The sequence below is a fragment of the Rhinolophus sinicus genome, linkage group LG01 (genome assembly GCF_036562045.2).
Source record: "Rhinolophus sinicus isolate RSC01 linkage group LG01, ASM3656204v1, whole genome shotgun sequence".
In the NCBI taxonomy this organism is placed as follows: Eukaryota; Metazoa; Chordata; class Mammalia; order Chiroptera; family Rhinolophidae; genus Rhinolophus; species Rhinolophus sinicus.
In genome coordinates, this window is record NC_133751.1 from 82,290,099 (window position 1) to 82,362,187 (window position 72,089).

Genomic DNA, 72,089 nt, shown 5'->3' on the forward strand with positions numbered 1-72,089 from the left:
TGTCTGCATACTTTTATTATTTATGTTTCCATGAGAAGCTAATCAGAAGTTCTAGTAGAGTGCACAGGGCTTAACTGTTTGGACTAAATACAGCATGATTGGATAAGGACTCATCCATTTCACTAGAGTCCTCTAAATACAATGATTTGTAATAATTTTCATGTTTGGTTAGATGACACAGAAGTACTTGGGACATGCCAATAGGAAACTGGCAGTTAAGAATTAAAGAGAGAGAGAGAGAGAGAGAGAGAGAGAGAGAGAGAGAGAGAGAGAGAAATAAATTTGAAAAGGGAGATGGGAGGAGGTAGAAAAGGATAAAGGGCTCAAATATTTGATGACAGAAGATTTGACTTTGGGTGATGAACACACGATGCAATATGCTGATGATGTATTATAGAATTGTACACTTGAGACGTATAATTTTATTAACCAGTGTCACCACAATAAAGTGAATAAAAAAAAAGGTGAAACAATAAAAAAAAAGTAAACTTGAATATGTTTATTCAGATTAGAGGAAATCACAAAGTGATAAAAATGATGGTAGAAGAGGAAATGATAGAAAGCACTCATGGTAGAGAAAGACAAGATAAATTTTACTTTCTGTTGGCATACTAGACTAACAATAAATACAGATATAGAAGTGTATAGACAACAAAATGTTAAATATATGCCAGGGGAAAATTATAAAAACAGACCAAATCCCAACACAAACTAGGAATAAATGTCTTGAAATAAAAAAAAAAAAGCAACAATCTGCCATCAATCCATGAAAACAGTGTCAAACAATAATAACATATTGGTCCTATATTTCTCTTTATCAAAATTAAGCTGTGTGACTCATCGATATTATTATTTTATTTTATTTTTAATAGTTATTTGGGACAAAATAACTCTTAAATGCATTTTATTTGGGGTAAATGCATTTATATTATATCATACATATCTGTCACTATTTAGGCAGAAATTATATATTGAATACCTTAGTGATTGTGACTTTTTATCAAGAGTCCATATATTTAAACAAAAATCACATTAGAGATTAGGTATGTGGAGATAGTAATTCACTTAGTTTGGATCTAAATTTTTTCATAGACTTTTATTTTTATAACAGTTTTAGGTTCTCAGCAAAATTAAGCAGAATTTACAGAGTGGCTATATATCTCCTAACCCCACATATTTCAGAACTTCCCCCACTAGAAGCATCCCACACCAGAGTGGTTCATTTGTCACAATTGGGGAACCTACACTGACACAACATTGTCATCCAAAATCTATAGTTCACGTTAGGGTTCACTCTTTGTGTTGTACATTCTATGAATTTTGACATGTGTATAATAACATGTATCCAGCTTTACAGAATCACCCAAAAAATTCTTCGGGCTCTACCTATTCATCCTTATCTCCCCCTCAGCCCTGGAAACAACTGACCTTTTTACTGTCTCCATAGTTTTGCCGGAATGTCATACAATTGGAATCATACAATGTGTAGCCTTTTCAGTTAGGCTTCTTTCCTGTAATAATGTGGATTTAAAGTGACTCCATATCTTTTTATGGTTTGGTATTTTATTTTTTAACACTGAATTACATTCCATTGTCTGTATGTACCACAATTTGTTTATTCATTCACCTATTGAAAGACATCTTGGTCACTTTCAAGTTTTGGCAATTATGAATAAAGCTACTTACTATAAACGTCCCTGTGCAGGTTTTTGTGTGGGCATAAGTTTCTAACTCACTTGAATAAATACCATGGAGCCTGATTGCTGAATCGTATTGCAAAATATGTTTCCTTTTGTAAGAAACTGCCTGTCTTCCAAAGAGGTTGTACCATTTTGCATTCCCACCAACAGTGAGTAAAGAGTTCCTATTGTTCTATATCCTTGCTAGAACTTGGTGGTGTAAAAGTTTCAGTATATAGCCATTGTATTAGTATTAGTGTGTAGTAGTATTTCAGTGTTGTTTTAACTTGCCATTCTCTACTGACATCTGATGCTGAGTATCTTTTCATTTGTTTTCTTGTCATCTATGTATCTTCTTTGGTCAGGTGTCTGTTCTGTTCAGATCTTTTGCCCATTTTTTAATCTGGGTTTTCATTTACCTATTACTGATTTTAATAGTTCTTTCTATATTTTGTGTAATAGCCTTTAATCAGATATGTCTTTTGCAAATATTTTCTCCCAGTCTGTGGTTTGGCTTCTCATTCTCTTGACATCTTTCACAAGGTAGAAGTTTTTAATTTTAATGAAGTCCAACTTAATTGTTTCTCTCATGTACTGTACCTTTGGTGTTATATCTAAAAGGTCATCACCAAACCCAAGATCATCTCTATATTTTTAAACATATTTGAAAGGCAAATTGATAATATGTATCAACAGTGAATTTTTAAATTGTCTTCCAGTAGCCCAATCAAAGGTTGTCTCGTAATAGTGATATATTTTAAAAAGTAGCTGGTTAAATAATAATTTTTAGATTAGATAAAAAAAAACTAAAAAAAACCACTAATTTTTGCTTAAATGCCACTTTGCTATTCAGGTGCTGGGAGAAGGGTATCTGTGGATATTAGTGGTTGCCAGTTACATTTTAACTCTATCTATTTGAATATACACCCTGCCTCCCACCAACAAATACACACTTTCTTCTTTGTTTAGAATGGAACTTATTCTTTCGGTCAATCTGAATATTGATTTTCTTTTTGAAGAAGTAAGTATCTATTGTCCCCTTCTCTGAGCTCCTGGGGGCATACTCAAGATAGTGAGGGTCCACACTATCTGTCAGTCACTTTTATTTTAAAGGTGCTTTCATATTACTTCATATATGTGGTTATTTTCTCATCTTCCAGATACAGATTTTTTCAGGGTAGTGCAAGAAAGATCCCTTTTACTAATTTTCACATTTTATTGCAGTCACGACTGATTTAAGATATAATATTTGAGCATGGTGTAGTCAGCAGGTGTCAGGTAATCTGCAGGAAAAGAAAGAATGGAGAGAAGCCTGATGTCTCACCAAGACCCCTTACTCTAAATTGGGCATGGAGATAAAGGATGAGCAAAAGTGAGGAGGAAACAGAGTATATAGAATAAGAAGAATTGTTTCCCAGGGCAGTGATCATCGAAACTGAGTACTTATTGTATGGAAATCATGAAGCAATGAATGTTCTCTGCTAAGATTTGATTTTAAGCAGAATAATGTGAATCTAGAGAGGTAGCCATGATGGGAAGTATTCAAATTAACCTCAGGCGATGTGCTTGGGAAAATGATCCTCAAATCAATAGTAAGGTAAAAACTTAATTAAAAACCTCATTAATCAAGAAATGAAAAGATCTGATTAATATTAATATATTTAATTAATCATCAGATTCCCTAATATCAAATAATTTTATTCAATTGTCAGAAAAAAAGATGTTTCAATTACATGTTAGTCTCTCATAAAATATTTTATAAAAAATTTGTAGGAAGTCTCTAAAATTATCTAAATTACCGAAATATATTAAAAGTATTTTCAATAACTTTGTAATTGAGCAAGGAGAAAATTATTTCTGTTCAAATATTAATAGATTTGGTGTTAGATTTAACTCTGAATTTCTATCATAAGACTTTCATATCTGAAGAGTGTTTAAAACTTTTGCATAAGGAGAAGGTATTTATAGAACTACAGCTATTTTGTTGCTCATCTGGATTTAGGTATCTGTAATAAATAATTTAGTCTGGAAAACTTTTAGTCTAGAACATAATATTGCAATTCCAAGTGAGTTTATTTTGTGTGATAATTATGTATTACCAGGTTTTCCTATACAATCTTATTTACAAAGAACCTTCCTGTCATAGTTTTAGGTTGGTCCTCTGATAACTGTCAGAAGTATTCTGGATATTCACTACTTATAGATAGCGCCTAATTAAATCTGTTTTCTGCATACCATGCTAGTTGGACAGTTTTGTTTGCAAAACTACTGTTTTTGAACTTCAAGCCTGAGTGACTTCTTCCTAATGCAAGTTAAATTCTAGTAAAGCTAGGGTTTTGATAATTAACAATGAGAAGCCTTCTACCCAACTCAAACCCCATCATATTTCTTCACTATGTTTTCTAACTCACATTCTACATGTAGTTAACATGTAGCAGTTATTTATTGTTTGCACTTTTCTCTTGATAAAGCATAGTATTAAAATAATATTTAAAAATTTTTAATTATATCTGAATCATTTTAAAACAGATAACAGAGGTATGCTAGCTTTAGCATGTTTCAATTTTATTTATAGATATGTGTATTTATATAAAGCAATAATACCATGTTTCCCCAAAAATAAGAACTAGCTGGACAATCAGCTCTAATGCATCTTTTGGAACAAAAGTTAATATAAGACCCAGTCTTATTTTACTATAAGACCTGGTATAGTATAGTATAATATAATATAATATAATATAATATAATATAATATAATAATATAATATAATACCAGGTATAATATAAAATAATATAATATAATATCTGGTATAATATAATACCAGGTCTTATATTAATTTTTTCTCCAAAAGACTCATTAGAGCTGATTATCCAGCTAGGTCTTATTTTTGGGGAAACACGGTATCATAGACCAACACTTAATATTATTACAGCTTTTTGTATGATATAGGAACTTATCAATTTATTATATAAATGCATGCTATTTTTATTAGCATTCAGTCATTCATTTATAAAACAATTATCTTGATTGTTTTATAGACACTTTTATAAACTAAGGAACAGTCTGTTTTGCAAAAAGAGCAGAAACTATTCAAAAAGTTTTCTTAAGTAGTAACATGAGATACATGAACTGCTCCTTTGGAATCAAACGACAGGGATGGAAAGAGTAATGACTACCCTGACTTACGGGGGGAAAAAAAGCAGCAGAGTGAAAATAATGTTTATATACTTATTTACAAATTATGAGTCATTTTTAAATAGGTGAATAAATTGTGGTAAATATAGTTGTTGGGGGCACTTAGAACATAATAAGGGTAATTACCCATTCAAAAAAGAAACCTACTATATCAGTCAAGATCTAGTCAGAAAAACAAAGTACTCGATGCATGTGGAAAAAAAAAAAAAAAAAAAAAAAAAAGAATTAAATCCTGTAATTGTTTTCTTCATGTGAAAGAAGACATGAAAAATATCAAGAGTATATGGTGAGGTCACCCAGAAATTAGCAACAGCAGTGTGATGGTTAATTTTATGTCAAATTGATGGGGCCACAGAGCATCCAGATTTAGTCAAACATTATTCTGGGTGTTTCTGTGAGGATGTTTTTGGATGAGATTAACATTTAAATTGGTAAACTGAGTAAAGTAGATTGCCCTGCTTAATGTAGGTGGGCCTCACCCAACCAGTTGAAGGCACAAATAGAACAGAAAGTATGACTCTCACCTAAGTAACAGAGAATTCTGCCTGCCTGATGGCCTTCAACTAGGACATCAACTTTCCCTTTGAGCCTTTGGGACTCAAACTGAAACATCAGCTTTTCCCAGGTTTTGAGCCTGCAGGCCTTCAGACTAGAACTATGCCATCAGCTCCCCTGGTTCTCAGGCCTTGAAACTCAGACTGGAAGTACACCATTGATTATACTGGTTCTCCAGCTTGCCAACTTACCCTGAAGATCTTGTGACTTGTCAGCCTCCATAAGTATTTTATATATTCTTGTATATCTATATCCAATCCATACCCATACACACACACACACACACACCTTTGCATATATAATATATACACACACATATAATATGTGTATATATGTATCATATATGTCCTTACATGTACATATCATATGATTTGTATTTATGCATACTATTGGTTTTGTTTCTCTGGAGAACCCTGATTTATACAATCAGTAAGGAAACTGTTTTCATCCCTGTGACCAGAAGGGCGAAGGGAGCATATAGTATTAACAGAGATCAGGATCTGGGGCCACACCACTAAAGTTAGAAACCTGACTGGCAGCAGCTGGGACTATGATGGAGGGTGCTGGACATCAGAAACTAGAGCCATAGAGAAGACTCAGTCTCTGCCAAACATACTATCCAATGCATCAAGTGAGAAGAATACCCTAGCTTCTTCCTTCCTCTTGTCCTCTAATCATCCACCAGAACCTCCCATGGGCTGCATAGATAGAAGGTAAATGGCAAATAGTCAGGAGAATTATTTCCTAGCAACATACAACACAGAAAGTATGGGGTGGAGAATGAATCTGGAAGCAAATGCAGACGAACTGCTCACCTAATAAGATGGAAGACAAAGTATTACTTTTCGAAGATTTACATTTCCATTGAAATTCATGAACTTGAAAAAAGAAGAAATATTGAAAACTTTTGGAGTTCTTTTCAAAATACTGTGTAGTTCAAGAGTTATGTGTATAAATCTCTTGGATAATATAGACTTTGTAATTTTATATTATTTTATAATATAGGCCATCTACTGTCATATTATATTATGAAGAGCCAAGGAAAAGCATTATAGTGTAAAAGCATCTGCCAAGATATATGAGTTTGGTAAATTGGAAAACAAATAGCTGTTGTGTAGTGATTAAGTGAGCAAGAGCATTAGATGAAGCATGAGATTTTATGCAGGAGTCAGATTGTGCAAGGCCACATTAAAGATTATGACATTTATCCTAAATGTCATTGCAAGCTGTTAAAATGTTTTAAGCAAATATGTGATCATATTTTTCTGTAATGAGATCAATTGTGATCACTAAATGGGCAATTAATTGGAAAATTGCCTAACGATAATCAGAAACCAGTCAGGAAGTCATTCCGGGAAAGAGCAATGGTATCTTGGACTTGAAAAATGTAAATAAAAAGGAAAGAATAGGCAAGATTAAAGAAATGTTTTGGACAATATGGTAGGCTGAATAATGGCCCTGCAAGGTGTCCACATCCTAACTCCTGAAACCTGTGAACATGGTAGTTTACATAATAAAAGAGACTTTGTAGATGTGATTAAATTAAGGATCTTGAGATGGGGGAAATATCTAGATTATCTGGGTGGCCCAGTATAATCTCAAGAGTCATTATAAGAAAAAGAGGGAGGCAGGTGAGTCAGAGAAGGAGATGTGATGATGAAAACAGATGAGAGAGAGAGAGAGAGAGAGAGAGAGAGAGAGAGAGAGAGAGAGAGAGAGAGAGAGAGAGAGATAATTTGAAATGTTGCACTGCTGCCCTTAAAGATATAGGAAGGGGCCACACACGAAGGAATGTACAGACAGCCTCTCAAAGCTGGAAAAGATAAGGAAATTAATTCTCCTATGAAGTCTTCAGAGGAAACACAGCCCTGCCAACACATTGATTTTAGACTATGGCTTCCAGAACTGTAACAGAATAAATTAGTTTTGTTTTAAGCCATTAAATTTGTGGTATTTGTAATTGTAGCAATAGGGAAGAACTACATAATATAAACACTCAGAAGAAGTTGGTGGTGGTTTGAATGTGGGAGATGAAGGACGGGAGAGGTGTCAAGAAAATGTTTTACTGGCTAGTAAATGGAACATCTATTTGAGGTGTGGGAGACTAGAGAAGCATTTTTAATATGTAGACATGTTAATTTTGAGCTATCCCTGCGATGACCAAGTGGTGACATCAAGTGTGCTATTGTCTTTGCAGGTATGGAGCACAGATGCAAATAAAATTCTGGCAATCTAAATGTTAGCATTCCCCTGTAGATGGAATTGAAAATTATGGCAATAAAAGATTCTTTGTGAAGGAAGTGATGCGTGAGAAGAGGAGGCCCATGATTGAGCTCTGAGACACTTCAACCTTTACGAATTAGATAGAGAAGACAGGAGTAGCACATAATATTAATTAATCAGAAAGGGAGAAGGAAAAACAGTATATTTTGCATTAATGGAAACCAACATAAGAGAGTTTAAGGGAAAAAAAGAAATAACGTTGTGGAAAGAATATTAAGATGTAGAGAAAACAAAATAAATATATAACTCTTCAAGAAGGTTGAGTATGACTGGACATATGTTATTTTATATTCCCAATTTATCTTACATAGAAGAGATAAAACAAATGGAAGTCACAGTGTGATCCAAAGAAAAATAAGATGGCCAGGATTGCCCTGATGCACTTTCCCTTTCTGTTTTGTAAACGAGACGGCAAATATCGGGACACCACTTGTAGTTTTGTACTTCTACGTGCTTTGAGGGCCTGAGGTAAAATACATTTTCTTAGAAGAGTAATTATTAATCATATCCTAAATCTGCTAAATAGTAGATCAAACTCCATTGTGTATATAACGAGCTATGATTCTGAAAGATAAGAAGTGGAATAAGATGAGTGTGATGGTTAATTTTATGTGTGAACTTGGCTGGGACTCCTTGTCCAGATATTTGGTTAAACATTATTCTGGATACTTCTGTAAGGTGTTGTTTTGGATGAGATTAACATTTAAATCGGTGTACTTTGAGTTAAGCAAATTACCCTTCATAATGTACATAGACCTCAACCAAACAGTTGAAAGCCTTCACAGAACAAAAAATGACCTCCCTCACAAGAGAAGGAATTGTGTCAGCAGATAGGGTTCAGACTTGAAATGCAGTATTGGCACGCATTTGTCTCCAGCTTGATGGCCAGTCCTGCACATTGGGACTTGGCAGTCTTCACAATTGCATAGGGTACCTTAAAAAAGAAAAAAGTATTTATCTCTCTCTCTCTCTCTCTCTCTCTCTCTCTCTCTCACACACACACACACACACACACACACACACACACACCCTATTGATTTTGTTTTTCCAGAGAACTCTGACTAATACAGTGAATAAGAGTAGGGGTGGAAAACAGGCACATCTGATAAGGATGGAAGTGGAAACTTTTGTTTTCATAATTTTAAATAACTGTCCTCTTCAAGATTCAAGTTTCTCCCCATCATAGCACTGTCCTTCTGCTTGTTTTGAATTTCTAATGTTAAAAACTAATCAACAGGTGTGAGGTGATACCTCATTGTTGTTTTAATTGGCATGTCTCTGATGATTAGTGATGTTGAGCCTCTTTTCATATGTCTATTGGCCAACTATATGTACTCTTTGGAGAAATGTCTATTCAGGTCCTCTGCCCATTTTTTAATTGGATTGTTTGTTTTTGTTGTTGTTGAGTTGTATAGGTTCTTTATGTTTTCAATATTAACCCCTTATCAGACACAAACATCTTCTCCTATTCAGTAGAATATCTTTTTGTTTTCTTTAGAGTTTTCTGTGCTGCGTAAAAACTTTTCAGTTTTTCAGTTTGATGTAGTACCACTTGTTTATTTTTTTCTTTTGTTCTCTTGCCCAAAGAGATAGATCAGAAAAAATACACAATGGGATATCACTTAGTCATAAAAAATGAAATCTTACCATTTGTGATAACATGGATGGACTTAGAGGGTATTACACTAAGTGAAATAAATCAGACAAGAAAGACATATACCGTATGATCTCACTTATATATGGAATCTAAAGAACAAAATAAATGAACAAACAAAACAGAAACAAATTCATAATTTAAAGAAAACCTGGTGGTTGCCAGAGGGAAAGGGTGGTGGGGAGCTGGGTGAAAAAAGTGAAGGAATTAAGAAATAAAATTGGTAGTTATAAAATAATCATGGAGATGTAAAGTACAGCATAGAGAATACAGTCAATAATGTTGCAACAACTATGTATAGTGCCAGGTGGGTACTAGACTAATCAGGGTAATCACTGTGTAAATTATATAAATGTCTAACCACTATGATGTATACCTGACACTAACATAAAGTAATATAGCATGCCAACTGTAACTGAACAAAAAAATGATAAAAGTAATATAAAACAAATTAATTTTAGAAAAACTAATCCATTTTTGAAAGTCCATGAAGACAGTTGTTTTCTATCCTAATAGACAGGAAGGAGGAATGACAGGTTGGAATCACCAGAGGTTTTCAAATATAAAGCAGGAATATTACAAGAAGAACACATATACTAGATGGGAGATTGAATGACTTAGGATCTTGCAAATCTGTGATTCTTAGTAGAAACAATAGAAAATCACAGAAATGTGCATATAGTGGAACAGTTTAGTCAAATATTTCAAAGTTACTTTATATCTTACATCATATCTAGTTTCCTCTCTCATTTTTGACACTGCTTTTCATTCTGTTTTTCAGTCATTTTATCTCTGCACTGGTTGTAGCTGTATGTGTCTTCAAACCTTATGGTTTCTTATATCTATATTCCCAGAGCACATCTTAGATCTAGAAACACACACACACACACACACACACACACACACACACAATGACACACACACACACACATACCAGATCAGATCTCTGGAGTGGGAAGAACACAGTCCTTTCTTGAGGAAAAATTGTTCTTCCTTAGTGAGTAACTTTTCAATTTAAAGTTTCTGTAATGTAAAATAATTTTGTAATGTAAAATAACATTTTAATTCTCCTCTTTTAAAGAGAACAAAATGAACAAGGTATAGTTCAAATTCAAAATCCACCTTGGTTTTCTTCTTTCTTCTTTTTATTTTTTTTATTTTTTTAAATTAAATTTATTGACAATGGTTAGTAAAACTACATAGGTTTCAAATGTAAAGTTCTATAACATCTATATATTGCATTGTGTGTGCACCACTGAGAGTCAGTTCTTCCATCACCATATATTTAACCCCTTTACCCTCTTGTACCACTCCCCTCCTTCCTTACCCTCTGGTAACCACTAAACTATTGTCTGTGTCTGAGTTTTTGTGTCATTGTTTATTTGTTTTTTTTGTCTTGTTCCTTTGTTGCATTCTGTTTTATATCCCACTTATCAGTGAAGTGATATGGTTCTCAATCTTTTCTATCTGACTTACTTCGCTTAGCATAATAATTTCAAGATCCATCCATGTTGTCACAAACGGCAGTGTTTCATCTTTTCCTATGGCAGAGTAGTATTGCATTACAGATATATACCACATCTTCTTTATCCAATCATCTATCGAAGGACACTTTGGTTGTTTCCATATCTTGGCCACCATAAGCAAAGCTACAATGAACATTGGAGTACATATATGTTTACGAATAAATATTTTCAGGGTTTTTTTGGTATATACCCAGGACAGGGATTGCTGGCTCATATATGGTAATTCTATTCTTAATTTTGTGAGGAATCTCCACACTGCCTTCCATAGAGGCTGTACTAATCTACATTCCCACCAACAGTGTATGAGGGTTAGTTTTTCTGTACAGCATTTCCAACACTTATTATTTATCTTGCTGATGATAACCATTCTAACAGGTATGAGGTAATATCTCATTGTGTTTTTGATTTGCATTTCCCTAATAGCTAGTGAAGTTGAGCATTTTTTCATATATCTGTTGGCCGTTTGTATGTCTTGGGAGAAGTTTCTGTTCATGTCCTCTGCGGATTTTTTAATTGGATTGTTTGTCTTTTTGATGTTGAGTTGTATGTGTTCATTATATATTTTGGATATTAGCCTCTTATCAGAGGTGTTGTTTGCAAATATATTCTCCCCTTCAGTTTGTTGTCTGTTTGTTTTGTTGATGATTTATTTTGCTGTGCAGAAGTCTTTTAGTTTGATATAGTCCCATTAATTTATTTTAGGCTTTACTTCCCTTGCCTTTGAGGTCAAATCCTCTTTGAATCCAAGGTCCATAAGTTTAGTACCTATGTTTTCTTCTATGCAGTTTGTTTCAGGTCTTTTGTTTAGGTCTTTGATTCATTTTTAGTTAATTTTGGTTATGGAGATAAATAACAGTTTAGTTTCATTCTTTTACATGTGGTTTTCAATTCTGCCAGCACCATTTATTGGAGAGGCTATCTTTGCTCCATTGTATGTTGTTGACTCCTTTGTCGAAAATTATCTGTCCATATTTATGTGGGTTTATTTCTGGGTTTTCAATTCTATTCCATTGGTCTGTGTGTCTGTTTTTGTGCCAATACCATCCTGTTTTGATTCAAGTTAACTTGTATTCCTCAGTGTCATAATATGATAACATGTGTAAGTGCATTTACTTGATTATTTAAGTTAAACCCTGTTCTTCATAGCTCATATTCCCTGAAGTTCTACCAGACATACTCAAGTCTTCTGGCTTTGAAAATCAATATATACTATTCTTTTCTGTATGCGCTGAAACTCTTTTACACATTTGGCTTGTGTGTCAAGGAATCTTCATATCTTACGTTCATTATTAAAATGACTGGTTAATCTGTTTTATTATTCAGTGGAAGAAGATTTAATCCTGGTGTTTCAATTTCCCAATAAAAAATAATAAAGAAGTCACTAACAAGAAAACCACTATGGTAAAAATAAAACATGCTTTGGAATAATTGCCAGTGTAGTCATGACTGAGCCTTGAGGTCCCAGCAGGTTTGTTGAGTTTCCACCTCCACATCTGTTTATTTTTAAATAAATGTTTTTTCTCTAACAGAGTTAGCATAGTAAGTAGAATTATACTTGATTTTATAATTAGTTTGGTTATCTTTTTTATGGTTATTATTTTGAAAGTCTATTAAGTTTGACTTTATTCAAGATTGGTAATTTAAGTCATTTTTCTGTAATTTATATCTTAATCAAAGTTTATTTGGTATATTAGTCCAAATATATTGTGAAAATTAATGTACTCTTTAATGTATTCCTTATCATTGTCATTTGTGACAACCATTCATAAATCCAAGTGCTGCTCAGTATCCCTAAGGAAAAGACACATATTCAGTGACCTAGATTTTTTTTCTAATAATAATTGTAGGCTACCTGACTGTGACCTTATTTTTCTTTTTTTGTATATCTATTTGATTTTGTTTTTCTCTTCTACCCACTTCTGTCAGTCATATCTCTCAGGAGCTATTCAGCTTTTGAATTTAAGAGAAGTTGACATTTGAACAGCTCTCTCTGTACGCCAATATAATGAATTCTTGCAATTGGAAGTGTACTCAAATTGATGACTTGCACAGTGGATGCACTATATTTGTCCCATTTCAATGCCTATAAGTATATATTATTATACATTTTCTCCAATATTCATATATTGATTTTGATAAGTTTATTTCCACATAAAGTGGAGAATAATTTATGAAAAAAAACAAAGCTGTTCAATATAAGTTTTCCATATATAGATACACAAACTCTAGCAAATATCTACTATACAAGAAACAAAAAAAATAGAGATCTGTGGATGACTTTTTTATCAAATATTACAATTTAGATAGTTAATAAAGAGGTGATAATACTTTGGTATAAAATAATGTGTTTGATGTTAAAATTAATAAATAGAAGCTTATTCTTTTATAAATATGTCATACCAATGATGGTAGAAATAAAATTTGAATTATATATGCATTTGTAATTACTAACTTAATATATAAAATTAAAATTCATATGAAATATCATTAAAGATACAAAATCCCCATGTTAAAAATGTTATCCAAATGTGAAGATTGAAGTATATTTTGCTATCTTTTCAGTTTATGATATATGCAATTTTAGATATTATGGGCACTTTCAATGCTTCTTGGTCAAAGTAGCTATATTGTAAATGTGGCCATCTTAGATTTATTTAGACAGAGTGACATACTGATAAAGAAAAATGGTTCTCCATCTGAATTTCAAATGCTTGATCTCCCATTTGAACTATCCTAATGTGTTTTTTGACGTGTAACTCTGAGTTTCAGTTTATGCCATTTTTAATGTGAATGATAATACCTACTCTCCCTACTGTATAGGTGTTTATGAGAACCAAATAAGATAATATATGAATATGAAATAATTATAAATTATACAAGTAAAAGAGAGTGTTACTAAATCTTAAAAGTTCTCATTATGAGAGAAAAAAATTGTACCTGTATGGTGATATTATCTAGACTTATTGTAGTGACCATTTTGCAATATATACAAATATCAAATCATGTTGTATAGCTGAAACTAATATAATGTTATGTATCATTTATACCTAAATAATAAATAAAATAATTACATTTTATTTTACCTGTTACATATCTGTAAAAAACAAATGAGGCACCAAAAGTTTGTTGAGGAGCATTATGCTATAAAAAAAAAAAAAAAAAAAAGAATAGCGTTATGAAAAAATGCTTTCAATCTCTTTTATATATTATAATATCCAGAAAAATAAAATATGAAAAAGAGAGTATTATTTAAAGACATCAGGCTGAAAATTAATAAAATAACAGATTTCTCTGTTAACATTACCCTTTTATTTTTACTTATGATTACTATTGATTTAATTACTTTATTTAGATAATATCCTTTCCTATTTTGCTTATAGTCTAAGCTATGAAAAATTCTGAAAAACTTTCTCTAACCCCATTTCTCTCTCTGTATTATAAGTGAATTATAGTCATAATAATACTTCCATCTTAAAATTCAAAATAAATATTCGAGTACTATAAAGTTTGCAACAGGAAAAAATTATTTGAGTAAGTTTTTACAAAACTTATTTATCTAGATTTTTTTATAGGTATGTATTGACATCTCATGGAATTATAGAATGCCCAAGATGAAATGAAATATAAAGCTGTAGAGATTGACTTCTGATATATAATAACCTATATTTTCTGCTCAGTGTCTACTTAACTTCTTTATTTGTAGTATCAGAAGTTCACCATGAAGAAAGTGTACACTATACTTATCAAATATTTAATAAAAGTCAATTTAAAACTAAATGCATTTCTTTAAATTTAACTTTTGCTGAGATTAAAATGAAAAACAATTTGGAAAGAAAATTAGAAGATTTAAATCTAACTTTAATTGTTATTGTTAATCACTAATAATTCAAAATTAGAGGTGACATTTTGAATCATGTTTATATGCTGTTATGGCTACATTGTTTCCACTAAAATGCATATTTTGAAGCCCTAACCTCCAGTACTTGAGAACATAACTCTGTTTGGAGATAGGGTTTTTTAAGAGGTAATTAAGCTAAAATGAGGTCAGTATGTTTAAACCCAAATTCAATCTGACTGGTGTCCTTATAGGAAGAGGAAATTAGGATTCATGGAGAGACACAGCAGGGGCATGTACACAGAGGATGACTATGTGAAGTGTCAGCAAGCAGGGGGCTATCTGTTAGCCAAGGAGAGACGCTTCAGAAGAAACCAGCCCTGTTGACACCTTGATCTTGTACTTCTAGCCTCCAGAAGTAAATTCCTGTTTTTTAAGCCACCAAGTTTGTGATATTTATTACAACAGTCCTAGAAAATGAATATATATGTGATTTCTTTAATCTGTTTTGGAAAGAAGTATAGAAGAAAAAAAAGGAGTCGGCCTTCTCCTATGCAGAAGCAACCACTGATATCTCTTATTGGTATAGTTATATAATAAGAGAGCTGTCTTTAAAAGAGAACACGAGAATAGAGGTTTAATAAAAAGTTGTTTGGCTCTTTTTTGAGATAAAAATAATGAGAGGATGACCATTCTTTGCAGAAGAAGTAATGAGGCTGAAGTTACAGCAATATGCAGTTTAGGGATGCTACTAGTGAATTGTGTCTGGGGAGAAGTGTTAAGTAAGATGACTAGGAAAACTAAGTGAATGTGATCTGTTGCTGTTTGGTTTTGTTGGAAAGTTAAAAAAAAAAAGTTTCTGTGAGAGCAAGGACATAAACCAGATTATTCTTAATCATCTATGAAACAGATTCCCATTTTCCCTTTTTTTTTTTTTTTTTTTTTTTTAATATTATGACTGCTAATTTCAGCTGGGCACAGGGTCACCCCTCTAGAGAGTGGATTTCTCAGCCTCCCTTGTGGCTATTTTCTAGTCCATGACATCTAATCATAAATGGCATGTCCAAATTCCCAGTCATTTTGTTAAAAAGCCACTAAATGACAACTTGCAATTGGGACATAGAAGCTTGTGAGATATTACTTTACACACTAGAGATAAATGGATAAATTAAAAACGGCAAACTTTTTCAATCATATCAGATAGCTGAACTTGCAAAGAAATTTAAATGAACTAAATTCCAAAATGTAAATTGTCATTTCTAAGAGAGAAGTGATCCACCTCTGCCTTCATTCTTGATAGAATAGTGGGATGGAGAGGAATATACTAGAGATGGGATTAAGGAGAACCTAGCCATAATTTAATCATATTTAACTAGTGTGGGGACAGAGTCCCAGAGAATAGTTTCCAGGCTCTGGCCTCGTCTTGGGAGTTGATGGCTCGGGTAGTGAATGACCATCATCAGCTGTAACCGGTTAGCCAATTGGCTACTGATGTAACTGTGGGGCTGCGTTGATTGGTTGGTTGGTGGGCAGGCAGAGAAGTGAATGGTGGACTGCAGATCGTGAGGCTACTACTGCGTGTGTCTCCTCCGGCCACCAGAGAGAATATAGTGTTATGACTCCCCTATCTATGGCTCCGTGGGTGTTCCTTTTTGGCCTAGCCATATCCTGCGTTCTTATGTGGAGAGCGGGTCCAGAGGCCCCACAGGCTGTCCCGCACGACAAATGGAGCAGCAAGCAGGGTCTCCTGCACAACAACTAGCCTCAACTGGCCTGGCATAAAATGTTAAAATCTGTAGGAACCTCAGCCACAGAATGCATCACTTGCCACTGGCCAAAATTTTTCTATGGACCCTTAACCAGTGCCCAGAGATATGTAGTGGGCCAAAGACTGGAATCAGGGCTGAGAAGCTGAGAGAAGGCAGCTCAGAATTTGAACACATCCTCAGTAAGTAAAAGAAATGGCCTGGCACAAGCTGCAGTCAGGCAAAGAGATCCATGCACAGGCAACACTGTAAGAAATGTGGATCTCTCACCCTGTAAAGCAGGTTATGGAGGGGGCGGGGCCCCTCTACGCTTCTGAGGAATAGAAAGCTGATGGTGGGATGGTAGAAAAAAGAGAACTATAGTAATCCCCAAATCTGGTATCCACATTGCAAAGCGGAGGGCTCTCTCATAGTTAGGAAAGTTGATATCTGTTGACATCTTGTCTCCACAGTGTCTTGGATGAAGATCATGTACAGTGCTCTTTGACTTACAATGAGGTTATGTCAAGAAAATCCAATTATAAGTTGAAAATAGCATAAATCGAACATGCGTTTAATACACCTAACCTACCAATCATCATAGCTTACCCTAGCCAAACTTAAATGTGCTCAAAACACTTATGTTAGTCTACAGTTGGGCAAAATCATCTAATACAATGAATACACTGTAGAGTATCTGTTGTTTACCTTCATAATGACATGGGTGACCAGAAGCTGTGGCTCACTGCCCAGAATCGCAAGAGATTATGTACCACATACTGCTAGCCTTGGAAAAGACCAAAATTCAAAGTATAATTTCCACTGAATGTGTATCACTTTGCACCATTATAAAGTTGTAAAATCACAAATCAAACTATTGTAAGTGACGGACCATCTGTAGTGAACTGTGCTCAGTTCAAGTACAGATTTGATTAACACAGTTACACTAGTTACCTGAAAGAAACAGGGGCTTGACTTTCCCTGGGAGGGAACACTATTTATGCAAACTCTAATTTTTTAAGGAAAAATATCTAGCATATAATAAAAATCAAGAAGCAAAGCAAGGAAATTTGACACACTGTTAAGAAAGAAAAAGTTAACAAAGGCGTAGTGAGAGATGACTAAATAAATGAATGATCAGTGACAGAAATAGACAAATTAAAAAACAAAAATACCACTCTTCTCTAGATTCATAAAGAAACTCGCTCATTATGGATCACATGGATCTTTATGTTATTACTTCTAGAAGAAGTTATCCATTATTCATAACAACACTTACCTATCTGTAATGTGTCTATTCACTTTGGATACTTATAAGATCCTTGCTCTATCACCAATTTTCAATACTTTTACTATGTTGTGACTAATGTAAAACCTTTTTATAGGACGTACCAGTTATTCCAACATGACCAAAAGCCAATTCACTATATATATATATATATTGCATTTTAAAGTAATTTTTAGAGCTTATAAATACAGTGGGTGTCAAAAAAAAGCATACACATTTTAATAAAGGAAAACTGTATTAAAATTGTAATACTCAATACCGTGTTTACCCAAAAATAAGATCTAGCCAGACAATCAGAAATAATGCGCCTTTTGGAGCAAAAATTAATATGAAGACGTCGTCAAAATGGCAATGTGAGGTGAGCCTCTGTAAATCTTCCCTGGAATTTACAACTAATTGAACAACTGTAACTCCACAAAGGACTCCTTGCACAGCAGACAGGCAAGACAAAAAGGCCCACTACTGAATTCACCTAAAGGTGGGTGAATCACGCAAGGGGGGAGGAGGAAAGGGAGAAGTACGGAGATGGAGCTGCGCGGGCGCAGGATGCAGATCTAGCTCAGTGCTCCGAGCTTGCTGCATCCATGAACTACCATAGCTGTGGGAGAGGGAAGAACTCAGACTGCTAGGGCTCCATTTATGGCCCAAAGGGCTGAGGCAACAGTATATAACATGGCTGAACCCAACGCTCACAGCAGAGACCTCAGAACAAAGACTGAGGGAAGAAGGCTGAAAACAGTGGTTTAAGCTCTCACTGCTGAGCAGAGAATGGAAACCTTAGGCACTGAGACTAGCTGCCCCCCTGCCCCCAGAGCTCTCCCCGCCACCACCTGCCCCATGCTAGAAGCAAAACAGTAGCAGTGTCAGATCAAAAGAACAGAATATTTGCTGTTCTGAGAACTGTGGGCCACAGACACAGATTTGCAGCTCAACTAGTTCCGGTAAAGGGGAAGGAGCTGTGGAAGCAGGGCAAGCTGTGGTGCTGGTCGTTGCCATTGCTCTGGGCCACCTCTCACAACTCACCGCGCCCTGGGCCCCACCTATCTGGGCAGATCCCTCCAGCAGTAAACAGAACTGCTGAAACATACGGGCTCTGAATCTGGTGCAAGAAAAGCTTTGGAACTTCAAAACCTCTCCGCATACCCACACAAACACAGCGCCCTGTGACCCAGGTGAATATTAACAGAGGAGATGCCCATCTCCCAGGGAATCCAACCATTGTGTGAAAAGCTGGAATAGTGCAGAGAAAAAATAGCACTAACTTGTGAGAGAGAAAAAAAGGGCTGCTGTCGAGAGAAAATAAAACATTCTATCCACAAGTACTGGAAAACAAAAGAAAGACCTCTTCCTATCAACTGGTTGCAGAAGCCACTGCTATAGCTGTCTAGGAAGAGAAATAATAAATCAGTAATTGCCATGAATAATCAAGGCAACAAGACAGCTCAGAAAGGAAGTGGAAAGTCTCCAGAAAAGGAACTTAAAGATATGGAAATATATGGCTTAAATGACAGAGAATTCAAGATTGCATTTCTGAAAAAACTCAATGAGATGCAAGAAAACACAGAAAGGCAGTTTAATGAACTGAGAAACACAATCAAAGAACAACATGAACATTTTACGAAAGAGATTGACATTTTAAAAAAGAAACAAATAGAATTTCTGGAGATTAAGAACTCAATGGAAGAAATTAAGAATGAAATAGGCAGCTTAGATAGTAGAGTTGACCAGATGGAGGAAAGAATCAGTGACATCTAAGATAGAAACCTAGAAATGACAGGGATGGAAGAAGAAAGAGACTTGAGACTTAAAAGAAATGAAAGAACTCTACAAGAACTTTCTGACTCCATCAGAAAGAGCAATATAAGAATAATGGGCATACCAGAAGGGGAAGAAAGAGAGAAGAGAACAGAGAGTATATTCAAACAAATAGTAGATGAGAACTTCTCAAACTTGTGAAAAGAACTGGATCCTCAAATCCAAGAAGCAAATAGAACACCTAATTACCTCAACCCCAACAGGCCTTCTCCAAGGCACATTGTATTGAAGCTGTCAAATATCAATGACAAAGAAAGAATCCCAAGGCAGCCAGGGAAAAGAAGACGGTAACCTGCAAAGGAAAGCCCATTAGATTGCCATCATATTTCTCAGCAGAAACTCTACAAACCAGGAGGAAGTGGTACCAAATATTCAAACGATTGAAAGAGGGAAATTATGAGCCAAGAATAATGTATCCAGCAAAGATATCCTTTAGATATGAAGGAGGAATAAAGACCTTTCCTGACATACAGAAGCTGAGGGAATTTTCTAATACACGACCTGCACTACAAGAAATACTAAAGGAGGCTATTCGACCACTATCAACAGGGACAATCTATGGCAACCAAAACATAAAAAGGGGGAGAGTAAAGGCCTGAACTGGAATATGGGAATGGAAAAAGTAAGCGTGCTGAAGAAAATGGAATACTCTAAATATCAAACTTTCTCTCACATAAAATTAAGGGTAACCACTCAAAAAAGAAAAAAATCCAGAACTGAAGTATGTACTGTAATAAGTGAATAAACAGAGGGAAACATCATAGAATACCACCACACAGAAATAATAGACAACAACAAAAAGGCAAAGAAACAATGGAGACACATCCTTACCACATAACTAAAGACAGAATGACAGAAATCTTCACATATCAATAATCACCCAAAAAGTAAATGAACTGAACTCACCAATAAAAAGGCACAGAGTAGCAGATTGGATCAAAAAACTAAACCCAACCATATGCTGTCTCCAAGAGATACATCTCATCTATAAGGACAAGCATATAGACTCAAAGGGAAAGGGTGGAAATTGACACTCCAACCAAATGGTGTCCAGAGAAAATCAGGTGTAGCCATACTGATATCAGATGAAACAGACTTCAGGGTGAAAAATGTAACAAGAAACAAAGAGGACATTTCATAATCAATGTGATACATCACATAAACAAAATAAAGGGCAAAAATCATGATTATGTCAATTGATGCAGAAAAAGCATTTGACAAGATACAACATCCATTTATGATTAAAACATTTAATAAAATAGGTATAGAAGGAAAATACCTTAACATAATAAAGGTATATATGACAAACCCTCAGTTAATCTCATAATTAATGGTGAAACACTGAAGCCCTTTGCTCTACGTTAAGGAACATGACAGGGCTGTCCCCTGCTTTTCACCATAGTGTTGGAAGTCCTTGCCAGGGCAATCAGGAAGAGAAAGTAATAAAAGGCATCCAAATTGGCAATGAAGACGTTAAATTGTCATGCTTTGCAGATGACATGATGCTAGATATAGAAAATCCTAAAGACTCCACCAAAAAGCTATTAGAAACAATCAACAAATGCAGTAAAGTTGCCAGCTACAAAATCAACGTACAAAAGTCCATTGCCTTCCTATATAAAAACAATGAAATTTCAGAAAAAGAAATAAAAGAAGCAATTCCTTTCGGAATTGCAGCAAAAAGAATAAAATACTTAGGAATAAACTTAACCAAGGATGTGAAAGACCTATATACTGAAAACTATAAGACATTTTTAAAAGAAATTGAATAAGACACAAAGAAATGGAAAGACATTCAGTGCTCATGGATTGGAAGAATCAACATAGTTAAAATAGCCATATTACCCAAAGCAATATGCAGATTTAATGCAATCCCCATCAAAATCCCAATGGCATTTTTAAAGAAATAGAACGAAAACTCATCAGATTTGTTTGGAACCACAAAAGACCCCAAATAGCCAAAACAATCTTAAGAAAAATGAACAATATTGGAGGTATCCCACTCCTTAACTTTAGCTTGTACTACAGGACTACAGTAATCAAAACAGCATGGTAATGGCAGAAAAACAGACACATAGACCAATGGAATAAAATTGAAAATCCAGAAATAAAACCACATAAATATGGACAGATAATTTTTGACAAAGAAACAGAAAACATACAATGGAGAAAAGACAGCCTCTTCAATAAATGGTGCTGGCAGAATTGGAAAGCCACGTGAAAAAGAATAAAACTGGACTGCTATCTGTCACCATGTACCAAAATTAATTCAAAATGGATCAAAGACTTAAGCATAAGACCTGACAATATACTGCATGTAAGAAAACATAGGTACTAAACTTATGGACCTTGGGTTCAGAGAGCGTTTTATGAATTTGACTCCAAAGGCAAGGGAAGTAAAAGCTGAAATAAATGAATTGTGCTATATGAAACTTAAAAGCTTCTGCACAGCAAAAGAAACCACCGACGAAACAAAGAGGCAACCATCTGAATGGGAGAAGATTTTTGCAAACAGTGCCTCCGATAAGGGGCTAATATCCAAAATACACAAGGAACTCATGAAACTCATCAACAAAAAAATAAACAACCCTATTGAAAAATGGGCAGACGACCTGAAGAGACATTATCCAAAGAGGACATACAAATGGCAATTAGACATATGAAAAAATGCTCAACATCACTAATCATCAGAGAAATGCAAATAAAAACCACAATGAGATATCACCTCACCCCAGTCAGAATGGCTGTCATCAACAAGACAAATAGTAACAAATGTTGGAGAGGCTGTGGAGAAAAAGGAACCCTCATACACTGTTGGTGGGAATGCAGATTGGTGCAGCCGCTATGGAAGGCAGTGTGCACGTTCCTCAAAAAATCACGAATAGAATTACCATATGACCCAGCAATCCCTCTCCTGGGTATCTACCTAAAAAATCTGAAAATATTTATCCATAAGACACGTGTGCTCCAATGTTCATTGCAGCTGTATTTACAGTGGCCAAGAATGGAAACAACCAAAATGTCCTTCGATAGATGGATGGATAAAGAAGTTGTGGTATATATACACAATGGAATACTACTCGACGGCAAGAAAAAATGATATAGGAACATTTGTGACAACATGGATGGATCTTGAGAGTATAATGCTAAGCGAAATAAGTCAGAGAGATAAAACAGAGAACCATATGATTTCACTGATATGTGGTATTTGAACCAAAAACTACAGAAGAACAAGACAAACAAATGAGAAACAAAAACTCATAGACACAGACAATAGTTTAGTGGTTACCAGAGGGTAAGGGGGGTGGGAGATGAGGGTAAGGCGGATCAAATACATGGTGATGGAAGGAGAACTGACTCTGGGTGGTGAACACACAATGGGATTTAGAGATGATGTAATACAGAATTGTACACCTGAAATCTATAATTTTACTAACAATTGTCACCCCAATAAATTAAAGAACAATTAGTATGAGACTGGTCTTATATTATATTATATAAGACTGGGTCTTATATTAAAACTGTGTCTTACATTAATTTTTGTTCCAGAAGGCACATTAGAGCTTATTGTCTGGCTAGGTCTTATTTTCAGGGAAACAAGGTATTGAATATTACAATTTTAATATAGTTTTCCTTTCTTAAAATGTGTATACAGTTTTTGGCACCCTCTGTATATATGAGCTTTAAAACTTACTTTTAAATGTGTCAACATATATATATCTGATAGTCATTGTATGTGTATATATATATATGTAAAATATCAGTTGATCTTTGTACCAGTTCTTCAACTTTTTTGTGTATTTGAATTTTTCTTATAATACATGTTGGACAACAAAAGAATGTAACAAATCTTTTCAAGGAACTATGACTTATTGCAATAATGAGCTTGAGATAAATAAGAACAATGACAAATAGTGCAACATAGTCTAGTGGAAATTGTATTTAATATTGTACTTGATGGAATACCAATATACAAATAGGTAAAAAGATGTAATCTATTGACTTCTATCTTCATGGTGTGTTAAATATATATTAACATCTTAGAACTCATAGAAAGTGTGCATAAGTATTCTAGTTAAGATCATTATTATGTTATAGTGAAGTGAAAACTTTAAAATATATTTCTTTTTTTGTTTTGTTAGTTTCAGGTATACAAAGCACATAATAGTCACACATTTACACCACTCACAATGTGATAAGCCCCCTCCCCTAAGCTACTACCCCTCTGATATCTTATATATCTATTACAACACCATTGACTATCTTCCTTATACTATACTTCACCTCCTGTGACTACACACACACACACACACACACACACACACACACACGTATTTACTTATAGTTGACATACAATATTATTTTACTTCAGCTTGTTGTAGAGCACATTGGTCATGTATCTACACAGTCTATCCCCTTGATAAGTCCAGTGCCCATCTGGCATCCTACATAATCTTTACAACATTGTTGACTATACTCATCATGATGAATTTCATATTCCCATGACTATATTGTGTCGAGTAATTTGCTCTTTCTAATCCCTTCACCTTCTCCCCCATCCCATCCCCACTCCCACCTAGCAACTGACAGTTTTTTTTTCTATATCTGACTCTATTTCTGTTTTGTTTGCTTATTTATTGTGTTCTTTATATTGCACATATAAGTGAGATCATATGGTATTTGTCTTTCTCAGTCTAAATCTATACATATATATGTATTTAATTTGTGTATATAATTTATATGATTTGTAAAACAGATTTTGTGTTTTTATGAATGTTAAAAACCATGGGACAATATATTTGAAGTTATAAACTGTGTCAAGAACTATAGAACTATGTTTAGGTGCTACAGGGCTGTGATAAGCCCATAAACCCATACTGATTTCAAAGAGACGCTATATATTCCTAGTTGAAAATTTTAAAAATACACCTGGAAAAACAAAACAAAACATGTATTACAATAAACAGCTATTAAATAGAATGATTATTGTGGAGGATAAATGAAAGAATGGCAAAAAAAAAAAGAGATGGTGTAAAGATATTGCAGCACATCATTATTTGTGAAACGATCAGTGAAGGTTTTTATAAAATTCATGACACACCAAAAATGAACCAGAACCATTTAAAAATTGAATAAGGGAATGTTCCTTTATCTAATTTTTTTTTACATACCTATCTTTCTCTGCAGTCAGAACTAGCATACAATGTTTTGCAAAGAAGGTAAGTTTTTAGAGATCACAAACAAACGATTTCACACTACAAGCGTAGTAAATAGAGCTAAATTCCCTTTAGTAATACACTATTTAACTTTGTGCTTCATTAAGTTAAAAGAAAAGCATTTTTCAGACTTTAAGCAATTAAGTTCTCTTTTTTTTTTTTTTTTTTTTTTTTTCTGTTCTAAAATGGACGTTATCAGAAAAGCATGGGATTAGGAAGCCACAGAGCTATCAGAGTTATTCTTAGTGTGTGAAATTTCAATTTAGCAAAACATGTAAAACCCTAAAGGCAGTTAAGACCCAATACTGGGAGAGCATTTTGTTTTCACAGTTTGTTTATTTTGCATTGTCACTGACCCAACTGATTTTCTACTGAATAGAAACGAGTAGGTATTAGTTTTAGAAATTACTGTGTGCTTTGCAGTCATTACCAAATCAATGCTATTGTTACCTAGAAAATTCCCTAAAAAAATCCTATCAAGCACACACATAGACCTTTTGTGCATCTGACATTTGGATTTTAGTTTCAATAGAAGCTGAAATGCAATAAGTTTTTGAATATGTACCTCATATCCTTAGAAAAGATTAGAAATTGATCTGTTACCAAATGAATACCCATTGGAATAATTATATATTTTTTCCCTATGCTATTGAAACCTATATCTTTTTTAATATCCATAGATTGTAAAATACTTTCTAAAAGAATTCATAAATTTATAAAAGTCAAGTATATTAAATGGTGATAAAAACAGTTACAAGAAGAGAGGGTTTGGAGAAGATGGTTATGGCATGGTCATGGTTATTGCTTATTTTTATCTCCCAAAATTCTCCAATAAAAACAGACAAAGCCATTACAGTAATACAAGTGAATACCCTTAGACAACATCTTTAGCAAAACTTGGTGTCAGAATACCCTACAGACCCATAAATACAAATGAGTGGGGACACACCACTGATAGCTACAAGACAGATTGTGTTGGTATCCGTATGGAAAGAAACAAGAGGAACTACACTTAGCTTCTGCTGAAATTTTCAGTTACTAGAAAACATGTTGGGCCAGACTGAATGAGCAGTGGAAATTAGATGAAGTTATTCAAGATTAATTTCATGAGTAATGCAAGACTTATAGTGCTGGAGCAGTTTGAAATCTATAAATACTCAAAACTCACATAATTCAACACTTTGCCAAGACAAAACCCTACAGTGAGGAGACATTGTAGGAAACAGAATCCAAATTGAGCAGGGCAGGACCAGTGGAGCAAAAGAAAGATAATTTCCCTATAAAAGGCAGGGATGGAAGCAGAGGTGATAACCTTAATAAAGTACAAATTTCACTGTAAAACCATAAAAGAGGGACCAGGTATAAGAATGTAATTATATGAAAATTTATTAGGATACAGTTAAAACAGGGCTTACAGGAAGAGGAACAGTCATAGTTATAAATGCTTATATTTTAAAAAGGAATATTATAAAATCAATGACATAAGATTTCACTTTAAGATACAATAAAAGAGAAAAAAAAAACTAATGCAAAACTAGGTACAAAGAAGAAAATCATAAAGAAAATACCAGGAACCAATGACATAGATACAAGACTGAAAATAGGAAAAACTAACAAAACTAAAACCTGGAACCTGGTTCTTTGAAAATATCAACAAAATTGACCATCTCTCTCCCTACTCTTATAATAAAAAAACAAAACAAAACAAAACAAAAACAGAGAACACAAATCAGTATTAACAGGTATAAAATAAAGAGATTGTCAGCAAAGATCCTACAGACATTAAAATGATAATCAGGGAACATTGTAAACTTTATGTTAGCAGTTTGTCACTTTAGGCAAAATGTTTAAGTTTGTTGAATATAATTTACAAAAAGTTATGCAAGACAATAAAATCTAAATTGATCTATATCTGTTGAATAAATTTAATTTATTTTTAAAAACCTCTCCAATAGAAAAAATTAAGCCTGAAGGCTTTCACTGAAAATTCTATCAAACATTTAAGTAAGAAATTGCATTAATTTTACTTTTTTTTTTCTACAAGTGGAGAAGGAGGGAATGATTCCCTACTCAGTTATAAAGCTAACATAACTCTAATAGAAAAACCTGACAAACCATTACAAAATAATATTGCAGACCAATAATTGTCTTGATAACTGGCATAATAGCCTTTTAAAAATATTAACAAATCAAACAAGCTACAGAAAGGATAATATACTATGACAGAATAATCTTGGTTCTCCAGTCCCCTCCTGCTCTGAAACTCTCAGAAGGAATCTCATCATGCCCTAGCTCTGTACTGCACCAACAGATACAATTGACAATTATGGGTATTAAAAATATTTTTTCCTTGAAATTCAGCTTGGTGAAATTATAAAAAAACAATAAAAATTACTGAACACTCAAGTTTTCAGGCAATATTGTAAGTTTTTTACATGTATTAAATATCACAATAATTGTTGAGAAAATGGAGACATTTAGTAAGTGGCAGAAGAGTAATACAAATGGAGAGACGTTAGCTCCACAATCCATACTCTATTTTTTTTTAATTAAAGTTTATCGGGGTGACAATTGTCAGTAAACTTACATAGGTTTCAGGTGTACAACTCTGTAATACATCATTTATATATCACATTGTGTGTTCACCACCCAGAGTCAGTTCTCCTTCCATCACCATGTATTTGATCCCTTTTACCCTCATCTACCACCCTCCTCCCCACTTATCCTCTGGTGACCACTAAACTATTGTCTGTCTCTATGAGTTTTTGTTTCTTGATGTGTTTGTCTTATCCCTTTGTTGTTTTCAGTTTTATATACCACATATCAGTGAAATCATATGCTTCTTGACTTTTTCTGTCTGACTTATTTCGCTTAGCATAATAGTCTCAAGATCCATCCATGTTGTCACAAGTGGCACTATTTCATCTTTTCTTATGGCATAAAGAAAAAAATGCTCAACATCACTAATCAGCAGAGAATTGCAAATAAAATCCACAATGAGATACCACCTCACACCAGCTGGAATGGCTATTATCAACAAGACAAATAATAACCAGTGTTGGAGAGGCTGTGGAGAAAAAGGAACCCTCATACACTGTTGGTGGGGATGCAGACTGGTGCAGCAGCCATGGAAAGCAGTGTGGAGATTCCTCAAAAAATTACGAATAGAATTACCATATGACCCAGCAATCCCACCCCTGGGTATCTACCCAAAAACTCTGAAAACATTTACCTGTAAAGATATGTGTGCTCCACTGTTCATTGCAGCTTTTTTACAGTGGCCAAGACATGGAAACAAACAAAGCATTCTTCATTAGATGATTGGTAAAGAAGATGTGGTATATGTACACAACAGAATACATACTCTTAATCACGATATTATGTTGTAACCAAATGTCTGTTAGACAAATATATCAGATTTTACCTAAAATTTTTCCTTAGTTATTTAATATTCAGTTTTGTACAACTATTGTAGATTTAGGGCTCACAATGTTCATATACCAACATGATACATAAAGTATTTTGTTTATGTTTTTATTTTTTTGATATCTCAAAATATAAGACAATTTATGCTATAATCAACCCAATAAGAGGAAATTTAAAAAACAAAACAAATATAGTTCATACAAATAAATAAAATTCAGGTTGAATAGCTATCCTCCTGAAATTCTTCACATTAGAAATAATAATATAATATCTTACTTTCAGAGGAAAATATCATTTCCTTAGAAATGCCTATTCACCCAAGACATCATTCCTGAGACACTAGAAAGATAATCCCAAATATTCTGCAAAATATTATATTGATTTTGTGTCTTGAAATTTTTTTTGTGGTTGTAATCTTGATGACTGTGAGAAATGTAAAAGTAAGTATGTAAAGGTAGTGAAGTGAGAATAAAACTGAAATCAAAACTCTAGTCAGAAAAATAAAACAGCTCTACTTTCTTCTATATTCCCATTTCACAATTTTTGCCTAAGATAAGTACATTGGTTTTATACATGTGCTCTGTCTTATCACTTGATAATGGTTTTCTTAGATGCCTTGTCAAGAAGAATTCTGAGATTATATCTGAGCTATTCAGGAACGATTATTTTGATGAAATTAGGATGTTTACATTTCTGTCATTGTTAAATATGGCATAAAAACTGAATATACGCATTCTCCTTTAATTCCACATGTGTAACCCACAGAAAACTAAATAATGTTACTGCAATTTAGTATATTTTATACTAAAAAGGAATATTTAAACTAAAAAAATAGTATTTTTTCATCTTAAGAAATCTTATTACCTTGTTGAATGTAGGCGAGACATCCATTATTATCCCTTAATATTTCTCTATCAGAGGTACATTTTTAAATGAAATATTTACTGTACCCCAAAATAGTACCATTATAATAGTGTGTTAGTGTCCTATTACTGCTATAACAAATTACCACAAAATTGGTGGCTTAACATAAAATAAATTTATTCTCTCACAATTCTAGAGGCCAGAAGTATGAAATCAGTATCACTGGGCCAAATTCAAGCATCATAAATAGTTTACAAACTTGATCATACATAGCATTCATAAATTGTACAGTATGAAATGGATCCCTGGGAAGAAAAGATTTATTTCCAAACTGAATTTTAAAAGGGGAAAATAATAATGAAAGAATAATAGTGTATTATTTAAAATTACAAGGTTCATAGATATTTCATGTTGTATTATTTTCCAAATCACATTAAAACAAAGAAAGCTCTTAAACATATTTTATAATGGAGGCTTTCTCTGATGCTAGAAAATATCAGATGTAGAAAAAAAATAGTACAATACTGCTTGTTATATAGAAACCCTAACTAAAATAGAAAAATGTAGTCAATGGCATATTAAAAGTTAATTTTCAACTATAAATAAATAGAATATTTCAGGAATTCAGAGAGGCATTAAATTAGGCAATGTATTAATATACTATTTCACATCTTTAAGTCATATTTAAGATAATCTGATAACCTTAATAGATGCCAAAAATTATTTTTATATAATTTATTACTATTTATGATAAAACATTTGAAAAAATTGGAAGGAAAATATTAAGATAGACTAAGAGTCAATATATAGTTTTAATGTAGTGTATATAATTCAGAATATGTGTAATACATGTATATGCAAAAATAACATAATGAACAGCTAAGTACAGTAGTGCCTCAGTTTTCAAACGTAATCCATTCTGGAAGACCGTTCAAGTTCTGAAACGTTTGAAAACAGCCAACAGCTGGCCTCAAGATCTTGCACTCAGTGGAAGCTGCATGACATGTTTGACTTCAGAGGAGTGCTCGAAAACCAAAGCATTTACTTCTGGGTTTATGGCGTTCATAAACCCAAATGTTAGTCAATGGAGACATTCAAAAACTGAGGTACTACTGTAATCAAAACTCAGATCAATGAATAATACCAAGTCACATAACATGTGTCATGGATTTGGATTTATGCTTGACAAATGTATTCAGTGTTGTTTTGTTTCAGTTCAGTAGAAGGGTATATATTTTAAGTTCATAAAAAAGAAATATATATATATATATATTTAAGGAAATGTATGTATATTTATTTTTTAAGGAAATATATACATATATTTTTTTTTCCTTAAGTATTAGCACTTTTATATATTGTTAAAAATATATTCCTATGCAGTTCAAATGTTTTCTTTTAAACATTTTAGAGTTTTGCTTTTTACACTTTAACATTTGCTTAATAATTTTAGGGCATGATTCATAGTAGGAGTCTAATTTAATTTTTCTCATGTAAGTTATCAGTTGATACAGAACTATCTACACATCTTCAAGGCAACATTATACATCATTGCCCAGTTATAGTTTTGGAATCTCTCCTCTATTCTGTTAACTTTTACAAGTTTTTCACAATCTCATATTATCTTCATTACTATAGGTTTACACTAAACTTGATATCTAACTTAGGTATGTCTCTTCAAAATTATACTATTTTTATTACTTTTTTATTTTTCTGTATAAATTATAGAATCAGTTTTGCCATCTTCAATGAATGAAACAAGCAAAACTCTGTAGGACTTAATGTTGGATTTGCATTGAATTTTTAGATTAAAGTGAGGTAACTGTCATCTTTAAAACTGTGAGTCTTCATTTCCATGTTCAGTATATATCCTGTTCTTTATTTAGAATGTTAACATTGCTCAATAAAGTGTTATATTTTCAATAAAAAGTAAATGCCATATTTATCACAGTAGCTTTTACCGATATTGAAATTGTGTCTTTCTAAAAGTATATACTCAAAAAGCACCATGAGGAATCCTTGCAGTGATGTCAATTTTCTATATCTTGACTGTAATAGTGAATGACTGATTTGGACCCCCATGTTAACATGTAATCTGAGATGGCCATCATGAACTGTATTTTGTCTAAAACACTAAACCATAATATTAAGTAGCCCAATAGCACTTCATCATCAAATGGGTGTTGTACATGTAAGTTTGGTTCAAGGAAATATTAAAGGCACAAGATGCCTGAGCATATTGCCAGAAGCCCATGATTCATATTACTGCCATGTTGCCTATTTCCTTTCAACTAACTCCATAGATTCATGGGGAGAGATGATTCTGAATATTTTATTGACAGTATATGAAAGTGGACAGCTGAAGCACTGCAGAAGACACTGAGGTGGTCCTGATGAAGCAAGATCCTCAGTGGGTAGAACATCATGTTATACAAGTTGTTTATTTTCCATGGACATGAGCAGGTCAGAGGTCTAGATTTACGTTGACTCACATATAGCAGCTAATGGTTTGGCAGAATGGTCAGGAATGTAGAAGAAACACATTAGAAACTTGAGGAAAGAGGTATATGGATAGAACTCTCCAAATGGACACAGAGTATGCAGATATTTATGGGTTATGTGAATATTCATCAAACACAAATCTCGTTAGACAAAATTCTTAATAATCAAGTGTACAGGAGAACCCATTAGGTAGGTATCAGTAAGCTTTCTTCCCCAGCCAACCTTGTCTATGCTCAATAAAGTTGTCATGGCAACAGGGATAGAGTATGCACATGGGTTCAAAGCATGGATTCCTAATCATTCAGGTTGATCTGCTTAGAACCACTTGTTGATTGTCTAACCTGTCAGTGGAGACCAACAATGACTTCTCAATATGGTACAATTCTGGTGTAACATGGTGACAGACTAATTACGTGTGAACTCTTCTATCCTCGTGGAATAGACACTTATGTGGTATGGATTTGCCTTTTTTACACTCAGGGCTTCTGCCCCAACCACCAGTGGATCTCTAGAATGTCTTACTCACAGTCATGGATTCCACACAATATTACTTCTGATGAGAGAATTCATTTTATAGCAAACATACTGTGGCAATGGGCTCCTGCTTATATGTTTCACTGGTCTTACCATGCTTCCTATCACTGTGAATTAGCTGGCCTAATAGAACGACAATGGCTATTTTTTTTTTTTAATAAGCTTTTTATTGGGAACATTTTGGATTTATAGAAAATTTACAAAGATAGTACAGAGATTTCCTGAATATCCTTCATCAATTTTGTTTTTAATTAACCTAACATTCAGTTAATGTTAACCATGTTACATTTTTCAAAACTCTGAAACTAATTTTGGTACATTACAATTAACTAAACTCCAGACCTTATTTGGAGTTCATCAGTTTTCTCATCAATATTTTTTTTTTCTTTTTTTTTTTCTTTTCTAGTGTCCAACATAGGACATCACACTGCAATTAGTTGTCATGTCTCCTTGTCCTCTGGTCTGTGACAGTTTCTCATTTTTCCTAAGTTTCATACCTTGGCGCACACATAGAGTACTCGTCACTTACTTTGTACACTTTTTCTGTTTGGATTTGTTCTTGTCATGATTAGACTGGAATTATGAGTTTCAGTAAATAATATCACAGAAATGGAATACCCTTGTTATTATACCATATCAGGGACACATGATATCCATGATGTCACTGGTTATGTTAAAACTGATCATTTGGTTAAGTCAGTGTTTGTCAGATTCCCCAACTATAAAGTTACTATTTCTCCTTTCCTACATTCTAGCTTGTGAGGGGTGAGGGGAGATAAGATTCACCTTCTGGAGGAGAGTTATCTACATATACTATTTGTAATTTTTCTGTAAACAAGAGTTGTCTGTTCCCCCCATTTATTTATTTAACCATTTATTTATAATGGTATAAACTCATGTATACTTATATTGTGGGTTATAATCCAGCATTGTATTTTACATTTCGTTGTTAAATTATTATAGTCTGGCCATTTGGAGGGAGCTCTATCACGCTAGCCCCTGGGTCCTTTTGATATAACTTCATCCTTTTGTGTTTTTAGCACTCCCTTTATTTTTAATACTACATGATCTTTTGAAAACTCAGTTACAGTACCTGCTGTGTAACAACGCCTTGAGAGGTGGGTTAATAAACATCACCAAAGATATAGAAAGTGGTTTGAATGTTCTTTTGGGAGAAGCATTACCTAATTTTTGGTTATGAACATATAGTTGTATCAATGATATCTGGAAGTGTGATTTCATTGTTGTTTTTATTTGGAAGTTGTTTTAAAACAAATGAGGATATAGATGACATATTGAAGTAGTGTAGGCTATGGTGGATTTGAAATATGTCAGCTAGTTAAACTAGAACTGCGTTTTCCAGAAATGACCTTTGCAACATAGTTCCAGGGTAGACAGGCCACAATAGACAATCTGTGCATCGTTTGAAATGTAAAGGACAGCAATATTCTTTTTATGCTTGGCAGGGTGGTACAGCAACTCTGTGCTGTTACAGCTCATCCACACTGTCACTGATCTGCCTGCTCAGTTGGTTGTGGGCAGCATCTCATCTTGCAATTCCTCCAGATCCCACTGCATTTTCTCTCTTAGCAAGTCCAAGTTCTAGGCCAGGGCATACAAGTCTGGGACAGCAGGAGCCAGGATTTCAGATTCTCCTGTTATGTTGGATGTCTTCCCTCATTTTCTTTGGATCCTGGTACAGGTGCTTACCTCTGTGGTGACAGCTTATCCTGCAGATGACCTGCAACCTAGGGATGGAAGCTGGGAGCCAATGAGAGACTGACACAGGCTTCAGGTCCTCGTTGCATGTCCCATTTTCCCTACTCTTCCCCATTTCACACTCACCTTTCCTTTATAGCTATTTGCTCTGCTTATCTCTCCTGACCTGATGTCAAAGCAAGGACTGTATGTAATCCGTGTAAGGATATGTAAGACCTGATAATGGTAAGGTCAAATCTCTGTAGTCAACCCTCTATTTTATATTGTTTCTCCTGGTTCTATTTCTGTAATCAAATGCTCACTGATAAACTATAAATATGGGATGTGAAGTTATCTAGTTATCCATGTGTTTCCAGCCACAATATGAGCCTTCGCTATCTTCCCATCAGTTTCTCATGGAAGCTCTGAACCAGAATAATAAGTGGGGGGAAAAGGGATTTAAATCTACGCTGTCTCACTACAAAACTTATATTCTTAACCATTGTGTTAGAATCAACAAATATTCTCTTTAAATGAGGTAGCAATCTAATTAAGAAAACAAATTAAGAAAAAAATATAATTTATCTGTTTAGTTACCATAATCAGTTAGTATTCCTAATAGAAAATAGGCATTTAAAATATCCACCTATAATCTTAATATTAAACAGGTGGCTATATTTTTAGTAATGGCTGTTTTATGAAGCGAGACTTGAATGATTAGAGAGAAATGCTGTTTTGGGGTAATTATTGGAAGAGTTCAAACTAATCCATAAAGTTTCTGTACATAACAATGTGAAACATTAACTTTGTTGTGAGCATGGTTGCTTATAGTACATCTATAAGAACATTTATTATCTTCACTGTGGTTTAAACTGTAATATTTCTGAGGCATATGTGAGAGTCTACACAAATGTGTGTGTGTGTGTGTGTGTGTGTGTGTACTTATCATGCTGAACAATAAAGAAATGTAGCTACAGATCAACCTAATGTAAAGAGTCCAAAAGAAATAAATCTTGAATCTTGCCTTACCATATACTGTGGAGCATGTGGCCCAGTTGGAACTCATCTGCAAAATATGTGATACCAAAGTCCCCTTCATTGTTCCTCCCCCCTCCCAATAGTTTTCAGATATGTCTGTTTCAAAAACCACATTTTTTTTCTCCCCCCTGGAATCTTTGAATCAATGTTTTAAAGAAGAATGACTTCACCTTTCCAGATGATGGATTCCAGAAAAAAGAACAACTCTTATGGGTATTGGAAGTCACACTGAGGTTGGAGGGAAACAGGTTTCACCAGATAGTTGTACCTAGGGACCAGGGTCCAAGGTTAAGATCCACAATGTGGCCTAATACAACAGCTTTGTGAGGTTTTATTCTTTGAGAGTGTTACCTTAAATTATGAGAGTGGAGTAGACACCTCACTCTTTTTCCCAATGACACCTGACATTTTCTACCTAATATTAATTCTTCTTCACCTTTCAGTTAAGTTATATGTGAATTCTGAACACCTGAATAAGTTTATATGCTCATGGAGGTAAGAAATTTAGTCATGCAAGGAAGTATGGTCTGCTCTAAATATTTTCTTCTCCATCCTCAGGGGATTCTTCTGTAAGGTAGTGAAATTGAGCCTCATAGGCCATTAGACCCTGTGCCTGTGCTGTAATAAACATCAGAGTCACCAATGACCTCTTTTAGAGAAGGGCAGAAGTTTAGAAAAGGACAGAAAGTTTAGAGAAGGACAGAAAGTTAGATGGGGTTATTTGGGGCCTCCTCCCTTTCTAGATATAAGTGAAGGGGGTCTTTGATAGGCATTTAGGTTGCATATAGAGCATATGAAAATAGTAAACAAAACTAACTTCAGTTAGAACTCTCTGTAAGAAAATTCATAATCATAGTATATGACAATTATTCACTGTGAATATAAGTATTTGAAATATGATGAAAGTTATAGTCTAAAACATATAGTTGGTTCATATATAGTTTTATTTTAGAATGATGAAAGCAGAAGAGGCAGGATTTTCATTTGAAAAATAGAGATAGGAATAATTATTTCCTTTCAGCAGCATACAAATGTGTGGATCATTAGAAATTGATTTCACTTGAGGGATAAAGGCCTGTTAAGTCATTTACCTTCTTTGATATGTTCTGAATGACCTTTAAGTCACTTTCTCACCTTCTGATTCTATTATTATTATTTTATCCTGGAGACTAGCTACATTTTAGAAAAGTTTGCTGAGAAAAATCATGTTTTGAAATAATGAAATGTTAGATTGACTAAAGGAGACATAAAAATTGTTTCTTCCTAAAAACTGTAAATTATAATGGGATAATATGTTTCTCCTAAAAAATAATAAGCTCATGAGGAAAAAATGCAAAAATATCAATTATATTTTATAAAAATGAAAGTAGTAAAGTTATATACAGTCCTAGGAATGTTTTGCATGAGTTTATGTTGAAGTCTTCAGCTTTCAAATTAAGACAGTTGTGATATATAAGTTTTGGTAAAACTGTACAAATAGTAAAACAGGCCATGCTGCATTTAACTAAAGTTCACAGCTTTTATTTTATATGTTTTTGAAAAGCAGTATGGAAATAAAAGCAAATTAATTTAAAATGTTTTTGAGTACAAGAAAAATGTTAATTTTAGAATCATTCCAAAAATGGAATCAAAACAAGAAGTCTAAAATTCCCCCCAAGTTAAGTATTTAAAAAGCAATTAATATGTAATACTAATGATTCACTTTTAAAAGACAGGGAACCATATATTCCTATCTCTTTGCACCCTAGATACTTAGATATCTTATACAAATTGTTGCTATGCAAAATGTCATCAAATGAGCTAATTAATCTAACTAGTTTGAAAAGAATAGGTTTGACATTTGGAGAGATCTCTACATTTGTTTCATGTTGATTTTGAACATTCAGCAAGTAGTCTTTCAGAAATTCAAATTTGATGTAAACAAACAGATTTCATTTCAGCCTGTTTATAACATTACATAGCATATCATATAGCATTATATAGCATATTATGATCTGTACATTGTATTTTCAACAATATAAAATAGTGTTGAAGAACAAAGTATTTTCCTTCCTCACTTTCAAGGTTTCAAATTTCAATTATAGTTTAAGGATTGCAAGATCCTTTCTGTTTCTTTGTTTTTCACTTACTCCCAAAATAATTTGGGATGATCTATAGTTAAACTTCGCCATAAGATTGACCTAGTAATATGGAAAAGTACAAAGGTCATTTAATAAAAGAAAGCATTGAAAAATGGTTTCAAGTTTCCTTATTGTTTAAAATACTGGTATATAAGAATACCTTTGTAGAGCATATTCTGATAATTAAAATCCATTAAATAAGAAATATAAATATGACGCTGTATATATTTGTTGTAATTTCTTCAAACAGAAAAAGACACACAGCGTATGTTAAACATACATATATGGGGAATATCTGCAACTCCAGTTGAAGCAGTCTTTTGCAACTTAATCATAAGTTTCATTTGAAACTTTCTACCAGAAGAAACAAAAATAACAATGTGAAGGTATACAATTTCAATTGTATGCTTTTTTTTTAAAAAAAAGAAGCCAAGTAGAGGCAACACATTGCATAAGATACGCAATTTTTTTTTTTTCCTCACACAGTGTGATATATAGATGATGTATTACAGAATAGTACACCCGAAATCTATGTAACTTCACTAACACAATTTTTTATCTAGGTCAAGTCTTAAAAATTTTAGCAGTGGAGGGCATTTTATATTAGGTGCATCGAAAAGTAATGCTAAGTATATAACTGATAAAATAATTTAGCTACATAAACAAAACACCTCTATTTATGTGTGTTTCCTGTATAGCTTCTTTGTGAAGACTCTGCCGAAATATCAAAGAAGGACATGAGAACTTAGGTGTTAGTGTTACATAGGTATGGATAGTCCTGTCGTTGCCCACCACCAAGCGACAATGATCAAATTAATTAATTCTCTAGTCCTCTGTTTTTGTTTTACTTTGGCTTTTGCTTTCTTTTGCTTTAACTACAAAACAAGAAAAATTGAACTTGTTCTTGCATTCCACTCTTTCAATAACATTTTATTCTAATGTCATATTTTATGATTAATTTTCTCACTTATAATAGCATACTTTTCTAATGATATAGTGACAAATAAGATTAGTAAATACTGATATTGATATATACATTATTTATTAACATATCATAAATGTGAGTATGATATAAATAATGTGATTAACGTATAGCTTCTATATTATATATTGTATATATATTGATTATCAATGTATAATATTGCATATTATTTAAATATTGCTATATATTAATCATACAGTATATTAATTATAACTATTCTTATTTTTAAAGCAAATTTCTCAAATACAAAAAATTTCTTTTGTATTATCAATGTTAATACTGAGGTTATCAAAAAAATGTATACACATGACTTGTATTCGTCTTTTGATATCGATATGTATTCACTATTGCAATTTTAATAGTTCTTTTCCTTTCTTATATAGCATACAATTCTGTGAGTTTTGGAAAACACATATTGTCATGTTACCACCACTGCAAAATACAGAACAACTCCATTCCCCCACCCAAATTTCCCTGGGCACTTTCATAACTAAAATGTCTTCCCAGTCACAGCGTCTGACAAACACTGATCTGTTTCTTCATATAAAGTTTTGCCTTTTCCTAGATAAATGGATTATACCATATACAGTCATTTATAATCTGATATCTGTCATTTAGCATAATATATTTGAGATTAGTTTTAGATATACATCATAGTGATTTTATATTTATATAATATACAAGATGATTCCCTCGATAAGTCTAGTTGCCATCTGACACAATACAAAGCTACTATAATATTATTGACTATATACCCTATGCTGTACATTATATCTCCATGACTTATTTATGTTATAACTGGAAGTTTTTACCTCTTAATCCACTTCACCTATTTTGCGCACCCTCAACTCCTCCGCTTTTTGGCAACCACCAATTCCCTGTACCTATGAATCTGTTTCTGTTTGTTTTGTTATTTTAGGTTCCACATATAAGTGAAATCATATGGTTTCTGACTTCTCTGTCCAACTTATTTCAATTAGCATAATACCCTCTAGATCCATCCACATTGTTGTAAATGGCAGGGTTACATTTTTTATGACTGAGTAGCATTTCAGTGTGTGTGTGTGTGTGTGATCTTCTTTATTCATTCATCTATTGATGGCCACTTAGTTTGCTTTTTAAGTAAGCAATGTTCTAATGACCTCATAAGTAAATACATTCGCTCAAATTAATGTTTTGCATTTTCTGGATAAATACCCTGAAGTGGGCTGGATCAAATGGATGTTGTGTTGTTAATTTTTTTGAAGACCCTCCGTATTGTTTTCCACAGTGGCTACACCATTTTATATTCCCACCAAAGTGTATGAGCATTCCCTTTCCTCCACCTCCTTGCCAACACTTGTTTTTGTTGTCTATTGTGTAATAGTCATTCTGACAGATGTGAGGTGATATTTCATTGTGGCTCTGATTTGTATTTCCTAATGATTAGTGATGTTGAAAATCTTTTCATGTGTGTTAGTCATCTGTATGTTTGCTTTGGAAAGAAATCTAAGCCCTCCGCCCATTTTTTAAAATGAAATTTATTAAATTTATTGGAGTAACATTGGTTCATTAAATTTTATAGGTTTTAAGTGTACAATTCTATCTGTATATTGCATTGTGTCTTTTCCAGAGCTCAATTATTATTTTTAATAATCTATTAGCTGACAATTTTTTAGGTACCCCCTCAAAACTTTTTGAAAACAATATATGCACATCATCTAATTATAAAAAAGTATTTAAATCAGTTGTTTGCTATTAATATTCTCATTTCTTAATATAAACACCAATATTTTGAAATATTTTGTTTGTAAACCATTGTAGAATTAATGATCCATGACAAATTCTGCCTTTTTAAAAATAATATGGGAAAAGACTGTCGTGAAAGAGGAAAGAAGATAGGAGAATGATCACAAACACAGATGTTTAAAGAAATATTGATTTTAGGGACTATTACGTTTGAAAGTTATATACCTGGAATTAAATCCTTAAAATTATACAGGACACACTTTCTTTAGAAGTCTTTCTGTACCTCCAGAGATGAAACATCCCATTTTAGAGAGTCATGAGTTAATAAAACGTTGAGCAGAATACCTGGCACATTATTAATTTTCAATAAATATTTGCTATTTTTATTATTAATAAGACCAATACAATATCCAATAGTGGATTAGAATGTTAAGGAAAGAGAAGGTGAAAAGAGTGCAATAACATAGTTATACAGCATAGTGATAATTTGAATTGATTCAATTACACAGTTAAACACAACTGGAGAGATAATTGCTTAATTACTCTTACCATTTTTTACATCCTTGCTAAGTATCCAGAATAGGCTCATGGTAGATAAATCACACTTGATGATATCAGAAGATAACAAAGCCAAATATTTTCAATGTTGTTCATTAGGTGATGTTCTCTGAGTAACAAGTATACAGAAAAATAAATGTTTATGAAAATCAAGGATCCCAAATTATATACTTGTTTTACTAAAAGACTATTCATGTATTCATAAATATGGGATACATGAGTGCTTTCAAAAGACTAAAATATTTTAAAGTTATCATTATTCATGCATGTAATCAAGCAATTACTTAACTGAATCCCTGAAATAATACTGTAAATGATGAAAAAGTTGACCTTGGGGTAGATGATGTTGTGAATAATCATGAAACTATTTTCTATTTTTATATGACTCTTGTAACTGGATCAATTTTGAAAAAGTCTACATCTCAGAGAATGTTCATGAATAAGTTAACTATAAAATATGCACTCCGGTTAAATAATAATATATAATTGGTAGAATTGTGAAGTGCTGTCTATCTAATGTTCACATACGTCTTTCAAAGACAGTGATTTTAATATGGACATAATACATTTATGATCCAGTTCACTTGTTTAATGATACAATTTCTGGAATATGTGATTAGGGATGCATCAGTGGTATTTAAAAGTCTGCTTATCCTTCCCAAACAATTATAACGACCCAATGGCTTTTTCATAAATACCTATAAGAACCTTAATGGTATGATATTCTAACCTATCAACTACTTGCACCTCACCCTTCTCATATTACAATCTAAGCTTATCACAACCCAGTTCATCTAGTCACCTCAGCTACACTCTTCCTGATAACTACGATCCTTCATCATTGTTCCATGCAAATACAAAAGGGCATCAACTTTTATTAATTTTTACCACCTGAATTTCTTTCAAATGTATTCAATATTCTCCATTGCCCCACCATTGCATATTAAATTGTACCTGTAACCATCTTACTTTGCATATTGAAACAAATATGTTTGCTCTGTGGTCTCTTTGCACCAGAATTTATCATTATTCAGCAAATCCAATAAGCATGATTACATTATTATACCTTTGAATTGTGTGACAGGAAGAGAATGTACAACCCCACTATAGGTGTTGCTTGTCTTATATGCATTCTGCCTTCTACAGATAAATTTAATTCCTACATTTTCTGTTTTTGTTGTTTTTGGTATATATTTTCATTTTAACAGTTTTTAGTTCATATTACTTTTAGACTATGAGATTTTGAGACACAAACTTCCTTGTTTTCATTCTCAGTACAGAACAAAATAGCTGATATGAAATAAGCATTCCATAATTTAATTGAAGTAATTATTCAAAGAAATCATAGAATTTTAGATTTAGAAAGAATCCATCACTTCCAACATGAACGTAAGTCTCATTTACATTACTTGAATTCATACTTGCTATAACATTTAATATTCAAAACTATGTTATATTGGTGTAATGATAGAGAAATAGATGAGAAGAGAGGAATCAGAGTCAAGAAACTAACCTACACAGTTTAGTATTGATAAAGTTCTGAGCAAAAAGGATGGTTGTTTTAATAGATGGTGCATGAACAATATGGATACATGGGGTAAAATCAATCACGACCTTAACTTCACAAGAATACAAAACTTACCTTCAAATAGCAGCTAGATATGAACACAAAAGCTAAAATTATAAAAAAGAAAACTTCTTGAAGATACCATAACATTTCAAAAAGAAGCATAGGAGATCATGCCTTGTGGGTGAGGATGGGAGGTCAGTGAGCAAAGGTGAATGAGGAAACGGCTGAGGGTGATAGAAATGTCTATCTCAACAGTATGGGCTTCATGGGGTTATGTGTTTATTAAGACTCATTCAACTGTACACTAAAAATGGATGCATTTCATTCTGTGAAATGCCTCCATAAAGTTGATTTCTCAAATGCATAATATGCTTAAAACACGCAGTTGTTTTCCATATATTATGACAATAAAATTGTTTAAAAATTCATTATGAGATAACCATACACATACTTTAATATCAAAATTGAAGACGACTAGCAATTCCAATTGTATGTGAACATTCAGAGCAAATAAACTCTCATACTTTTTGGACTGAAGTATAAAATGAAAACAGTTTGTCAGTTTATTAAAAATTAAGCCTGTACTTACAGTATGACCTAGTAATTCAATCCAACTTTTAGATATCTAATACAACACACGCACGCACGCACGCACGCAAGCACACACAAAACACATGATCGTTATTATTCGGATATGATCATTATTTGTAGATTCTACATTTGCTAATTTACCTATTCACTAAAATGTGTTTGTAATTCCAAAATCACACTTGCAGCACTTTTATTCATTTGTGGATACGTATGTGCAAAGCAGCAAAAATTAAGTTACCCAGCATGCATCTGTTGGTTAATTTGAGTTTCCATAACAAAATATCATATACTGGGCAGCTTAAACAATAGAAGTTTATTTTCCACAATTCTGGAGACTGGAAGTCCAAGATAAAGGTTCCTGTAGGGTCAGAGTCTACTTGCTGTGTGTCCTCTCTCATTGCCTTTCTTGTAGCTGAAGAGAAAGGAAACAAGCTCTCTGAAATCTATTCTTATCAGGGTGTTAATACCATCAGGACAAGTCAGCACCATCCCAGCTGAATTTGAACAAGGAGGTTTTTTACCTTCTTGTTTCAGCTCTCATTCTGTAAATAAGTATCTTTTTCACAATCTTTAGTGCCACATTTTTTGTGGTTTTTGTTGGTGATTTCATTTTTAAAATGACCCTTAAATGTAGTGTTGAAGTGTGTTCTAGTATTCCTAGGTCCACAAAATAATTTGAATACAGATATTTACGATAACTTTATTCATAGTAGACTGAAACGGGAGACAACCCATGCCTCTATGAAGATATAAATAAAAAAAGAATTGTGCTATACTATCCTACGTTAAACATAGTATTGATGCACACAACTGGGGTAAGTCTCTAAAACGTCATACCGAATGAAAGAAACAGACACGGATGAGTATTTTCTGCATAAATCATTTATATGATATTATAGAAGAGACAAACTGAACCATACTGAGAGAAAGCAAATTAATAATTGCCTGGCTTGAGAGTTGGAACATGGGATCAACTGCATAAAGTCGATAGGAAACTTTTGGGAATGAGGAAAATAGTCTGTATTATGCTTGTGGTAATTTCAAATGTGTATATTTTTATCAAAATTCATCCAACTCTGTATTCCAAATGGGTACATTTCATTCAACATAAATTACAAAAACTTAAAAATGGTATAAAAATAACTTGGAAGATGAAATAAGATGGTCACAGAGAAGATACTTTCATAATGTGTGATGTCAATTAAGTTCATGAACTTTCTACCATATAAATGCACAGTGAAAATAAAATTTGAAATTAAATAAGATCGGCAAGTGTAATGATACAGAAGTTGAAATTTTTAAGTCTTTTTATTCTCCAAGATTTGGTATAAGTGTAATTGAGACAGGTTGTGAAGAGGCCTTTTATTTTTTTTCTTTTGATTAAACAGGGACCCAGACTATTACTCGCATTTAAAAAAAATTGTCATTATATTGAATTGTAGGTTTTAGGGAACACACACACATGCACACACACATTTACATACAGGCATACACACACCTTTATATACCATAGTATCTAACTGTGCCTAATAGATAGTTAGTTAGTGTTTGTTGAAATAAATGTTCTCAAATGCCAGCCGGAACCAGTAAGATTTTATAAAATATATTTTTTCCAAAATAATGAGAAAAACTTATGTTTCCTGGTGAATGTCTTAAAGGATTTTTGGCACACATTTGGAGTCCATGGCTTTTGCTATAGCTGTGATCCTTAACAGTTTGCTTTAAGGATTAAAAGTCATAAGCATTATAGGCCAAAATGTTGATTCAAATTTCTTTGGAAACATTTTAGCTTTTTAACCAATTAGGATTCAGTTATTTCCACATAAAAGTAACTAGAAAGACCCCTGTTAGAGTTCTTAAATCAGAAATCTGTCATTTATTTACTAATCCCGATACCCAGTTTAGGTTCTCCCTTAATTATGGTTACCTTCGACCTCTGTGACAGAATTAGCTTGGTTTCAATAGAAACACCTTAAATCTGATATTTCTTGCTTTGTCTTTCTAAAATATCTTAATGGGAGATGTTTGAAAAAGCCTTGAACTTTATCTCCTACAAGGAATGTTCTTCAGCCACTTAAAATTGTTCCACATTTACCTCTCCCTGTAGTTTTGCTCAAATCTGCATCCAACATCCAACCAAATCAATATTCACTTTCTTCCCAAGCAGTTCGTCTATTGTTACAGTGTCTGTTGGCATGGAATCTCTTTTTATTTTATCACAAGTTATAGATTTGAAAATGTGTTGTGATGGCATACCAAGGTCAACAAATGTCAGGGTTCCATGCTGGAGACAGAGACCATTCTTGATACTAATGGCAGGAAGTAATTTAACAAAAGATTAGTTGCTTACAAAATTGTTGGAAGCCCTGGACATCACTCAGTAAGAGGGCAAAGTGGAGAATGAGTATATGTAAACAGTGTCCAATTTTGTATATCCACACCTAAGTCCATTTATTTTCTTTTTAATTTCCCACCCTTGGTATATAATGGCCAAAAAACATAGCCAGTTTTTTAAAAGTTACATTCTGAGGGAAATCCATATCCCATTGAGTTACGTCTCCTCTACGTGAGGTGACCCATGTGTCACCTCTTTCATTTTTAAGGAGAAATATACCATATATATAAAGAAAATATCTAGCTAAATGAATTTTATTTTAGTTCTTTGGACAAATTTTTAAGGATTAAGTAGAAAAACTATCAAACCTGAAAAATGTGAGAACAAAAATCTGCCTTTGTATCAAACTCACAATTTCTCCTTCCCATTTATCTTTTCTGAAAAATGAAATACTGTTATAAGTAGTAATTTCCAAATACTGTTATAAATGGCAAAATTATTAATGTTTTATAACTGAGTCATTTTCAGATTAATAGACATCAATGTGAATATCCATAATTATTAAGAATAGATTTATTATGCATGCTTACTTTAGTTTATTATTAATGGAGAATATTTAGATTTTACACCTTAAACTTTACCATAATTTGCATATATTTATACTGAATGTGTAGACAAACTAGAGCCAACAAGCCACATGCAACTCACCTATTTTGTAAATAAAATTTATTGGAACACAGGCATCTTGCTTTCATTATAGAATAGCAATGTTGAGTAGGTAGAACAGAGACCTCAGACTCGCAAAGCCTAAAAATATTTTCTAGCTGAACTTTAATTTTAAAAAATATGCTGAAGCTTGATGTAAAATTTCATTCTAGAATCTAATGCAAAAACTGGCTGGGTGATAATTTTAGAATATGGAGTTTTTAGTTTTTCATTTGCAATGTTGAATAATTCTAAAAGAAGCTCTTCTTTTTTAAAATGATAACTTCCTAAAAGTCACTTTCAGTTATGATTTTTCAAGGAAGAAAGAAACATTAAACACGACTTTTGTTAGGTTTGTTTTAGGAGAATTTAAGTGTAGTCCATAGTCCAACATTGTCACTGAATGCATGCAAGTAATCTCAAGGAGGACAGTAAATTCTCAATGTCATCACCTAATAATATAATGTGCAAATCAATTTCTACAGAATGAGGGGTATATGGACGCACAGACACGTGCACGCGCATGTGCGCGTGCACACTCATACATACACACACACTCAGGCACATTTCTTTCTTATCAACAATGAGCTCTAAGTAAGTGAGTCCTGTATTCTTGCCTTTTACTCAGTAATTCATGGCGTCCCACAAAGCACAATAAAGAATAATCCCAAAAGAAATAAGGAAGCTAAATCCAACTTGATACAAAATCAATGATCTCTAGCCACAGAGAATTTAATTTTGAAGACAAAAAAATGTTTATAATTTTTGTGAGACTCAGAACCCCTCTCTCCATATGAATTCAACTCCAGTCTTTCAAGTTTAGTGCAAATGTGGGTATCTAAAATGCTATGGATTTAAGTGGTTTTGAGTTTTGTAATGAAAAGTTTGAGCATTGTTCTCAGAGGAAACACTTGCTGGCAGTGCTTCAAGAAAAGAATATGTGATTATGGAGAGATTAGAAATCCTGATTGCAGAAGATTTGCATCATTCTGTGGGATAGGCCTGTTTTCAATGCTGTGTCCAGAGAGTGAAAGATCTGTATCCACTGCTTTTGTGAAAGCTTAAAACAGATGAAGCTGTATGTTTTAACACAGTATGTTATTTACTAAGGCATCAGATACAATAGCTATATTGAAACCACATATTTTTCCCGTTTTGTCATAGTTAAAAGCACATGGTACTTTTATTTATTATCATTTAAATAAACATTTACTACTTTCAATTCTATTAGAGAATGTGGTGAGTATAAATAGAACACAAAGCTCTATATCTTGGAAAAAAGTATATTTTCACTAGCGGTTTTTACAAAAGAAAACATTTTCAATTGATCGATTAGCAAACAGGGCAATATACATGATGCAAAGGAATCTGTGCTTGTTTTCCTGTCTGTAATCTGAGGGAGTAAAAATTGAAAGCATATATGAGATCAGACAATTAAGTTCACGAACTCATCTGAGAAAAAGTGCTATATACTTCATTGCTAAATACCACTATGGTCACCTTCGAAGTACTCATCTTTGGGAGCTATGCACAGATCCCAGCACCTAGTCCATCATTCAAAGCAATTTTGGATCTCTTTTTCTAGAATGGTCATCAGAGCTGTTATCGTATTACCTTGATGTTCTGAATGTCATCAAAATGTCTTCCTTTCAATTTTTCCTTTGTCTTGGGTACAGAAAGAAGTCATAAGGGACCAGATGAGGTGAGTAGGGAGGATGTTCCAATACAGTTATTTGTTTACTGGCTAAAAACTCCCTCACAGAAAGTGCCACGTGAGCTGGTGCATTATCATGATGTAAGAGCCATGAATTGTTGGAGAAAATTTCAGGTCAGCTAACTTTTTCACGCAGCCTTTTCAGGACTGCCAAATAGTAAACTTGGTTAACTGTTTGTCTAGTTGGTACAAATTCATAATGAATAATCTCTCTGATATCAGAAAAGGTTAGCAACATCGTTGCAACAAGTTCACGAACTTAATTTTCAGACCTAGTATTCCACGTTTTCACAGGGAATGAAAAAATTCATGTATATAAACAAGTATGGTTTTCTTAAACAACTTTAGTAAACAATAATTCCATTTTTATGTAGAGAAATACATTTGGTGGTTTTAGATACTATTATTGTAAATGAGATAATATTTAATATCTCTAATATGTAGACACTTTGTTTTTTCCATACTTCTTTGTATTTGGTTTGTTTTATAGGTTTCAGGTTTATGGAACAAATACCACCAAGGGAAAGAGACCACTTTTAGGGACACGATGTGCTTATTGAACTTAAACAACGCCTACTAATAAACAGCACACAAAGATACTCTGAGCATTGATTTCAATATTGAGAAATTAAGAGTCTAAAATTATCACAGATCTTAGGCGTGTCTACAAAGAGAAAAGAGGAGTATATTGATGTCTGTGTAAACCCTTCAGAGAATAGACGGTTGAGCAATTGTGTTAGGAAAAGTTGGGGTTTGGCCTCCTGTGAATCAAGGGCTCATGGTCTCTGGTTCTCTGGCTATGTGCCAGATGAAGTAATGTTTGATAGGTTGGCTCCTTGTAAGAGTCTGGTTTATGTAACCACCTTGTCCGCTTCACTATCAAACAATTATTTACACTGAGTATTTCCCAAGTATAGCAGAGAGATAAAGGTGAGGTTGTTGTTAAGAAGAGAAAACGTGCTTTGGGATTGCATTGTCTGTGTAACTCTTAATTAAGTTGATTCTAACTCTGATAGACATTTGATTGGTCAGGGTTACTATTACAAAAAGCAAAGATGACAGGAAAGGCAAAAAAGGTCATATTTGTTCAATTTTTGATAAGGAATCTATACACATCTGAACAAGGATGCTAGACAGCACAAAATATATCTAATAGAGTGAAAAAAGCAAGTATTGCCATTGATAATGGAAGATCAGCTGAGTTATCCTAAAGAAAAGTATTTTGACAAATCATTGGATTAGGAATGAAGGAAACACAGGCCCTTGAGTTACACTTGTACAATACACACACCTGGAGAACTTAAAACACCAAAAAGAAAGAGAAATTCTTTAGTTACAGAAATATAAAATATTAATTATGGAACTTGAATTGCTTGCTCAAATATTAGCCATGTTTGAATGATTTCTATATATATTACCAGTGTCTCCTTCAGAAATATTGTACTGATCACATTCTAATTATCAGTGGGGGTGTGATCACTTCTAAAACATGTGTGTGCTACCTCATTAATTTTTTTCCTTGTTTTATTTATTTATATTATTTTTTTCTTTCAGCTTTATTGAGATATAATTGACTTCAATCATTGTATCTTGTTTTAAATACTAGTATATTAAAATTATCTTTTCATGCTACTTATATGAATTGAAAGCTTTTTTAAACAACCTATTCATATCATTTTTCCAATGTAATATGGATATTTAATTTAGTCAAAGACTTGCAATAACTCCTATTTGTAAAACTACTTTTAAGTTTATCTTTAATGTATATTTATTTTTACATACATTGTATTCTATTGTGAAGTAATGTAAGTAAAATCATTTTTAAAATTATTTGGTATAAAAGTTAAACAGAAAATAATGATGCCTCTATCTGTATTAGGTAGTATTAATTTAGGTTGCATATACCAGAAATAACCCCAAGAAGCAGTGACTATAAATAGATATAGTTAATTTATGTGCCATACATGATAGCTACACATGTTTGAAATGGACCTAAGCTAAATCCAGTGGTGTGCTCTGCCATTTAAGAAAAGTTTCCCATGCCTTATTCATCCAAGATGTATTTTGGGGGCTTTATGTTAATAATTTGGTGCATTATATCACCTGATTTTTTCATACTTTGTGTAAACTTTATTTGGTCACACCATTTTTTTATATATAAAGTTGCTATCAATTTGCTAATATTGAAATATATACATTTTTTGTAGGCTCATTATGGAGAGTAGCCCATTTAGGGACTTAACCTAAGAGAGTGAGATGGCAGGGACCTCATAGTAATATTGTGTCTTGTTTCTTTTTTTTAAATCACCACGATGAACTCTTGTAAGATTTAAAATTTTAAAAAAAAGAAAAGAAAAGAAAATCTTCTCACCATGTTGGAAAAACTGACTCTTCTTCTAAGCCTAATGCCATGCTCAGTATCGCTCCTGTTCTTATATAAATTTCTCCAAGTCCAATTCCATTGATCTAGTCTATGCACACACATCCCTACTGTTTCCTTTTTGGCTCTACAAATCCTAACCCTAGAACAGAAATTCCCTTGAGTGGGTGTAGTCTTCCGATTCTACCATACTTTCCCTAATCAATTAGAATTTGAGGTAGACATTTTTAATTAAATTTATTGGGGTGACATTAGTTAGTGAAATTATATAGATTTCAAATGTACAATTCTAGGTACTTTTACTTATTAAATCTTGATACTAGAAGCTTAGATTAAGGAACAAACTATAAACTAATGTACCCATAAAAGCTCAGCTTTTAGAATCTAGATGTTCTGTTGTGTTTCTAAAATTTATTTAGCGATCTAATGATTTATTTCTTCTCTGTGGGTACTTTGGTTTGCTGTTCTTCCTGGGGAAAAAAATAATAACCATGAAAGCATCAAGGGCGATTTTTGAGGAGGGAGGTGAAAAAGGATATAAGACAACAAGAAAAAAATTAAAACTTGTTACATCTCCAAATTTATTTTTAGTGTTTTAAAACAAATGTTAGATTGATGACATTTTTATCATTGATAACTTCTTTATGATGAGAAGGAGTTTTGGTGTAAGAAACCGGTATTCAATCAAAATTATTCTGAAACCTCACATTTAATTTGGATAGTATTTCAATAGAAGTATTCAGTACTATTTTTGGTATATTGTCTCCTTCCTGTTTTTTAGATAATTTTAGTAGATGATAGAATTAGCTGCATTGAGGATTGGTAAGCAGTTTCACAAAAGAAAACAATAGAGGGAGTTAATAAATATTTTGATAATGCTTACATATTCCTTCTAAAAGAATTTATTTCATATTTAACTTTGCAGGACCTCTGCCTACATTATGCCTACTATCTCATTATTATAAATATTATCTTAAAAATTTGGAAATATACCTATATTATATGCTTTGATGTAAAGGCTTCTGATAGACAATAGTCTACAGTATATAGCTACTGTATAATGAGTAATTGAAAAGGAATCCTTATATAATCCCTGAAAATGTAATAAATGTTAGTGTTTTGACTAACGTGAGAAAGGCAAATTTGATTTTTAGATTTAATATGAATATTATACATTCATATATTTGGATTAGTTTGGGCATTCTCATATTTTCATTTACAACTAATATTATAAAAAGAAATTGTTTTATATTTCATGTGTTTATGCATAAACAGTATTATTGGAATACGACATTAGCTATGTAAATAATTGTTATTTATACTTCCTTTTTAAAAATATATTTTTGAAGTTAATTCTATAGTTATTTTTATAGTGGCCCTTTTCATTGATCACACATTAAAATAAGATCTGTACACATTTGGGTAGTAGCTAAGATGGCACTGTGGACTCATTTGAGCATTAAAGAGTCAATCAATTCCTTATGCCTCCATGGACTGGATGGGTGTACAGTAGATATTTATCTTGCAATCTTATAATTTCTATGAGCTCTTTGGGATTACTGACATTGCCTCTCCTTCCATAGAAGACAAGTCAAATGAGAGGCTCATTGCCTTGGGCGTTTATAAAGAGTACAGGATGACTGGAAAATACAGAAAAACCTTGGATGAATGTTCATAATGCTCCAATACCATCTCCAACTTTAATACTTTATGAGTACCTAAAACTGTATTGAACATCATTTTTGGTCTTACTATGACATGACATATATAAGTGAGTGCGTAATCACTCATTTGTGAATTTGTGCAGGAAGCTACATTCATCGCTTTTAACCTCAAATCACATTTATTTGGTGCAATTTCTATGTTTTAGTAACATAATACTACTCATTCACGCTAAAACCCATACTGAAAATATGTTTTTAAACTGTTTTTTTACTTGAGCCCTAATAAATATTTTGTATTCTGTCCAATAATTTCTCTTTATACCCAACCTTTTCTTGCTGCAATTTCTTTAATCTAGAATTTCACAGTCCCACATTGGTAGCTTCATAACAGCCTTTTAATCTCTACTTAATTAGAATTTTCCTCCCTTCTTTTATAGTTCTGGTGGGCAGAAGTTTAAATGCGTCAGCAGGATTGCATTTATTCCCTAGCTATAAGGAAGAATATATTCCATTACCTTTTCTATCTTCTAGAGACTGTCTGCATTATTTCTTTTGCGGTCCCATCCTCTATCTTCAAAGCATCAAAGCAACATCTTCAAATCAATCTCTCTCTCTCTCTCTCTGCTGTCATTTCAATTTTTCTCTAACTCTAACCCTCCTATCTCCTCTTATAATGACCCTGTGATCACAGAAGGCCCCACCTCAATAATCTTAGATACTTTTCCCAGGTACTATCTTGTGTGTATATGGGTACATGAAGAGTTAGATTGATTGTACACCATGGTGTAATTAGACTAATCTTTGGGGGAATTCCCCTGTGAATAGAAACAGTGATGGGCACAGCATCATAGATAGTGTCATTCAAGTTACTTAAATCAATACACTTTCTGATTTTGTGCTCCCATATTTTTCACCTTATTCCAACAATACTATTACACAATTGTTTTACAGTGGTAGACATGCACATGTTCTTTTGAATATACACATTTCCTCTCTCTGAATTGTTCTTTCCTTTTCTATATATCTACCTTCAATACATTCATCCTCCTATAAGAATCATTGTAAGACCTACCGTTTCCTTGAAGTTCCCCTTAACATTATAGTTGTAATTTATTTTTTCTAAAATGACTTGTCAACACATTCATACCTATGCCAACCATTTCATGTTGAGAATGGGTAGAGAGGACACAGTGGAATAAATCTAAAACTCAAATATATCTTATCCCATCTTTAGCTGTGCCTGGACGCCCCCAAAGAAAGCATTAATAAAATCATTTCTATGTGTATATCTAAATGTCATGATGTATAAAGAATGCCTGTCTTCATGATAAAATTAACTTTATTGAAAATTCAGATCAATGTACAATGTTAGTATGTTAAGGATCACTTGTAATGTTAGAAAAGCAATTAATAGTAATATTCATTTGGCTGTAATGATGGCTGAGGGAATTGGAAGAGATCCAACTACAGCAAAAAATTAAACTTAAAATACATTTTAAAAATGCTAGAACTAATATAGCACAAAACAAAAAAATTATGTAGTTTGCTTTTTACTATAACTTTATTCATGTTGATATTGTAAAGGTGAGCTTCAATACCACTTTAAAATTCTTTGAAACAAAAAATTTTAAATTTTATTTCCAGGTAGATAATATATACATATAATAGGTTAAAAATTATCTAGACAATAATCACTCTAGAAAAAATTACCTAGAATTTTTACATTAGAAGACTATATGCATAAAACTAGCTACACTTAAATTATTTATGAAAGTAGGCAATTTATAAACATTAAGTGAGTAAAATAGTTCAAAAATCATTTGACACAATTTCCCTGTTTATGAGTAAGTTGCAAGTCAAAGTGTGTTAAGTGTCTCATTTCAAAGGTGAGAATTAGATGAATTACAGCAAACTATTAAAATACCTAGGAAAGAAAAATATAACATTGGCTAGGTTTTTTTAAAAGTCAATACAAACAAATTAAAAAATATATGTGTATTTAAATATATACATATTTAAATACACATATATGTATTTAAATATATATTTCAGCTTTATCATCTTAGAAACTCAGGAATACCTATTTTGCAGAAGTAAAGTTTAGAAACCTGTTTAAACCTGATTATTAGGTCAACACATAGAAAGAAATCTCAGTTTATAATCTACTTATTTAAGTTATGTTTGGAATAAAGAACAAGTTTATTTTTATTAGTTTGAAAATCACAATATAAGATGTTACTACTTGAGGAGCATCTTAAGTATATATTGAGCCGTAAAATTTTATAGGAAGTAAAGTTTCAAGAGACAATTTTATATCATTTTGAAAAGGATACATTTTTTTTGAATAAATATTCCAAAATTATGTTAAATATATTCCTTTATAATACTAATCTTCATGAATTTTTACATGTTTTTCTAATTTTTATTTTTGTTTAAAATTCATGTGGCGATGGTGCTAAAAGTAAGTGTTAATGTATTTAGGATATTTTGAATATTAAATTGATATATTTATGACTGTAATAACTAGCTTTCAGTTTTTTAGTAAGTTACACATCTAAAACAAAGTGTGATGGGCACACATAACAAGGTGTTTCTGTAGTTTACAAAAGAGGAACTTTTAAGTTAATGATGCCTTTACCATGGAGTTTACTCCACTCTGCCCATATTTACTCAAGTAAGGGGGAGATGGGCAGAGTAGGACACCAGAGATTTGAATGGATGTATGGAAGGTCAGATGTATGAACTCAGCTCCTGTCCTGAATGCGGAGTCAAATGTGTCATTCCTTTTGGGGATACTAAGAGGAAGCCAGTGCCAAATGTGATCCTATGTAAGTCCCTGCATAGTCAAGGGTAGCATTGCTAAAAGGATTGGAAGGACTGAGTCTGTTCTTCAAAGTCTCCTAGTTCCCAAGTAGGGCAGACCCCCCACCCCTTATCTGAGGTTTTGCTCTTCATGATTTCAGTTAACTGCGTTCAACTCTGGTCCAAAAATATTAAATGGAAAATTCCAGAAATAAATAATTCATAATTTTTAAATTGCAGACTCTTTTGAGTAGCATGATGTAATCTTGTGCCGTCCTGTTCCATTCCACCTGGGACGTGAATAATCCCTGTCTAACATATCCATGCTGTACACACTACCCTCACATTAGTCACTTAGTAGCCATCTAAGTTATCACACCAACTGTCATGGTATCACGGTGCTTGTGTTCAAGTAACCCTTATTTTACTTAATGATGGCCCCAAAGTTCAAGAGTAGTGATTCTGGAAAATTGGCTATGCCAAACCGAAGGTGGAAAGTGTATATGTATAGGGAAAAGAAAAAAAACAGTATATATGGTTGTGTATTATCAATGATTTCAGGCATCCACTTGGAGTTTTGGAATGTATACTTTGAGATAAGGGGTACCACTGTAATGTGGAAAGTATTCAGGAGTTTCTATGGGCTATGTGGAAGCAATGAGTAGATATCCAGGCAGCTTGCCATGGGGATTTCTGTGCAAGTGGCAAAGTGATGCTGCCACAAATGTGAAGGGGTAGGGAGAAGCCAGACAGAGAATATAGATGAAATTCAAAAACAGTCTACAGCACCAAGCATATTGATTCAATTTAGCCAGGAAAGGACACTGAGCACAGGCCAGAGAGAAAACAAAACACACACACACACACACACACACACACACACAGCACACCTCCCATCTTGGTAGCTTTTAAAAATGTCTAGGAAAGACTAGAAATACTAGCAAGGATTCAGAGGGACTAAAAGCCCTGTCTTGTTAATAACCACAGATCATACGATATCATTGACTTTTCTTTCCACCCCATATACCCAGAAACTATTTAAAAGAGTAACATTAGAAGGAAGAGGCATAATGACACTAAGAGCTTGCCTAAATGTGACTGAGTAACTTGGAAGAGATTGTTTTAACTGGAAATTCTGAATTACTCTAAAATAGCAAGCATGGAAGGAGCAGAGAAGTCAGTATAATTCATCTGTAGAGAATAAAAAAGTTATATTTTCTTTGCTAATTTGAGTATGACATCAAAATTGGTACCCTATTTCATAATTATAGTGCAAAGTGATTGCAAAGTCACTTTGAATGCAGGATATAGAAAATCTTACAGAAAAGCATGAAATGCGAGAAAGGAGAAGCATTAAAAAGGAAAGTTTAAGGATCTTTTAGTAAATATGTGGAAGACATAAGAAATTTCTGAAAACTCACAAAGTTATGGCTTTTTAGTTATCTAGACCTTTCCTTAGAACTGGTGAGAAACAAGAATACACTTCTGTTATTATTCCCTCCACCCCACTATGAATACTACCACAGCTAAGCCTGTTTAATGACTAAAATATCTATTATTGATTTGGCAGTAATCATCTTCCAGAAAACAATCCTTTTCCAAAAATTACTGATGACAATGTTCAGTTATTAGATCACTTAACTAAAAATGCTGATAAGCTCAGATTTTTTTGTGTGCGTCCCCCCCACCAGTCATCACAGTTTAAAAGTAATAAATCATAGCTGAGGTACGGGGGACTCAATAAGCAGAAAAGATTATGGACCTTTTGATGGTGGAAGTTAATACGGAAGAAATGTTATACTTTAGTGTAAAATTCAATAATTTTTCATCTTAAAAGATGTTTAAATTTCCTTCATTCAAGAAAAACAAATTCAGAAGAAAGATATAAACATTTTCTCATCCAAAAGAGATAAAATTTGTCTCAAAAATAAGAAAATAAATATTTCAGTTACTACTAGGAAATGACAAGGGTTAGAATCTCTCATTTATAATTGATGATTCAATTGTTTTGATATTGCCATAAAGATATTCATGCAAATGTTATCTATCTACCTATGTATCTACCTACTGATAGAATGAGAAGTTAGTTTTTTGCAGTTTTTATACCCTGACTTCCTACATTTTGTGTGTAATCAGAAATGTGCCAGAACCTTGCTTGTCAGAGTGCTGCACTCTTGAAACATCAAAATATATCTTTATCAACACAAAATTTAGATTTTGTAATCATTTTGCTAAAATTTTATATTGAGGCTTTATGCAAATACAGAAAGGCAATGATATCTTCAACTAAATTTTAAAAATACAAGTATGTGTATCATTGACCATTCTATAAAAGAGAAAACAATTCTCAGTGACCTTTGTTGCTTACAAAGTTTCACTTATTTAAAGATTAATAATGCAGTTGCATTACAAAAATCAATCAAATGAATTTAAGTTTATAAAGGATGCCATAGGGAGAAATAAAACTAGGAGAAAATTCACTAAGAAATTAGATTCTGCAGGATTATTAGGTTCCTTATTATTAGGGTTAGTAGGCAATTGATGAAATCCTCAATAAAACTAAAATAGTCTAAGGGCTTTAAGGGGTTCATTTGGAGTGGGAAACTCTATTCCTGCTTCTGTATTTCCCTATATAATTTACATAACAAATGAATAATTTTTATAATTAAATGATATTAAATCCCCAGTTCTTGAATTTGATTCTGAAGACATATCCTATTTTTCATAAGCTGACTCTCATAGCGAAAAATTAATCTGAATTTTTTTTTTATCGTCAACCTATCAGGCAATTGTTCTCTTAAACCATGTCTTAAACAAAACGTGCTCAGTATAAGTTTGATGAAGTGGACACAAAATACGTAAGAATATAAGAACCTTAAGCACCATAAAAATAATGCTGGCTGTAGACCAGCTAGTGTAACATTCTACTGCCTTGTCCATTTCCTCTAATTTTCCAAGACACACTCACATGGTCCTCTATCTTTTATCCTCTGTCAAAAGCAAGGCTTCACACAAATAAAATAAAATCCTGAGAATCAATGTTCCAGTAGTATAGCCTCCAGTTGATCAGCTATGACTTGAACAGTTTGAATCACAGTGTAGACTCAGTAAATTATTTATCGTATTTGGAAGAGAAAACTTAATTTTTCATAAAACTATCCTAAGGTAATTTTTATTCACAAATATGATATTGAATTTTATTAAAACTATCTTGTTCAAAGTTTCTTCTTGAACAATTAATGTAATGAATTACTCTGAGATTTTAATGCACAAAATAAACAAATATCTTCCTTTGAAAAATTAGGATGCCCTTTTATTAGACAGTGAACATTTTGTACTGTAATATATTTGCCTCTTACCTTATGTTGTAGAAATATTTTTAAAAAGCTTCATGCTAAATTTATACTAGATTTTCTGGTAAAATATCCTCCCAACTCAAACCTCTCTTCTATTTGTTTCAGGATACACTTTAGCTTAATAAACCTATTAAAAGTCACAAACTTAGTGTGTGTGTTTTTGTTTGTTTGTTTGTTTTGTAAGTTAACTCAAATTTTATTTGGAAACACTTGTAAGATAAATAAATTCTCTATGTTAGAAATTAAAACAAAAAAATGAATACTTTGAAGAACAAACATCTCTCCTGTAGCAACATTGATCCATATCTTTGTCCTCCTCCCCATTTCATCTATATTGTCGTCCTACCTCTTCACATCAGTAGTGACCTTCCCCCATCAAAGACGCTTTCTCTAGTCTGCTTTCTTTTTCAGCTTCATCCTGCCTTTGTCTATTGCCACAAGATATAAATTGGCCTGCCTTTGTTGTTGTATTCTGTTTTCCACACAGTTCTTTCCTTATCATTTTGCTGCTCCTCTAATTACGACTTATTTTATGTAAATGTTTTATACATTTTTAAAGTTAATATAATTATCAAAAAAATTGTCCTTTAAAAATGTTTCATTATCATACAACTGAAACTACTTTTTAAAGGTCACCAATCATCAATGCTTTGCATCGTATGCCATGCTATATTCTCCATCTTTACCTTTTACATTATTATACTTTATTCATTTAGTTTCTTAACACGTTGCGTACTGCGGGGTTTAAATCCCTCATACCCCTCTGTTCCGGCAGGTTTTTAAAAGCAATTACTTTAAAATGCACTCTTCTCTTTAAAGCGTAAATGCTTCTATGTCATTTATTATTTTTCTATGGAATTTTTTTAGGATTTACTCACCTATGATGTTAGTAATCCCTCCTGGTGTGATACTGCAGAAAGCAGCTTCCTTTGTGCAGTGGGACACGGCAAAAATTGCATATGTACCGAGTTTCACTTCTCACTTTTTTTGATGCGCACACTTTACACACCCGTGTGTGATATTTTTTCTTTCCTCTTCCCACTATGGGCTCCAGATGATGCGTGGCCAAATCTCCCGAGAGCCTGGCCTGGCCGGATTGTCTTCCTTGGGAGCCCGCTGCGTAGGCACCTTCACAGCTGGTTCCCTATCGCCACTCGTCTCACCTCCCTGTCTTGGCCTCTCACTGCTCTCTGCCCAATCTTTTGAAATTCTCGTTATCGGTCCTTAACACATGGCTCAGAAAAAAACGAAGATTCTCGTGATCCATACGCAACGTGTTAACTTGCTTCCCCCCCACACTTCTCTCTCTATTCCATATTTTAAATTGTTTAATATGCATTTGGACAGTCATTAGATGGTATATAACCAAGGAAATATGAGGAGCCAACATTTTAGCTTAAATCTCGATTTCCTTCCATTTAACCCCTTCTCCCCATTTTTTATGCACTTCCTAACTATGTTAATGTACTATTGTTTTTCTGATTACGAAATCTTGAGGTCCTTATATTTGGCTCTTCTATTCACATCTAGTCAGCAAACCCTGTTCTTTCTGGTGCATAATAAACCCTAGCCTTCCTTTCTATTCCATCTCTTCTTTCTAAGGCAAGTCCTTATTGCCATTGACTTAATACTCAAAGTAATCAAATTTCTGATTTCTAGTTATAATTATCTTTTAGTTATTTTATTCCAAATTTTCCTTATAAATTCACTGAATGTTCTTTCCTAGCATCAAGTCAAATTATAACATTTGCCTCACCTGAAATATTTTATCACTAGTTTTCTTGCAAAAAACCCAAAATACAACAGTAGATCTTAATAATCTGCTTTCATAAATTCTAGCTGAGATTCATCTCTTTTTTACTCAACCCATGTCCTCTACAGTTTGGAGTGTTACGGCTAATATTCATTGAGTATTCACAGTGTACCAGATGTGATTATGAGCACTTAAATGATACATCTCCAATCATATCTAGAGTTGATGATTAAGCTTTGACATAGAATGTTTCATTTACTTGCCCAAAGTCACACACTATTCAATTGTAAAATCGGAATTTGATTCCTGGCATCTGGCTTGAAATCTTGTGCCCTTAACCACTAATGCAGTTTTATAGGCAGATGCAAATTGTATTGAGACTATAGAAAAAAAACTACTCCATAAAAAAAAATATAATAAGTATTTTTCTATACTTCGCGAAGCATCTTGTTCCATTAGGTATACAATTTTACAAGTTACATTACATAACAAAGACCCTAACTGGTGTCTATTTTACTGTAAAAGAGAAATATTTCATTGTCTGATGTTAAGTTTTAAATATATGCCCTTGCTAAGATTATATCTATAATGTTTTGGGACACCTGGCTAATTCAGTAAAATAACAAAATTGAGGCTGCATTAGTACATACACATACACACTAGTATTAGAATGATTGAAGTTTTTCAATTTTCAGATAATTGTAATGCATGAATGTAGTATCTCCTCACTCTGTCATTATGTTTCATATTACCACAAAACTTGTGATACTTGTAGAATTATCATGCCAGTATGCTATTTCTTATAATCTTAATATTCATCAAGTAGTTCCAGGCTCTGTTCCTCCCTCATCCCATAGGATGAAAGTGGAGCAGCTGTTGCCAATTGATAGCATACGGACTTATCGTTTTTATTACAATATATTTCCATTTGGGTACTTTGGAAGCTCTTACAATAAACTGTTTTCCTTTTTAGTACAAATAACTTGAACATGAAAAGACCTTCTAAAAGAGATGCATAATTTGTCAGTTGCACTTCCTTAAAATGTTCTGTTATTTATAAATGCTTAAAAATATATAGTAACTACGTTATGTTTTTCCTTGACGCTTTAGGGGGAAAAAAGTTAATTGCACATTTACATGGCAAAGCCATATGTTTCATAGCTGACTTTTGGCATAAAAAGGAATCCCTTTGTTATTAATGATTGCTTTGTGGAGGTTTGGGAAAACCTGCACAAAAAATTCTGACAAAGAACATCAATGATAAGTTCTTCATGGTGAAAGGAATTTGCTTCAGTTTTACTTTGTCAAAAATACCTTTAGCAAAGGAACAGTAACAAAGCTTTTCTTTTTGTTAGGTGATCATATATTTTTATAATTAATCTGCTTATATTAAATTCTATTTAAATGTAAAATCTAAATCAAATATACTCTGATAAGTTTCAGTCACTTGAGTTTAATAAATTACAAGTGAGTGCTGATAATCTTAGTGATTTATAACCCTTCATGGCTACACACAAAAAATTGTTTAACATAACCATACTAATAATAACATCTGCTACTTATGTTTCTTCAAATTAAAGTACTAAATTAATATTGTAAGACACCAGAGTAAGAGCTTTATGAGAACAAACATATTTTTGAATTTACTACTATAATCTGAGATCTAGAATAAATATAGCATACTTCAAGAACGTAAATACTTGTTGCATGATTTAGAAAAGTAACAGAATTATCATTAAGAAAAGTTAGATCATAATTGGTGAAAATAGACATTCATTTTCTCTCCAATACAGACAGCATTTTGTCCTTCATTAAATTTTTAAAAATGACCTCTTAATGTACATTTTTATTGGGTGTGAAATTTATAATTTATTATTAAATATCTTTAAAATTAATAATACATTTGTAAATGAATATTTATCTTTATGATTAGTATGGTGCAGTTTGAATAAGTCAACATTTTCTGTGTGAGCATTCAATTATTTATTTTAGTCAGAAAAACTAACTATGGTTATTTATGAAGTAATTAAACTTAAAAAATTGTGATAGTAATTTGAGTTTGAGCAGTCAGAGGATGAGAAAAAAAAAAAACAAGTATAGAATATTTGCAGGTGAAAATAGGTATCAGTGGGGAAACATAATGTCTTTTTTGTTAGCAAACAAAGCAGTAGAAGATGAAAATTACACCCAAACTGCCATGACAAGAACAGAAACAAAAATAGCTTGCTTTTTTTTCTGTTTAAAAAAATGGTCCATAATCAAGAGCTGACAAGGAAAATGCTACTACGTTGAGCAGACATTGAATTCCTGGAAGAAGAAGGCACAACCGTTCAAAACACAGCATGTCGGCCAACAAAGAGCAATGCAAGAAAGAGGGGATGTTTTTCTGGAAAGCTAAGATGCTGTGGCCTGAGAGAAAAAGAAGAACCCTGAAGGTTTCTACATCAGCCAGAAATGGAAGGGTACAACAATGGTTGTAGCTGAGAGGAATTGCTTCTAAAAATAGAGGTCATTAAGGAATTATAAACATGTCCTAAAATCTATATAGTCAATGCATAATTATATACTATTTCCTGTGACATCTCTACATTTCAATAATTTGTTGACAGTTACTTTTGCTATTGCAGTTACTTCAAGAGAAAATTTGTAATATTATTCAAACTGGCACTATTTTTGAAAACAAAAATAAGGTTGGAGAAATGTGTAAAATTGCAAATATACTGACATTACACTAAGTAATTATTTTGTAACTAAAGTCATACTTTAGTAATATATTAAGTTATACTATTATACTAAATAATACTAAGTAATTATACTAAGCATCTATATGTTATTGATACATGTTTAAATATATAAACTAAGCATATATGTTTTTTCTATAACAATATAAAATATTAAGGTTTTTCCAGACTTGGAGAAATAGGCTATGTATACTATCTTGTAGACGTAGTTTATAATTTTAATGGAACTCAAGCTTATTCCTAAATATTATAAATTTGTGAGAGAAAAAAAGCTTAACTACAGGGACATAGCCTAATAGCACGAAGGTCAAAATTTGTCCGTTGAATCCACTAAACAGACATGCTTATTGGGTTGCCCATTATTAAAAAAATATAGACTATCAATTGAAATTGTCTGTATTTCTGTCTCATCCTCAAATTCTGCAAGCCAAAAAAAAAAAAAAAAGGCATAAAAATATAAACCAAGAGAGAAGAACACTACAGCAGGCATCATTAGACAGGCAAAATCAACATGATTTTGGAAGATAGACCAAATGAGGAGAAATGGCTGATGTGGCAGGATGGGATGACATGAACTGTAACTGCTTACAGAGACAGATTCTGAAGAGAAGGAAGCTGATTCTACCTACAGAAACTGTGAATATTTTTAAGAATTGGGATAGTTAGGCTCTGTGGTTTTGCTGTGATATACGACAGAGGCATGTGAAAGAGTCATACATAGATTAAAACAAGGAACATCAGTTTTCTCTGTATTATCTGGACTGTAGTACAGGTATTTCCCTTTTGGCTTACATATTTTTCTTCTCCATTAGATTATAAGCTTGCAGAATATAGAGGGCATATGCTTTTGATAATCACACTTCTTTGTAATTTAGATGTAACATTTACTGATTAAATAGGAAATAAGTTTAAGAAATAGTAAATTTAAAATGGTATATATAAAGCACATGTTTATTTTTTGTCCCTTTTGAGACAATACTAATAAAAATCTACAAATAGGAAAAAATACATAAATCCAGATCCACCCCCCAAAAAAAATTGGAGAGAGGTTATTACAGATTCTCGAAATAAAGTGGTTTCAGACATAGTGGTAGTAAACAATGAATCTAGCCAGGGAAACACATCACCAGTGATGATCATAAAGATTATATAATAATGAATAGATCTAGAAGGTTAATTCCCCTTTTTTAATTTCTCTCCCCCTCCCACCCAAGGTGTAAGGCTCAGTATTTTGTAATGCCTAGTATAGCAGAGAACTGGAGTAGATAAGGAACTGATATATTATTTTAAATTTATATATGGAATAATGGATTTCTCATTATCTTCTTTTATGTTATATGGACAGAACACTGGCAGATTGTCATCTTAGAGAAAATGAAAAGCTTCTTGACATTCTCAAATATGAGGGTTTCTCAGGCTGTCTCTATGCTGAATTGTCTAAAAGCAAATTTCTAACAGTTGAAAATTCTTATCCATAACTTGACATTATTCTAATTAACTGTTAGTATTTTACTCCTAAATATTTACAATCAATGATTACTAGACATTTGAAGAATACTCTTAACATGAAAAAAAAATTGATCACAAAAGACACTGGAAGAAACAAAATGGAAAATTAAAAATCACTTTATTCAAAAAGATAACACATCTATGGAATTAAAACATGACAAAGGAACTACCAACAGGTAAAAGTAATTCTTGAAAACTTGTAATATATTTGATTGAATTTAAAATACTAATCAGTATACATATGGAAGAAATGAAGTTGTGGGAATAGGAATAGACTATAACATTTGAAATGGAAGACAAAAGAAGTTTCTACTTTATTTATATCACTTTATAAATTTTATTAAGAACATACATGATGTAAATATAATGCAATTTTAAAATGGCAATTCCCGGTGTTGGATCCATTCCTTTTATGTAATTTACTATACTTTTTCCTTAGTAAAGCAAAACATTTAAATAAATGATAAAGCTACTATTCTGTTTTATAAAATAGCACAAGATAGTATAATTTTTAAGTACCACTTATGTGCTGATGACTTCTAATCTTTAATCCCCATAAAAATTCTCTCTTCTACGTTGTAGAACTTTACATGTCTAACATTGCTTCCATGAATTTTCCCCTCCAAAACCTGCTCTCCCTGCAGTAGTCTTCATTTTAGGTAATGACAACTCTATTTTCCATTTGTTTAGAAGCTTAGATTAAAAAAAAACAAAGATCCATTCTTGACCTCTTTCTTTATTTCATATTCCATATATATAGTCTGTTGGGATATCCTATTGTTGTTGTTTTCAGAAAACAAATCTAGAACACAATATATCCTTATCATCAAATGCCACAGACTTAGTTTAAGCCATAGTTCGCTCTAGCGTGGAATATTCTAATAGGCTTCCCTTTGCCATTCTTCCGTGTTTTATCGACACAGTAGCCAGAATGTTCTGCTAAAATCAAGTGGGTACATATCACTCATGTTCACAATCTTTAAGTGTCTTCTCAAATCACTCAAAGAAAAGCAAAAATTATTGACAGGACCTAGCCCTGCATGATCTGCTTCCCATTACATTTCCGACCCTTTTGTCAACCTTCTTCCATGTATTCACACTACTCCAGCCACTGCAGGTTCCTTGTATTTCCCAGACACACCAGTCAGAATTTTGTCTCCGATTTTCACACTTGCTAGTTTCTGTCAGGAATGATCTTCTCAGAGCATCGCCATGGCTAGCCAACTAATTTTCATATGTCTCCTCTTGACTCAAAAGTCACTTCAATGAAAGTCTCTCTGGTCACACCATCAAAACCCTCAATACCACCTCCATCCCGTATTAGCCTTGCATGGCTTGTTTTGTCTTCTTAGCAATTGACTAATACACTATGTACTTTCAGTTCTCACATTTATGATCAGTTTCCTCAGTTAAAATGAAGACTACATCATGGAAAATTTTATTATTTCTGCCACTGCTGTTATCACCTCAGCATCTAAAGCAGTGCCTAGAACATGGCATATTTTCAATATAGATGTGATGGATAAAGGATCTTTTTAATATAATAAGGTACATTAATTACCTGATGAACATTCAGAGGGTTTTTTAAAAATATTTTTTCCAGAACTTTTATCATTACACAATGTTGGAAATTTCCCAATGTCTTTATTGTTCAAAACCAACTTTTAAAAAGTCAACTCAGATCTGGTAAATGTTCATTTAACACTGCCCTGTAGTCTGCACAGATAGACACACTGTCCTGTTTTTGTGGAGCTGCATTATCTGTAGAATTATGCCCATCTTCCATGTAATACTTTGCATTTAAAGGCTCCAAAGTAGCTGAGAACTACCGTGTTCCCCCGAAAATAAGAATTATCTGGACCATCAACTCTAATGCATCTTTTGGAGCTAAAATTAATATAAGACACAGTCTTATTTTAATGTAATATAAGACCAGGTATAATATAATATAATATAATATAATATAATATAATATAATATAATATAATGTAATATAATATAATATGTAATATAATGTAATATAATATATACCTGGTCTTATATTTTTGCTCCGAAAGACACATTAGAACTGATGGTCTGGCTAGGTCTTATTTTGGGGAAACACGGTAGTTTGGGGACATTTAATGGACATCAGGCATTCCACTTTTGTTATTATTATTGTTTATTCTGGTAAAAAACACATAATATCTAAATATTAACTTTATTGTTTGTCATGGAAAATTAAAAGAAACGGGGCTATTTAATGTAGACAGAAATTAAGTGGTACAAAAAAAGAAAATATACATTAACAGCTTTCCATAAGAAATACTTTATTAAAGCACTTCCTGAGGCAGACAATAAGATGGAAGACACAAAGACAGCCTCTTAACAATGACATTCAGACAGTCATTCCCATATATAAGCAAAAAATATGTCTGCCTTAAAAATACAAAGGAATTCATAAAGCTGCCAGCATAATTGAATCTCCAGCAGGAAAACAATAAAAAATGCTTAAGTACACACACAAAAATAAGAAACAAGAAAGCCATTACTAAAAATGATTGCTTGAAAGAAAAGCCGTCATTTTATTGTAAAGGTCTACTACACTAGCATGCTTCTGTTATTTAATTAATATTCCAAATATATAGGTAGAATATATCAACATGGTTTTATCAGTGTTATTACCAGATTTTATCAATGCAGTATTTATAAGACACTGCCATTTGAAGTATAACCGTTTCTCAAGGACTTTCAACATTTCTGTGCTTCGGTTTTAAGTGCACTTAAAGTGTTGCTTTTAATGGAAATTTTTTTTTCATGAAAGATGATATGCAATCTTGAAAGTACTTTGTCTTTAAGACATCTGTTTTCTTCTTTTGAGATTGAGAGAGAGAGAGAGAGAGAGAGAGAGAGAGAGAGAGAGAAAATACTGAAAACCAAAACCAAAACCCCTGAACTACCAGCATTCACTATTGCTTGCATCTTTCAATATAAGAATATGATTAATTTTTTCTGTCTGATTTATTTCACTTAGCATAATAATCTCAAGATCCATCTGTGTTGTCGCAAATGACATTATTTCATCTTTTCTTATGGCAGAATACTATTCCATTGTGTATATATATACCACATAGTCTTCATCCAATCGTCTATGGAAGGACACTTTGGTTGTTTCCATGTCTTGGCCACCGTAAATAAAGCTGCAATGAACATTGAGCACACATATCTTTACAGATAAATATTTTCAGATTTTTTGGGTAGATACCCAGGAGAGGGGTTACTGGGTCATATAGCAATTCTATTCTTAATTTTTGAGGAACCTCCACACTGCCTTCCATAGCTGCTGCACCAATCTGATATGTGGTATAAAAAACTGAAAACAACAAAGGTGCAAGACAAAAAACTCATAGACACAGACAATAATTTTGTGGTTACCAGAGCGTACAGGGGTAGGAGGGTGGTAGATGGGGGTAAAAGGAACAAAATATATAGTGATGGAAGGAGAACTGACAGTGGATGGTGAGCACACAAAGTGATATATAGGTGATGTAATACAGAATTGTACATCTGAAACCTATGTGCCTTTACTAACAATTGTCACCCCAATAAACTTTAATTAAAAAAATAGAATATGACTAAGTTGAGTTAATTTGTACATAATTTCTGTAATTCCTCTTTTTTCTCATTTGTTGGGAGTTTAAAATAAAAGTGGTTGAACATAGTCACATTATTTTATTGGGATTTTAAAAATTATTTTTGAGCTAATTTAACCTTTCCTTCTTGTTTTATTCCACTCACTATCTTATTTCTGAATACATTATCTATATTACTATCCCTTTCACAATTAAACACAAACTCTAAAACTTGCTTATATGTGAAAGAATACAAAAATACCCGCCTTCACACTATTTTATTTTATTTAGTCTAACACTTAATAATTGCAATGGAAAAATATTTTCTTTAATACCTCAGAATTTAGATGTGATGAGATACATAATCCAGAATTAAAATGCTATAAAAGTAATCACCTCTACTTTATTCACCAATGGAAGTTATTTAAAATGTGAACTCTTTTCTGTTATATTTGATTTCAAATATTTAACATCGTTTTCATCAATTATAATCACAAAATTATTTGTGTCAGTCATCTGCTAATTAAATATAGTCTACTATTCCTTTTGCATGCTGCTACAACTAGCAATAAAGGCAGTGTTTTTCAGGCAACACTACAAATGAAAACTGAGAACATTCTTCTAATACTCTAATTTTTACACTTAATATTTAGTTAAAAATATTTTTTTCATTAAATATATTTTTTTCTTCAACAAAGTCTATAATTTTCCTTTTTGCAAATGTTAATCAATATGCATTAAATTATCTATACGTTTAGTAATTTTGCATAGATGGGGATCATATAATTTCTGGAAGTGGGTTCACTGGGCTTTGAAAACTACAATCTATGCCTTTACATTATTAATGCTAAGATGACTACTTCAAATATACAAGCTGGATATGTAAGTTAATTTATTTTCTATAAAATTATGTTGGTGCCGATTAAGGACAAACATATAGAGGATACCAAAAAAAATATATATATATATATATGTATATATACGTATATATATATATATATATATATATATATATATATATATATATATATATGTGTATATATATATATACACACACACATTTTAAGAAAGGAATATACTGTATTAAAATTGTAATATGTGTACAATGAATGATGTTAGCATTCATTTGATTAACACCATCTTTTGAGCAAATGTCATACTACTCATTGCTACTGTAATTCAATTCAATTTTGAAAAGTAATATATAGATAACATCTCTTAAAAAATGTACATTTTTTCAACAGTCCCAGTATTTACTAAGCAGTTTTTCTTATTTTATATTTTTTTTTTAGTTTCAGGTGAACAAAACTTAGACGTTTATCATTTATATTCCTCACACTGTGTCAACCCGCCTCCCCCATCCACTATCCCTCTGACATTGAACACAGCCATTACATTTCCACTGTCTCTATTCCTAATGCTGCACTCTGCTTCTTGTAAATATATATTAAAAATATATATACATGTATACATATATACATATATACACATATATATGTATATATATGTGTATATATGTGTATATATATATATATATATATATATATATATATATATATATATATAAATTTGTAGTTGACATTCATTATTGTTCAGCTTCAGCTTCAGGTGTACAGTGCAGAGATCAGGCATCTACATCATCCCTGAGATGGTCTCCCTAGTGAGACAAGTGTCCATCGGATACCCTACAAAATCTTTACAACATTATTGATTACATCCCCAAATTAACTTTGGTAAATCCATGGCAATCTTTTGGTTACTGACTGCCTTCTAATCTCCTCACCTTCCCCCTTATCCCTACCCCTTCTCCCATCTAGCAACCCTCAGTTTTTCCTCTATGTCTCCAAAACTGTTTCTGATTAGTTCATTCACTTATTCTCTTCTTTAGATACCACATATAAGTGAGATCATATGGTATTTGTCTTTCTCTGACTTATTTCACTTAACATAATGTTCTCTAGGTCCATCCATGTTGTTGCAAATGGTAAGATTTCGTTCTTCTTTATGGCTCCGTAATACTCCATTGTATAAATGTTCCACAGTTTCGTAATCCAGTCACCTACCGATGGGCATTTCGGTTGTTTCCATGTCTTGGCTATTGTGTATAGTGCTGCAATAAACATAGGAGTGCATAAAGTTTTTTAATTAGTTTTGGATTTCTCCGGATAGATACCTAGGAGTGGAATTACTGGATCATAAGGTAGTTCCATTTTCAGATTTTTGAGATACCTCCATACTGTTTTCCATAGTGGCTGCACCAATCTGCAATCCCACCAACAGTGCACAGGGGTTCCCCTTTCTCCACATCCTCGCCAGCACTTGTTGTTTGTTGATTTATTGATGATAGCCATTTTGACTGGGGTGAGGTGGTATCTCATTTTGGTTTTTATTTGTATTTCTCTGATAGTTAATGAGGTTCAGCATTTTTTTATATGTCTGTTTGCCATCTGTATGTCCTTTTCAGAAAAATGTCTCTTCATGTCCTCTGCCCATTTTGAAATTGGGTTGTTTGTTTCTTTGGAATTGAGTGAGTTTTAAATAAATTTGTGATATTAACTCCTTATCAGATATATCATTGGCAAATATCTGTTCCCATTCAGTAGGAACCCTTTTTGTTTTATCAATGGTTTCCTTTGCTTGAAAAAACTTTTCAGTTTGATGTAATCCCACATGTTTATTTTTTTCTCTTACTTCCCTCGTGCGAGGGGATATATCAGTAAAAATCTTACTCTGGGTAATGTCCGTGAAGTTTCTTCCTATATGTTCTTCTAGGAATTCTTTGGTTTCAGATCTTACATTTAAGTCTTTAAGCCATTTTGAATTTATTTTTGTATATGGTGTAAGAAGGTGGTCCAGCTTCATTATTGTGCATGTGTCTGTCCAGGTTTCCCAGCACCATTTATTGATTGAATAGATTGTCTTTACCCCACCTTACATTCTTGCTTCCATTGTCGTAGATTAAATGGCCATATAGTCATGGATTTATTTATGGACTCTCTATTCTGTTCCATTGATCTATGTGTCTGTTTTTATGCCAGTACCATGCTGTTTTGATTACTGTTGCCTTGTAGTATAATTTGATGTCAGGTATCGTTATACCTCCCACTTTGTTCTTATTTCTCAAGATTGCTGAGGCTATCCGGGGTCTTTTACGGTTCCATATAAATTTTAGGATTATATGTTCTATTTCTGTGAAAAACGTCATTGGTAGTTTGATAGGAATTGCGTTGAATATGTATATTGCCTTAGGCAGCATGGACATTTTAACTATATTAATTCTTCCTATCCATGAACGTGGTATGTGTTTCCATCTATTTGTATCTTCTTTCATTTCTTTCTTGAGTGTCTTTTAATTTTCTGAGTACAGATCTTTTAGTTCTTTGGTTAAATTTATTCCCAGGTGTTTTATAGTCTTTGAAGCAATTGTAAATGGTATTTTTTTTGTAATTTCTCCTTCTGATGTTTTATTATTGGTATATACAAATGCAACTGATTTCTGAATATTAATTTTGTATCCTGCTACTTAACTAAATTCATCTATCAGCTCTAATAGTTTCTTGGTGGAGTCTGTAGGGTTCTTTATATATAGTATCATGTCATCTGCATATAATGACAATTTTACTTCTTCCTTACCAATTTGGATGCCTTTTATTTCTTTTTCTTGTCTGATTGCTGTGGCTAGAACTTCCAGCACTATGTTGAATAGAAGTGGAGAAAGTGGGCAACCTTGCCTTGTTCCTGATCTTAAGGGGAATGGTTTTAGCTTTTCGCCATTGAGTATGATGTTAGCTGTGGGTTTATCATATATGGCCTTTATTATGTTGAGATATGATCCCTCTATTCGCACTTTCTTAAGGGTTTTTATCATAAATGGCTGCTGGATTTAGTCAAATGCTTTTTCTGCATCTATTGATATGATCATGTGATTTTTATTTTTCATTTTGTTAATGTGGTGTATCATCACATTAATTGATTTGCGAATGCTGAACCACCCTTGCATACCAGGGATGAATCCCACTTGATCATGATGTATGATCTTTTTAATGTATTGCTGAATTCTGTTCGCTAATATTTTGTTAAGGATTTTTCATCTATGCTCGTTATAGATCTTGGCCTGTAGTTTTCTTTTTTTGAGGTGTCTTTGTCTGATTTGGGGATCAGAGTGATAGTGGCCTCGTAAAAACAGTTTGGGAACCTTCCCTCCTTCTGGATTTTTTGGAACAGCTTGAGGATAACAGGTGATAATTCTTTTTTGAATGTTTTCTAAAATTTACTTGTAAAGCCATCTGGTCCAGGGATTTTGTTTTATGGGAGATTGTTGATTACTGATTCAATTTCCCTGGTGGTAATCACTCTATTCAGGTTTTCTATTTCTTCTTCAGTTAGCCTTGGAAGGTTGCATGCTTTTAGAAAATTGTCCATTTCTTCCAGATTGTCAAATTTGTTGACATATAGTTACTGATAGCAATTTCTTAAAACTTTTTTGTATTTCTGTGGTATCTGTTGTCACTTCTCCACTTTCATTTCTGATTTTATTAATTTGGGTCCTCTCTCTCTTTTTTTTAATGAGTCTGGCTAGAGGTTTGTCGATTTTGTTTATGATCTCTAAAAGCCAACTCTTGGATTCATTGATCTTTTGTGTTATTTTCCTGGTTTCTATTTCATTTATTCTGCTCTGATCTTTAGTATCTCCTTCCTTGTACTCCCTCTGGGCTTATTTTGCTGTTCTTTTTCCAGATCGCTTAAGTGTGAAGATAAACTGTTGATTAGTGATTTTTCTTGTTTCTTTAGGTAGGCCTGCAATGCTATGAATTTCCCTCTTAGGACTGCTTTCATGGCATCCCATAGATTTTGGGTTGTCATGTTCTCATTTTCGTTTGTTTCGAGATATCTTTTGATTTCTTCCTTAATCTCCTGGTTGACCCATTCATTATTAACATGTTATTCAGCCTCCATGAATTGGTGTGTCTTCCAGTTTTTTTCCTGCAGTTAATTTGTAATTTCATAGCATTGTGGTCAGAGAAGACAATTAGTATGATTTCAATTTTCTTAAATTTATCAAGACTTGTTTTGTGGCCTAACATGTGATTTATCCTGGAAAATGTTCCATGTGTGCTTG